Source organism: Lactuca sativa, chromosome 2, assembly GCF_002870075.4.
Source record: "Lactuca sativa cultivar Salinas chromosome 2, Lsat_Salinas_v11, whole genome shotgun sequence".
NCBI classification, from domain to species: Eukaryota; Viridiplantae; Streptophyta; class Magnoliopsida; order Asterales; family Asteraceae; genus Lactuca; species Lactuca sativa.
The window spans coordinates 139,884,030-139,956,118 of NC_056624.2; the positions used below are offsets into that span (position 1 = coordinate 139,884,030).

Sequence of the window (72,089 nt, forward strand, 5' to 3'; positions counted from 1 at the left end):
CGCTGTCAACTCTGATCTTATTAGATACGCCTGTCCTTAGATAAGGGATCATATATTCCTCCATTCTAGATATCGTATAGATATGAGACACGAACTTAGTCATTCTCTCTATATTGTTTCCCGATTCCCGATTTATGATGACTGACAACAGGCTACAATTAAACACGTCAATTTAGTCCCGGCTTGGCCAATCGCTTAGGTGCCATCACTAAATCATCGAGGGGCCCAAAGATATCACTTTTATCCTACTTTGGATAAAAGGAACAGATAAACTTTGACTCAATGCTCGCTTGCACTCACTTACCGAATTACACACAACAATATGTTTTATAACACCAAGTTATTGGTGTGTTTACATATTATCAATGTGCAACCGAATCACAAGATACAACTCACACATCTCGGTTTCAAGAATATAAGATATTATCGTCTCACCAATCACTCGTGCTAAAATCCATGAAGTGATCCAAGTGAGTGTGGGTTTAATCCAATGCTAAAACTCATATTCATAAGCACTCGTGAACGTTGCAACAAACATTTGCTTATGTCCAATCCTCTTTAGACAATCCACACACCAATTCATGACAGTCTTCATTCATATCTACTTCCAACATATGAACGACTGTGGTCTGTTCGAATAATTTGACTGTTTTGAACCAATTAAATTATTCAGGAAGTCAAAACATGCAAAGTAAAACACAAGAATAATACTAATCCCATATAGCCTCAAACCTTTGAGTATAAATAAAACACCTTTTATTTATCACCATATCGATTACTCATTATTTGTTGTTTCGGGTAATCAACTTCTTATTTGAATTATAACTATACTTGTCCCATGCTCTTAGCATGCACACAATGTTTACCTATGGTCCTTACTTTGTGAAATAGGATAAATGAACACATTTCCAATCACACTCATTTCACAACTCCCAATCTTTATCACAAGTGTAAGAATATCAAATTCTTGCTACTTATAGAATACGTTAGATTCTAACATTTTATGCAATGATCCTTTTGTAATGTCATTGCACTAAGGTCACAATGACTATTGCCAATGAATTACAAAACTCTCTATCGGAAATTGTTACAAGACAATTTCATAGATGTGATGTCTCTCAATCAAAGTACATTCCTTTGAACATCCTTTGGCATAAAAGTTTCTAATCTAGACATAGATTCTCAATATCCAACTCCCAATATGCAAACCTTTCCATACTTACCATACGACAACTCGTTCTTAATAGAATCTTATCTATTCATAATAATGTCGATATGCTATATCCAATATCATACTTACAACTACTCACAAGCGACCAATCCTTAGCAAGCTTTGGATCGTCCTTTGATAGTTGTTTAATTATCTTAGTCAAAACGTATTCTAGTCCTTTTTCCCTCTAAATGCGCTAGACATTTGGAAAATTTTAGAATGGTCAAATATTATAACATTTGTAACTGATCCTATACCCGAAGCGTATGGGACACGATGCATAATGTCTTACATAAAGATATGATACTTTATTAATCTTCTGCCATAATATTTTATATGTCTCGTTCTTACAATTCGAACTATGAAGAGGGATACCGTAATCATAATCGAAATTTAAGAACACACTATGTATCCTTGACTAATATTATTAACATTTCATAACCTAAGCCTTTAGTTTTGAAATGAAGCATAATATTCTCTCCCTTAATTATAGAAAAACAACTATTCAACCCTTGCAACTTTGCAAAGTATGACTCTTGTTTTCTATAATTAATATTGCTAACTTGCAATACTTGTCTTAATAATCATACAATCACAACTTTTATGCTCCCACCATCATGATGATTATTATCATATAAGCATAACACTTATGCTCCCACTAGCTTTGACACGTATTCAGAAACAGCTTAACTTTCAGAAATAACAATGCCTATTGAATTTCTTTAAGTTCATATTTCTAGTACCCAATGCTTTGATAATCTTTTATCAAGGCTTCTTAAACTTATACACCTTTGCCTTAGATAGCTCATATGTGTGCCTTAAACAAGTCAGACTAATTGCCAAATCTCACAATTCGAATCATGGAAAGGGATACCGTAACCATAATCGAATTCGAGAATACAATTTCAGAATCTTCTTAAAATCTTTCTTAGTGAAAGCATTTCCTCACAGTCATTTTAATGAAGGAGGAAATCTTATGACACTTCGATTTTAATGGTGTATGTGTTCCTATCCATGTGAATTTGTTAAAAAACAAAGTTTATGACAAATTCAAACTCATATGGACCGAGCCTTCTCAATCTTGATTTCTTGCCTTATGGTAGCACGCCTGCCCACCATGTCTTCCAAGTAGTCAAGCAGCTCACCCTTTCCTATCAATGTACTTTTCATTGATCAAGGTCCTTGCCTTTTATGTATTCAAATGAGAACTCATAGGGCTCACATGCATAATTAACTTAATTGGAACAGTACAGAAAACAAGATGATGTCAACGCGATAGGTTGTAGACCTCAACTCGTGTTCTAGTGATGATCGATGAGGTTTATTTTGATTTATTCTTGAAACCTTTCAAGACCTTTAAGACTCCCACTGACTCCTTGACATATAAGATTCTCTTGTCAATAAGCATTTCTTGCAAACAAATATTCGAGAGTTAGTGTAGCTTTTATCAAGACAAAACACTTCAAAAATTGGTCCTAGTTGGTCTTTGTCTTATCCAAGACATCACAACTTTCCAATTTCAAATGTGCAAGAATAAGAAAACCTTTTTCCAAATTCTAGATTTGATGAATGTTATAAACCTTCTTAAGACTTGTCACTCAATGTCACAATCTTAACTTTAAGACTTGTTTTGGAACGAAGTATGATTGACTTCTTGATTTAACCATTTCTTCAATTCTTGATTTCTCTTCTCAGACATACAATTGTACTAAGACTCACTTAGTGGATCAATTGAGATATGGTTCTTAATCATTAAGACCTATTATAAAACATAATAAAAGGTACTCTCCCTTCTTCTTAGAATAGAGAAACTTTTATCTTTCTGCCTACTTGATTCTTCTTATTTGTTTTGCTATTGATTTAAACTTTTTTCAATTAATTCAGAATTACACTTACTCTTATAAGTATAATCATATTTACTAAACCTTTAGTAAATCATGACGAATATCTTTGTTACTCTTGTGGTGGACTTGATCAACACACAACTTTGTGTACTCGATCTCCTAGTCCTTCACTTAACACTTTGTCAGCGAATTAGTCTAATTTCCAAATATGAAATTTCTCATTCATCGTGCAACCAAGTTGCATAATTCCAAGTTTCTGTCCAATTGAAACTTGGGCGATGAGAAACTTTCCCTATTTGGTAAATTCTTGACCTTTCCACAAATAACATAATTAAGAATCACATCCATTCGTTGTAGAAATATGCAAACATCAATTTTTCATAACGATTTCATTGCAAGGAAATAAATAAATAAATAAATACGTCAAACAAAATTTATTTTATAAAAGCAGCGGAAAACATTTGTCCTTACAATGCAAAATCAACTGAAAGACTATGTAATCAAATATTTCTAACATCTCTATCATAACTTTCTAAGCTCAAAATCTAATCTTCGAATCCATGTGATCGAGATCCATCTCTTCGTGATCAGACTCATCTTGCTTTTCCATCAGGCTTCCTCTCTTTTCACTGATCCTGCAAAACATTCAAATGCAATCTTATCACATTATGTATTAAGAATCAATGAATAGGAACTTAATGGAGTTAGATAGTGGATTTTACCTGAAGCACAGCCATACTCTTTGACTCTCCCATCTTCTGGACTCTTCAGGCTCTTAGGGCAGACTTGTATCCAACTCCCTTTCTCTTGGCAACAAACGCAGGTTTGTTCTTCTAGAACGTCCTCGGAAGCATGGTTGGTTGACTTTCCCAACAAATATGCTCCATTGCCTTGCCAAATCATATCTGATTCAGCAGCAATGAGCATGTAAGTTAAGTCAATGAGGCTTGCGTCATGATCCATCATATGATACTTTCTTTTGAACTCATTATATGATTCAGGGAGTGACTGCAGAACCCAGTCCACAGCCAACTTATCAACCTATCAATGTGTTATTTCATCCCTAGAACGTGGGCACACACGGGTTTACCATCTTCATGTTTCATTTCCAATAGGGCTTTAGTGACATTGAACCTTTCAATTCTTCGATTTTGTGGGTTAGGGAGAATAATTGGAGGAGGTGGAAGAAGTGAAGCATGATTTCTTGTTCCTCGATTGAATCGTGGAATATCATCTTCATGTGGAATGCTTGTTCCACGAGATTTGGGAAGACCATAGTTGTCGTACATTGACATCTACAAAACGAGAGAAAAATTAAATTCAAGTTAGTTGATTCATTGAGTCCTTAATAAATCACCCAAATGAGATATTAAGGCTAGGACCCAACACAATACTCTACAACCTAGAAAAGGGATGTCGTAATGCAGAATATTTGAAGGTAAGTAAATGACGATTCACTAATTTTCCACCATGAAAAACGAAAAACCGATTAAGTTTTAAATGCTTTGAAAACTCCTAGATCCTTTGAGATTCATTGAACTTTTCAATGGCATGTTTAGATCTCCGAGGATCACAAAGCAGGTATGAATAACCATGCAAACTTACATGGTGCCCCACATGTTACAGTCACCTATTCGATGTGCCGGTTAACCACACATGCTCCACCGAACTATGACAAACATTGAGTCACCCTTTGCTACCTTTGCTTAGAACCATTTAGTGTGCCAGTTAACCACACACGCTCCACTAACGTCTTCGCAAGGGCACAAAGTGTAATTTCATGGAAATACATCAATTCACTTTTGCCTAAAGTAACTACGATTGGGAATTTTGTAAAAACATTTAGTTACTTTTGTACTTTATTATACTTATAATGGAAAGTTTCTGTCCTATCCTACCCGTTCGGCTAACAACCCTCCACTAGTCAAGAGTGCGGTGGGTAAGAGTGGATATCCATTCAATCGCCATTTTATAGGCAATTTCCTTAAACACCCCTTATAGACCAGCTTCGTGAATGAGGTCTACTAACGGTAAGACTGACTATTACTCATACATATATATAATGTTAGACTTTTAATGTTATATATAGTATAGGGTGTATTTTACACTTTTAAAATACTATGTGGTCAACTTTAATAATTATACTTTTAATTCAATTGTAAACCAAAAAATTATATGGATTTATTAAATCTCATTTAATTATACAACTTAATTAATTAATAAAACCATAAGGGTGTGATTTGAACTTTTCAAAACAATACTAGGGTTTTAGAATTTAACATTCCTAAATTAAACTTTTAATCAAATTTTAAATTCCAAAACTTGAGGGCAAGTTTTTGAAACATTTCAAAACATTAGGGTTTAGAATTTAAATATTTCAAAATCAAACCTTTTAATCAAAATATAAATTTCAGAACTTGAAGGCAAGTTTTGAAACTATTCAAAACACAAGGATCAAATAGCAAATAACTTAAATTAAACAATTAATCTAGTTATTATCTAATTTGACCTAAAATTAATTTCTTGCAAGATAAGCTACCCAATTAATACAAATAATCAAGCTTTAATCAAATAAGGAAGTTATTATCTAATCAATTGGTAATTATCTTTCGTTTAATCAAGGATACACTCAAAATATGATTAAAATTCGAATCTTAATGACCCATAACAGTTAAGGCAAGTATCTTTGAGTAAAACAACAAGAAATCCCGAAACTGCCCCCTTCTGACGCTCGAACTCGCCGAGTTCCTCTATGGACTCGCCGAGTAGGAGCCAACTCGCCGAGTTCAGCAGTCAGAAAGCCAAAATTTTGATTTTGCAACAAGAATGAACAGGCAAGGCATCAATACAATAGAAACCAATCAAGGCTTTGATACCACTGATGGGTTTTAGCCATAAGAACATCATATGTGCTCATACAAACCCTAATGCTTGGATCTAGGTTTCTCTATTGTACATGCAACTCATCCAAGACTTTCAACCCTAGATCTAGCATATGATAATCAATTTTAACGTAATAATGGGTTTAAGATATTACCTTGATTGTTATGTAGCAATAATAATCTCAAATCCTCCTTGTAATGACTTTAGAAAGCTTAGAGTCACAATTGTCACTCCTCTAATGGTTCACAAACACCAAGAGCAAGAGGATGAAGAATAAGGAGAGTGGAGGTTGCCCAAAACGTGTGGAAACCCTAATCAACAAGTTCACCACGTTTTTGAGCCTTAAGGGTCCTTTAAATAGTGAGGCTATTAGGGTTATCTAACAAGGAAACCCGAATTTGGATGCTTAAGCCCTAAGCAACCCATGGACTCCTTTCTTAAAGGCCTAGGATGATTTCTAATGGGTTTTCCCATAGAATTCGTCCACCCCTTTAATATGAAGTCCATTAGCTCAATATTCAACTATCATACAATTGACAGTTCTAGTCCCTTAAGTTCAATTAATGTCTTTTAGCCACAAAATTAATTATCAATTAATTCTTGACTAATATTAATTAAACAATATGATTTCTCCTTTAATATATTATTCTCATAATATATTAATAAATCATAATTAATCCTCCCTCTCCATAATTCATCCTATCAAGTTGCTTTGGTGAAGGCAACCCAAAAGGACCATGCACCATCGGGTCAAGTACATACCAAAATAGTTATGGACTTAGACACTAATCCAACAATCTCTTCAAAATTTCACATGGGAATGGGTAGCAGCTGAAACTTGGCATGAGGCCACTGATGTTCGGCCTTGACCTTCCTGCAGGTCAAGCACCGCTCCATAAACCAGGCGATCTTGCGTAACATGCAGGGCCACCAATAACTCAGTCTCAAGTCTCTATACATCTTTGTAGCCCCCGGGTGAATAGAGAACTTGGATTTGTGTGCCTCCTCCAGGATCTTATATCTCACACCCCCGGTTACAGGTACCCACACTTGAACACACTATGTCAGAACACCTATACCATCCTGAAGAAACAAGGGAAATTGACCCCGAATTTTCTCTATCTTCCACTTCTCTTTCTTCAAACCCTCCCCTGGATGGTATAAGATCTCACAATCATAATCTTTCAGCACATCCAACCACCTCCTTTGTCGCATGTTGAGGTTTTGCCGATCCCTCAAATACTTCAAACTCTTGTGATCAGTATAAATAGTGCACCACACTTCATACAATTAATGCCTCCAGATTTTGAGTGAAAACACCGCTGCACCTAATTCCAGGTCGTGAGTGGGGTAATTCGCCTCATGAGGCTTCAACTACCTTGAGGCTTAAGCAATCACATGCCCCATCTGTATCAGTACCGCCCCTAACCCTGAGATCGATGCATCACAATACACTACGAAGTCATCCATCCCCTCTGGTAGCAATAGAATTGGGGAATCACATAAATTCTGCCTCAAGATCTTGAAATCCGATTACTGGTCCGGGCCCCACCATAAAGTGACATTCCTCTTGGTCAAACGGGTCAAAGGCACAACAATCTTGGAGAAATCCTGGATGAAACTTCGATAATAGCCCGCTAAACCCAAGAAGCTATGGATCTCATATGTGTTCTTCAGTACTTCCCACAGCACCACTGCCTCAACCGTGGCTGGATCCACCAAAATACCATCCTGGTTGATGATGTGCCCCAAAAACTGCACTTCTCGCAACCAGAAATCACACATTGAAAACTTTTCATAAAGCCTTTCCATTCTCAGTGTCTCCAATACCTTCCTCAGATATTGCTCATGCTGCTCCTTGGTCTTAGAATAGACCAGGATATCATCAACAATAATGATCATCGACCGATCCAGCATCGGTCTACCCACCCTTTTAATTAGATCCATGAACGTTGTTGGGGGCATTGGAGAGCCCGAATGGAATCACCACAAACTCATAGTGCCATACCAAGTCCCGAAAGTTGTCTTCGGTATATCCTCATCTGATGGTACCCCGACCGAAAATCAATCTTGGAAAACCAAGATGCACTCCGCACCTGATCGAACAAATCATCTATCCTTGGTAGCGGATAACACTTTTTCACCGTTAGTTTGTTCAGCTCTCGATAATCAATACACATCCTGTGTGACCCGTCCTTCTTTTTCATGAACAGGGTCAGTGCTCCCCCCGGGGAACTGCTCGGACGGATAAAACCTCAGTCTAGTAGCTCCTGAAGCTGTGTAGACAGCTCTTGCATCTCAGGCAGAGCTAGCTGGTACGGTGCCTTGGCTATAGGAGCGGAAATCTACACCAAATCAATGCAAATCTCCACCTGTCTCTCCGCAGGCACCCCGGGTAAACACTCGCGAAAGACATCCCAGAAATCATGTACAACCGGTACACTGCCCACATCCGTCGTGGTCTCAATCCTCGTATCTGAGATATAAGCCAAAATCCAAAACAACCCTGATGAAGCAATCTCCTTGCCCTCGCAACTGAATAAAGGTTTGGCCCCTGTGAGGTCCTCTCTCGATGAATAACCAGTTGTCCCCCACTTGGGGTTGGAACCCTCACCAACAAGTGCTCATAATCAATCATGTCCCCAGTGTCCCCAAACCAGTCCACCCCAATGATCACCTTCAACCCTCGCAATGGTATCAGGACTAGATCAACACGAAACATCTACCCAATCACATTCAGGACACAATCCTGATACACTCTCGTAGCACTCACAGTGCGGTCATCTGCAATCTCAACCTCAAGCGGGGACTGCAAAGTCCCTCGCACATCTTGAAATTTCTTGCTAAGTGCAAGAGATACAAACGATCGGGTAGCACCCGAGTCGAATAGGACGTGAGCCGACATACCATTAACCAAAAAGGTCCTTATATACATGTGCACACACACACACTCACTCACACACATACATATATATATATATATATATATATATATATATATATTATGTATGTATATATATATATATATATATACACACACACATAGACATAAGCAATACAAATTAATATCCTCAGTGTGGCAGGCGCAAGCGACGCCACTGCTCCTCCTCCTCCCTGCAACCTTGGACAATCAGACCGTTTGTGGCCATTCTAGTTGCAGTGGAAACAAATCAAGCCCTTCTTGGGGCAGTCCCTGCTCATGTGACCCTGCTGTCCACACATGTAACACCCTAAATCCGTTGCCCGACAGGCCCCATTGTGTGGCTTACTGCACTTGGCACACCGGCCACGGCCTTGTTGGCCCCTACTAGAAGAATTTGAGGTCTTAGGCTTTTTAGCCTGACCTACTGCTGTCTGTGCCTGCTCGGGTTTCCGTTTGGTGCGAAACTCCAACTCCATATCCCGCTCATGTGCCTTCTCTACCATCTCGTTTAGGGTCTTGCACCCTGTAAATCTCACAAACTCACAAATATCATCCATCAGCATGGAATGATACCTCGTCCTCTATATATCGTCATCTGCAACATACCGCGGGATCAATAGTGCTCATTCCCAAAACTTGGCGATGATCTCAACCATAGTCTCGGTGGTTTCTTGAGGCTCCTGAAACTCCTCACTAACCGTTGCACCTCAATAGGTGGTGCAAACTCCAGATCAAATCTTCTGACAAACACGACCCATGTCATCTCAGCCACACCAGCTGCCCTCACCTGGCTAGTCACCTCTTTCCACCAGTCTCGAGCTCGATCCTTCAGCATACATGAAGCAAACCCCACATTTTCCGCATCCGGACAAGAACTCATGCGCTAGGCGTTCTCTATGTAACTACGTAAATTTCAAAACAATTTTTCATTTTTAAATCATGCTTTCAATCACATGAAAATCACAAAACATAATGTATCACTGTGTCATAACAAAAACATGTCCCAGAATCTCAATAACATAAACTCCATAAGTGTGTACGGATCATGCCGGCGCCTTCCCACGATCCTCACTCGCACGTGAAACACATAACATAACAATTGTAAGAATAAATGCTTAGTGAGTTCCCCAAAATACCACATATCCCACATACGCCTTTCCAGGCCATGAATCTGTAGGATCTTCTGATTCGTGTGTCTCAGGGGACTTTCCGTCCCCAATTCCGGTAGACCTTCCGGTCCTACTCATATCAACCTTCCGGTCCGTACCCTCTTGACCTTCCGGTCCATATCATCTTGACCTTCCGGTCCTTACCATACGTAACATACATAGCTTATACATAAATATCATCTTAACCTTCCGGACTTTATCATAAATAACATACATATCACATAACCGTATATAGCACATACATCATAGCATACAAGACCTTCCGGTCACACGTAGGTACCCTTCCAGGTACAGTATAGTGAGAAGACTCACCTCAATGAAGTCGGATAAACTCTCATGCTCAACGTCCCGACCTAGCCTCCTCCTATTATTTAAATAACATTCCCGATCAATACTCTCTCATGATCTCTTCACTACAGACTAGGTAGAAGACCATTGAACCCTTCCCTAAACTCTTCTTAATCAGTCTTGACTAGAACCCTAAGTTCAACGAAAGTCAACTTCGACCCAACTCGTCGAGTGCACATGGGCGACTTGGCGAGTCCATGTGGTCCTCTGAATCCTTTCAGCCTCTCATGGCTTGTCGAGTCATCCTTCCACTCGACGAGTGACACCTGTCACGAATCGCGGGGCAACCCCGACTCGACTTGTCAAGTCCACTTATGGACTCGGCGAGTTGCTCCCATAACAACTCTCAAATGACCTTCTGGGGTCATATATGTTTTACCAAACTATAGATCTGGCCTCCCAGTGCTCAAGGTTCACGTAAAGGTGCAACCTTTACATGCATGCAACCCACATCAAGCCATAAATGGAGAAATAACTCTAAAAATGGCAACCTAGTCTCCAATCCTCCATGAACAAGCATAAAGCATAATGGGAAAGGTTCTCTGGACCTCCATGGGTCCAGATCTGAGGTCTAACCCAGCAAGGGACCATATACTCAACCTTTCAAGCCTTAAAAGGGTTTATAGAAAACCCTAAATCATAGAGTTTAACCCACAACAAAAGGGAAGTTCGATTTGATACCTCAATAGTGTAGATCTGAACTTGAAAACCTTGGATCCGCAGCCCCCTTAACCTCCTCTTGTTGGGACCACTTTTCTTTTGCTAAAACACTCAAGAAATGGTGAGTTAGCCTTCCTCAAGCACCACAAACACACACACACACTCTCTCTCTCTCTCTAGGGTTTCTCAGGGGTGAAGTGGTCGCAATGGAGGCTATAAAGGCCTTTAAATAGGGCACAGGCCCCGAGAATTAGGGTTTCACTTAACACCACAGACTCGTCGAGTCCATCCATCGACTCGCCAAGTCCTTCATTAAATCGGACCAGAATTGCGCGATCCCACTCGGCGAGTCTGAGCGCCTACTCGCCGAGTTCCTCAAAAAAATTCAATATGCATACTCAAAAAAGGATACCTGGGAATCCGGATGTTACACTATGTCCGCCACCTAGCGTCGGCTAACTATGGAGTCCCTGACCCGAAAGAACTCTGGCGCCACACACGCCTTGAACTCCCCGAACGAGGGAGTTTGGGCCCTGACCTGGCCTGCAGCAATCTCAGCTCTGCATAATCTGGGCCTCTCCTGCATAATCTCCATCATCCCTTCCTTGACCGTCCCAAAAATCACTAGGGTGGCATCAAGGTTGCCCCTCGTAACCTCGACTTCAATGAGCTCGCGCTGCCTCTCTTCATTGGTCTTGGTACCATCACACGACCCAGATCCAGATCCTGATCCTGTTCCCCCAACTCTAAATCATGTCACCACCATACTGAACTGCAATTTCATAAATCATAATGATCAAGATGTCCAAAAAGGGGATCCTCCCACACCGGTTCTCCTTAGAGCTTCCAGATCTAACATCATTTCCGGTACAGATTATGTGCTTTCAGTAGTACGAGCATAATAATACCTTCCACACTTACTCGTACCTTCCCTAAGGTTCTACCTGAAAACTCAAATTCATCCCAGAACAAAACATATCTCATAGGGTACAACATAACTCAAATCCGAGGTTGTCCTAAGATTTTCTCTACCCACATCAAAGAAGATATCAGACCAATCATAACAGGTTGCCTTATGCATGCAAATTATACACAGAATAACAGACTCTACCCTAATACCATAACCAGAAAAGGAACAAATAAGGCCAAATCAATCATTCTGAGGCTATAAGACCCTAAATGTATACAATTTTGAAAACATACATGCAGCAAGATTCATATGATTATCATAAATCAAATATCAGTATAACATGGCTAACATATTGGGGAACTACTTACTTGGCTCGGTCGATCACACACATTGCACTCTCTTCTTTTCCATTTTAAGAAGCTTTTAACTTTTATATTATTTTTTTAAAAACAATTTTACCATTTCCTTAGTTTGAGTCCTGACACACCCGAGAGTGCCCGAATCCCTCAAACCAAGGCTCTAATACCAACTTGTAACGACCCAAATTTTCAAATAAAATTTTCATTTTTAATTAACCAAACATTACCATAAAATATGAAGTAACATTGAACATTGTTTTCAAAATTCATAACATTAACATTTTATTTCAAACATCAGAGTGTCCCATCAAATCAAATGTCGGAGAGTGCATGTCGCACCATCAAGCCTTGCCTTTGCCCTTAGGCTCAGAAGTACCTAAAACAAATCAAAAAATTGTAAGCTAGTGTTTAGTGAGTTCCCCAGAGCATACCCCGCATAATCACATGATCATATAATCCATATCAATCACATAAGCCGTGTATAAAAACATATAAGGATGCCTTGGACACCCTCCAGAGTCTTACTCCAAGATGCCATGGGCACCTCCACACGGTCTTACACATATGTGCCATGGGCACCCCCATGGTCTTACTTGGAATGCCATGGGCACCCCCACACGGTCTTACAACTAAGTGTCATGGGCACTCCTAAGGTCTTTCATGAAAATATCACAACACCAACTAGCATACCACATAGCATATATCCAACTAGCATACCACCTAGCATATAACCACTAGTGTACCACATAACACAAAATGGGCCGGCCTTGGTGCCTTCGACCCATTGGTATAGTGAGGAGACTCACCTCTAAAGAACGTTGAATTGATAAGATAAGATCAGATAAGTCCCAACGCGCAGCTCCGACTCAACTGCCTATAACCATCGTGTGATTATGTTGTCAAAATCCCGAAATACCATAAAATTCCTCAAAGTCAAACTTGGTCAAAGTCCAAGTCAATAGTCCATGTTGACCTCAACTCGTCGAGTGCATCTAGTAATTCGTTGAGTTCCTTCAGAATCCAGAAAACTAGGAGAAATCCTAGCCAAATCACCGAGTCTTCTCATCAACTCGACGAGTTCACTCAATATCCAGTAGATGGGGAAACCCGATCCAAATCGTTAAGTTGCCAGGGCAACCCGTCAAGTTTTCTCCATGTTTGCTTATTCCGATGATACATTGATTGCAGGGACTCTATGGATTAGGTCTAAAACCTAAAGGTGTCTAGAAGGATAAAGTTTCCAACTTTATCCTCTAGAAACCCTTCGAATGCTCTAAAGCTCTTAACAAAGGTTAGAAAGTTCAGAAGATTAGCCATGTGGTTCAAGACTCTAGGGATCAAGAATCCCTCCTTTCCAGAAGAGGTTCTAATCCTCAAAACGTTCCAAAAATGGAGAATTTATGGACATGCATGTCCAATGCATGTCTTGAAGTCAAAATGGCCAAAAAGGGAAAATATACCATAAAGTCCATGCATGGCATCCATGCTTGACCAAAATCTATATCTAGCCCACCATGGGACCATTTTTCCCTGGAGATTCATAAAGTTGCAAACTTTATGAATCCTATGCATGCAATCGACAAGAATGATAGGAAATGAAGAGTAAACTCAAGATCTAGTCATACTCTAAGATAAAAATTGAATCTTGAATGCTTACAATAGTCGACAAGATGGTCAAGCGCAAGAGTGAGGGCTTTGTTTGTTGTATCTTCTCCTTCTTCTCACTATTTTCTTCTTCCTAAGCTCCAAAAGTCACTCTAGCTCACAATATGAGAGAAAATGGAGATTAGGGTTTATCACTGGCATTCTTAGGGTTTGGAGGCTGATGAAAGGACAATATCAAGGTTTTAAGGAGATTACATAGGGTGAAAACCCTAAAATTTGGGGTTTTTCCTTTACAACACCTACTCGTAGAGTTGGGCCTTCCAACTCATCGAGTAGGTCCTAAATCTCGCGTCCCACAAATGATCTCTATTCGACGAGTTGAAGCTCCCCAACTCGTCGAGTTCCAATCTGAAACCCTAAAATTCTGGAAAGAAATTGATACCTGGAATGAGCATTACAAACAACTAAAAGAGAAGCAAAAGACAACCAGATTCAATAAAATTAAAGAGACCTCTGTTTAGATTTGATTCACTTATTCCTATGGTTGATTTCGTGGCAAGTGCAATGGATTAATATATCATTATTAACGATTTATAATATGATTAGGTTCATGTTCACTATTACTAATCTTTTAACAAACAAATCAATTCGAGCAGTGATCAAGTGATTAAATTAAAGAATTTACTAGTGTTCAATTCAAATCAAGTAAGACTTGTAATAATAGTTAGTCAAATTGGTTGGTTCAATTAACTCACATATGGTTGGTCATCAAACATGCTCACATATTAACTTATTTATTATCTAGTTAACCCTAGGTTATGTTCACAACACTAGGCATACAATCTTGTTTTCAGAAAACCATAATATTGAAGTAATCAAACAGATGTTCATACAACTCAATATACTTTGTCATTAACAAAAAACAATTGTCATTAACACATAAGGATCTTTTAACAAGCTTAACAAGATAAATAACCAAATCAACACAATCCAAAGACACTAATCAAACCATATTTATAAGATTATCTACTCTAAACGAAAGTATGGTGTTTTAGCCCATAACTTCATAAAATAAACACATAAACTCGAATTCTAGTGTTGTAAACATGATTCACACAAAGAATTAAGAGAAAATTAATGATTAATAGCCTTTGATCGCTTCAAAAATAGCCTCTAGTTGAATTCTGAGTTCCAAAGCTTCTTGAGAATGTATCTGGCCTCCAAATGCCGCTTAAAGTTTCCAGCCAACGTTAGGGTTTCGAACAAAAACCATCCTTATATAGATTCTGAAAATAGGCGCAACTCGACGAATTTGAGGACCAAAACTCGCCGAGTTTTTAACTAAAATTGTGTGTACGGAAAGGCACTATTTTGTCGGGATTCTTCATATCAACTCATCGGGTTTTAGGATAAACTCGCCGAGTTCTTCTTCAATTTTGCCTTCTTTCTTCAAAATCCAAATTCCAAGCTTCCAATTGCTAGTTCCGCTTCCTTTTCCTTACGAGCATGTCGTTGTTGCTAAAAATGAAATTTTAAACTAATTAAGCACCTTTTGTTCATTATTTGAGACAAAAACAACATGAAGTATTAAGAAAATGCATGAATTTTGTAACAAAATATGCCCATATCAGAAGGCATGATTGTGCACATCATCTATTGGTCATTATGTTGTGATAGATGTCATGATTTTTATGCTCTGATTTTATGTCAAGTGATGAAACAATTATTTTGATGACTTATGGTTTTATGGAAAACGACTTTTATTTTCTTTAAAATGAAAAAAAAAATCTATAGTTTTTGGAACGTTACAAGTTGGTATCAGAGCCCTATTTTGAGGGATTTGGATGAATATTCGTGTGTTTCCAAACTTAAACTAAGGATTTGCATACTTTTACAACCATTTGTTTAAAATACAGTTTAATAAAACAAAAGGGTCAAAGATTATGCGATGTGGACAGCTATCTAAGCATCAAGGAAGACTAATCCCCGAAAATATCCAAACTTTTTATATGAATATTCACTTATATGACAACTATTAGAAACACATGCTAGTGGACATGCTAAGGATCTCCTTAGGAATTGCATGTTACAAGTTCCTGATATCTATGATACCTTGTGGCATAGGAAGTTGCTTGTTTGTGCTACTTGAAGTTTAGACTAATATAGTTAATTGATAATTGTTTGCTCTATAGTTGTAAATGATTAGTATTGAATAGTATTTGAATGTTTGATCGAGCCCTATTTCATGTTCCTAATTTGGTTGTGGGCTTAAGGTAGAGTCATTTATTCGACTGTCTATTGGATTCTATATCATGAACGACTTGCATACACGAGGCAACCAACAATGTTAGTAGATACTTCTAGCGGTGTGAGTGCGTGGTTAAGAAAATCCTAGGATAAGAATCTAGAAATTCTTGGTTGTGGCTCTTTGGAACGTATATGTGTGTGGTAGTACCCCCTAGAAGTGGTTGAGTGTAGCAACCTAGAATTTTGGGATCATTCATGAGATGAATACAAATAGGTATGGAAGGTAGTATGGGCATGTACTACCGAAAGAACGAGATCCGTACGAGGATCAGGAAAATCACAAGGCTACTAGGAAGCTAATGAGTGTGCTTTAGATTTATGGAGTGTTTTAATATGTTCTATCGTTATTTGTAGAATGGTCATGATCAGGCAAGTAGGGAATGGTCTGGTTCCTTATGATCATAGTGGATCGAGTTCAAGTGATACAGACTTGCATGAGTTGGTTAGTTCAAAAATATCGAGGGCATTGTTAATGAGAATAAAACTTATAGGATCAATAGATTCAAACAGTTAGACAAATCAAACATCATGAATGGAGAAAAAAGTTGTCTCAAATGATTAAAAGCACTGCCTTAGAAGAGCTCGATTAAGAACTGCTATTGTAAAGGCAAAGTAGGGTTAGCAGATTATTGACAAAACACGGTGCATGTATTCACTATATATACTCTAACCCTAGCACATTAATATCGGGTGGATAGGACCAACCCATTATAAAAGATTAAATATAACAATACAATACAATTATTGACACAACACAAAATAATCCTAACAATCTCCCCTTTGTGTCAATTAGGAAGGCATATTCTTCATTGCTTTTGTCGCTTTTGAACTTTGAACAGCTTTGGCATAATACCATGATACTCTCGGGTCAAGTACATACCAATTAAAGTTATGGACTTAGACACCTAATCCAACAGTCTCCCACTTTGATAAGTCTAATAACTATTATTTCAAGTACAACTCTACAACCCGACTAGCAATCGTAGCTCTTAAAATTCGTTGTCAAACTCAGACCTAGTCAATTTCGTGTCCATTAGATAAGGGATCATATATTCCTCCATTCTAGATAACGTATGAACTGAGACATGGATTGTAATCATTCTCTCTATTCATGTGTTGTTTACCGATTTCTGATTTATGACGACCAATTAATTAAACAAATCAAATCAGTCCAGCCTTGGCCAAGCATTTAGGGTTGTCATCACTAAATCATCGAGGGGCCCACAAATATCGCTTTTATCCCTCTAAGGATAAACTTCGACTCATATGCTTGCTATATTTACTCATCAAAGCATACAAAACACTTCGTTTTATAACACCAAGCTACTTGTGCGTTTACGCATCATCAATGTGCAACCGATTTGTAAGCTACAACTCACACGTCTCTGTTTTAAGAATATAAGATATTATCGTCTCACAATCACTCGTGATAAAATCCATGAAGTGATTTAGATGAGCATGGGTTTAATCCAATACTCGAATCTTATTCCAGGAGTACTCATAAACACTGCAGCAAACTTGTGCTATCTCTAAAACACCTAGACAATCTACAGTCAGATTCATGACAATCTTGCCTCAATACCTACTTCAAAAGTATGATCAACTGTGGATAGTTTGAATAATCTTATTATTTTGGAAGTCAAAACATGCAAAGTGAAACACAACAATAATCGAATCCAATATGGTCTCAGAACTTATGAATATAAATAAAACACTTCTTATTTAATCACCATATTGATTACACATTATTCATTGTATAATGTTTCGATTAATTAACTTAATACTTGAATTAAAAAATAGGTATGCCATGCTCCAAGCATGCACACTATGTTTTCCTGTGGTCCTCTTCTTTGTGAAATAGATCAATGGACGACATTTCAATGATGCTCATTTCACAATTCCAAATCCTTATCGTAAATGTAAGAATACCAAATTCTTGCCATTTGCAATAATCTATTAGATTTTAAACTTATATGTAATGATCCTCTTGTAATGACTATGCACAAAGTCATAGAGACTTGTCAACAAACATTTCAACAATGGAGAGTAATTTCATCGAAACGAAGTCTCACATTCAAAGTACATTCCTTTGAAAATCCTTCTTGCATTAAGTTTTCTAATCTTACACAGATTTAAAGAATAACTTCCACTTATGGAAACATTTCCATATTCTCATTTGGACTATCACTTATGAACAAGAGTTACCTCTTCTCACAGTATGTCAATATGGTCCTTCCAAAATTCAGAATATACTTCCTAGCAGTGTTGCAAGCCGATTACTCGGAATCGGCCCTCCACCGAGACGAGTAATGTCAACTCGGTTAAAAAACTCAGATTTAGTCAAAATCGGCCAAAAATCGGTCAAACTCGGTCAAAAACCGGACAAACTCAGGCCTACTCGGTCAAACTCGGCCAACTCGGTCAAACTCGCTCAAAGGGTCAAAATTGTCATAAAAAGAGAAAAAAAAATCAAGAATTTCAAGATTAATATGTATAATGCACTTAATTATTTATTATTTAACACAAACATGTGATTATTACTACATATATATATATATATATATATATATATATATATATATATATATATCTTAAATTTTCAGTAATTATCCACGTAGTGAGACAATTATGTGTATTTCAGTTTTTATGTATTCACATGTATCTAATTTTGGTTATATATTTCAATCAAATTATGATTTGAACTTATGATTTTGACATATATAATTTTCCAAAAAATATTTCAACATGAATTACCGAATCTGAGTACTCCCCGAGTACTCCCAAGTACTCGCTACCCCCAGTCGGCCGAGCAGATACCGAGTAGCGAGTTCTACAACCTTGCTTCCAAGTGTCCATAACAAACCAATCTTTGGTAAACCTCAAATTGTCCTCGAGAATTGCTTAACCATTTTAGTCAAATCGCGTTCTAGTCCCTTTTCCCTCTTAATGCCCTAGGCATTTAGAATACTAGAACATTTTAATGTTATAGAATATGTAATCGATCCTATACCCGAAGCATATGTGATACTATATATAATGTCTTACATAAAGACGTGATACTTTACGAGTATCTTGCTATAACATTTCCATATATAGAATTTCATTCTGTCGAATCTTTTCAACATAACATTCATATATATCATTGACTAAATTTGATTAAAATCTCAATATAAGCTTTTAGATTTGAAATGAAGTATGAATTCCTCTCCCTTAATTATAGCAAAATAACTTTTCAAAACCTACAACTTTGCAAACTGAAACTTTTGTTTTCTATAATTAACATTGCTAACTCGCAACACTTAACGTAATAATTGTGCTCCCACTAGCATAATAATTACATTCTTATTAGCATAACACTCATGATCCCTCTAGCTTTGAAATGTACCTAGAAATCAGGTGGACTTCTAGAAATCTATACTTATTGACTTTCTTACCAAAGTTCAGATTTCTTATACGAGATGCTTCGCTAAGACTTTATCTAGGCTTCTCAAATTCATACACCTTTCCTTAGATAGCTCACATATGTGTCTAAAAAATTTTAGAACTCACAGCAATAAGTCTCAAATATTTAGACCTTTTCCGATTCTCACAATTCAAACTATGAAGAGGGATGTCGTAATCATAATCGAATTTGAGAATGCAAATAACAAAATTGCTATCTCCTTAAAATCTAATTATTGAAAGCATTTCATCACAATCATTTTCATAAATTGGAGAGTAGCCTTATGACACTTACATTTTTATGGTGTATGTGTTCCTATCCATGTGAATTTGTCATAACCATAATCACAAGACAAGGTTAGTGACAAATCCAAACTCATATGGAATGAACTTGTTCAATCTTAATTTCTTGCCACCTGGCAGCTCAAGGGACTACCATTGCTTCCAATTTGTTATGCAAACAATTGAGCACTCATAGAACTCACATGCATAGTCAACTTTAACTGGAATGGGCACAGAAACAAGAATATGTCAACATGATAGGTTACAAACCACAAGTCGTGTGCTAGTAATTAAAAATAGGTTTACTCTTGATTAGTTCTTGAAGCTATTCAAGATCCTTAAGACTCCCACTGACCTCTTGACATATAAGATTCACTTTGTCAAGGAACATTGCTTGAAAAACAAATATTCAAGAGTTAGTGCGGTTTCTTATCAAGACAAACACTTCACACAATTAGTCTTAGTTGGTCTTTGTCTTATTTAAAACATCACACCTTACCAATTTCAAATGTACAAAAGTAGGAAACATTTTACTCTACATTTGATGAGTGTTATAAACCTTTCTTAAGACCATGTCATTCAAGTTACAATCTTGGAGTGTAACTCTAAGACCTATTTTTGGAACGAAGTATGATTTATCTTCTTGAATTAACCATTTTAGCAATTCACGATTCCTCTTCTTAGCCATACAAATGCACTAAGATGTTCTTCGAGGATCAATTGTGATACAGTTTCATAATCACTAAGATACTCATAAAACACGATACTCAAGTACTCTCCCTTCTTCTCAGATTGGAGAAATTTTATCTTTCTGCCTAATTTAATTCTTTTTATTCGTTCTGCCATACATTGAAAATTTTTCAGTGATTCAAAATTACACTTAATCTTGTAAGCATAGCCATATTTACTAAACTTTAGTAAATCATAACGAATAGTCTTAATGTTCTTTGTGGTGGACCTGATCCGCACACAACCAAGTGTACCTGATCCCTTAGTCCTTCACTTGACGCACATATACATGTGAGCAATGAATTTGTCTTAATTTCCCAAAGATGAAGTTCTCATTCATCACACAATACAAGTTGCATGATTCCAAGTTTATATCCAACTGAAATTTAGGTGATGAGAATCTTTCCTTATTTGGTAAATCTTGACACTACCACAAACGAAAGAATCAAATCCATTTACCAATATTGCTATCAATGGAAACACATAAACAACAATTTTCACAAATGCCATTGTAAGGAAACTTAAAATAAAATAAAATCAAAATTTATCTTTTATTTATTAAAATTGCGGAAAACTTTTCCTTACAATTCAAATACAAATGAAAACTATATTGTTATCTATTCCTAAGCAATCTATCATAACTCTTAAGCAGCACCTCAAAATTTTGATCATCGAGCCATGCGATCGAAATCCATCTCTTCGCGATCAGAATCAACTTACTCTTCCTTTAAGTTTCCTTTCTTTTCTTCGATCCTACAAAATATCAAAACGTAATTACATTACATAATGTATTAAGAATCTCCAAATAGGAACTTCATAGAATTAGATAGTGGACTTACCTGAAGTAGACTTTACCATCCTTGTGGTCCTTCAGGTAGATACGACAGCTTCGCAACCAATGCCCCTTCTTTTGGCAACAGAAACATATGGACTCTTTGAGAATGGTACATGGGACTATCTCAGACTTAGTCTTTCTCTTTACAATTTGGTCAAATGACTTGAACATGGCCGATCCTTTTCCATTGGGAAGAGAAACCTTTTCTGGACTTCCAGTGTTATCATTGTCAATGTCCATGGAAGTTTAGGAAGTTGATCTTCCAATCAAATTTGCTTTACTAGTACGCCAAATCATTTCTAATTCAGCAGCAATTAGCAAATATGTAAGATCGATAAGGGACATGTCACGGTCTGTCATATAGTAATCTTTAATGAACTCACCGTATGACTCAGGAAGTGATTGAAGAACCCAGTCAACAGCCAACTTCCTAGACACAACGAGTCCTAACATTCCCATCTTGTCAATGTGTGACTTCATCTCCAAGACATGTGCACACATAGTCCTTCCATCTTAGTGTTTGTTAGCCAATAGGGCTTGAGCGATCTTGAACTTTTCAAGTCTTTGAACTTGTGGGTTAGGGAGAATTATTGGAGGAGGTGGAGGAAGTCAAGTTCCACTTCAGCACGAAGAAGGGGTTAATCTTTCACCTTGAACGTCTTGTGGAATATCATCTTTATGAAGAAATCTTTTTCCAAAAGGACGAGGAAGACCATAGTTGTCAGAACTAGACATCTATAAGGGAGAAATTCAAGTTAGTTGATTTAAGTCCTTAATATAACACCCGATATGACATATTAAGTCAGTTTCTTCTTCGATTCCATTTGATGTGTCGTCTCCTGGTGGTTATGAAGAACTTCTTGATGAGGTTGGAATGTTGGATTTCAGCAATGGTGCTTAAAATTGTTTGTTCTTTTGACATGGATTCATAACAACAATAAAGTATCTAAAATATAAAGTTAAACTTTGCGATTAACAGGCAAAAGAAGCAGCTCAAATAACTTTGAAGGATGCAATACAGTTGATGGTGTGAGTTAGTTCATTACTTATTCTTATTTATAAATGGAAGATGCAAAAATTTACATGTCAATGGTTTTTTTTGGAGTTTATACTCCACAACTTTCAACCACAGGAGATTGAATTTCCAACAGCTTGCTGGAATCCATGCCAGGTTTTTTCTTATTCAATGACTGGAAGTATGCAAATGATTGGTGAATTTTTTGATCTCCTTGTAGTACCAGAGAGGATACAAAACCAAAATAGTATGTAAATAAATAATCTATATAATTCTATTATCTGTTTTCACAATGTTATATATATATATATATATATATATATATATATATATATATATATATATATATATATATATATATATATATATATATAACAGTATTCGTCATTTACTTTAACTTCCACTTTCACTCCCTAGAAAAACTGGAACCAATGAATTCTCCAACCCATGCATAGCATGGGGAATCTTTTCTAGTTACCATTATGTTTTAGTTCCAGCTCCTCTATATAACGGGACCATAAAGATAAGTCAATTCCAAACTTGCTCAAATATTAACGTTATATCTAATTTAGTAACTTTTGTTCTTAATTTAATATTTGACCTGAATAATCCTTACTTATTTTATATTAATTTTATAATTATTATTTATTAGTTGTTTTTATTTTACTTTGTTTTATTTTGTTTTATCCTTTAATTTATTTTTTCGATAAAATTTTATTTTAGACATATTTTATAAACTTCACAAAAAATCACAAGTATCGTGAGAATTTTAAGACCATTTGTAACTGTAGATTAAGAATAATCCTATCTAATAAATTAATGTTTTTTTGCCACTTGTCACACTCTCATTCAATTTGCCTAATGTCATTTTGTGGTTATTTTAAATTAATTTTTTTCACATGTCATTTTATGATTTTTTCTATTTTATTAAATTACACATAATATTTTAATGTAGTAGTTGCAATAAATATAGTAATAAAGGGATATCAATTTCATTAATAAACTTACTTGTTAATTTCAAAATTCCTAAACTTAAAGCTCATTAGTTTCTTTTCTTTATTTAAATTATTTGTTTAAATTAAAAAAAAAAAAAAAATAAAAAAACATTTCCATTATAACAAATTATTATTTTTCTTAGTTTCTTATAAATTCAAAGCTCTCAAATATTTTGACTTTTATATTTAATTTTTTGTTTAAATTAAACCATGTAATACATGGGTATCACAACTAGTCAATAACAAAATAGAATACGAAAAGATCCAATCACATAATCAATACCTAAAAACCTCTTTTAATTATGATATTATCTGTTATATATATATATATATATATATATATATATATATATATATATATATATATATATATATATATATATATATATATATATATATATGGGAGCGTTCAATTGAGATAAAAAAAATCATTTATTTTTGCCGCAAAAGTCTCCAATGTACCGACGGAAATGGGAAATGAATGCACATGTGTTTTCCAACAAAACATATTTCCTTAAAATATGCTAATCATTACCTTAATATATATAAAAACATAGTTTTTTTTTGTTTTTTTTTTAATTTTTATAAGCTATTTTTTTCAAAAAATTATTTTAAATATACCAAAATTCATGATTTTTTATTCGCTACAAATAGACATCCATATTGATATAGTTTTAAGATAAAATAAAAAATTTATTTTTTTTTATATTTTCAGCTATCGTTATTCATAAGTGAATAAAAATGCATCAGGTTTTATTACAGTACATTCGTTATTCACTTATGAATAAAAAGTTTGATTTTTTTTTTACAATTTAAGCATCATTCATATATGAATATAGCATATAATAAACATAGTATATTCATATTTTAATATTGGACGATGCATTCACTTATGAATATTAGATAGTATATTCACTTATGAGTATTAAATGATATTTCATATGTGAATATTACGTAGTATTACATGGTATATCACATGTGAATATTACATAATATATTCACTTGTGAATATTAGATTATATATTCACTTATGAATATTACACAGTATATCCACATATGAATATTACAAGGTATATTCACTTGTGAATATATTCACTTATGAATATTTGAAGGTATTTTGACAAATATATATAATTTTTATATGTTATTCACATATGAATAACATACAAACTTGCATATTTGTTTTGTGTTTTTAATAATCATATATTGATTCAGATGAGAAAACATATTCATATATGAATATAACGTGGTAATTTAGTTTATGCATTTCATCAAACAGTTGGAGTGCATACAAGTTAACTATTTTAAAAATGTTAAAAACACCAAGCTATCAATTCCAAATCATCATATACTTCTGATTTCGACTTCAGATGCGACATCCTATGTCTGATCGATTTCTCATTTTGATTTTGATTTCTGAAAATCCGATTGGTAACCTGTGAGTACCGATTCTAAGTCCCTCAATGTCGACTGTTACTGCCAGTCCAGAACTTCGATTCCAATTTCATGAACAGCGAAGAAATTCTGGTTTAGTTGAAGAATTTTGATGATGAACGAACTGTTATCGAATTCTCTATAGTTACGTATTTGGGATTGAAGGTTATTACGATATTTACAAGTTTGTCACCGTGTCTTTTATGCTTAGATTAAATGAGTGATTGAGAATGATTCCTTCATTCTCAACATTTTTTATTTTATCAATTGAACTCACCTCTCTCTCTCTCTCTCTCTCTCTCTCTCTCTCTATATATATATATATATATATATATATATATATATATATATATATATATATATATATATATATATATATATATATATATATATATATATATATATATATATATATATATATATATATATATTATGAAGTTTTAAAATGAATAATAAAGAAAAACCGGATAATGAAGAGTGAAGTGAAAAGGGAATTTTGAAGCGAACAACCAACACCAAGAATGGGCATAATTACACAAATGGTATTTGGATGAAGACACATTGCCTTACGTCCTTGCCTTCCTTAAAAGCACCCTTTTCCCACTCCCACTCACACACCACCTATACATACAATAAAATCAGATTTAGAATAAATGATTTATTGTATTACTCAATAAGACAAAAGAATTTTACAATAAATGATATATTGTGTTACTCAATAAGAATATTTAGCAATTAAATTGAGATTGCATGTTCCTGTGGAAAATCTTGAATTGTTTAGTTACAAAGTTATATTGTTAAAGCAAGACTTATATAGTCGATGTATATAGGTTGACATAAATTTTCATCTAAACAAATGCTATAGTTTCTAATCATACATGATTTTCGACGAGTGAAAAGTCATATATGTTAGGAAAAAAACACATTTTTTTGTTCAATTCAACATATCCATATGGTTAAAACTATATCGTATTAACTTTATAAAAAATAAATAAATAAATAAATAAAAGAAGAAGCATAAGTTCAAATTTTATCTTTTCATATGTAGTTTCCCGAGTATTTCTAAAATAACAATCATTTATTATATTTGTCTAAAAGTGTTCATTTTTATTAAATATAATATTTACGTTTTTTATAATATACTCATAAACAATGTTCCAAAAGTTCAATCACTCATTCTTTTTAAACGAAGTGTTGTCACTCGTGGATCTTGACCATGATGTTTACTTTACAGTGAACCCGATATGGCGATATCCATCATCAAAGCTCGTTAACAATTGCATGCCGTAACTATTGTTTATTTATTTTTATTATACTTTTTTTTTCGTAAGTTATCAATTCCCATTGAAACCATTTTGGTCTCTCATGAGTCATGATATAAAGAATGTTGTAATTATAAATTCTAACATTTAACAACTTAATTAACAGTAAAATTATTATTATTTTAATATTTTTTTTCTACACATTCGCTTTCTTGAGGTGCCTCGCAGGCATCCTGAAGGTCATTTTAAAATCAAGATTACAAAAATAGTCCTTAGAGTATTGCTTAGTTTTTGTATTTAGTCCAACATTTTAATTATTGACGGATAATCCCGATGGTTTGAATTTTTTTTGCATGTTTGGTAACTTCATCAAAAAAGACTTTTATACTCTTTATGTTTCTGTTAAAATGCAATTTATATTAGAATTAAGAGAAATTACATAAATGGTTACCATGAACATCGACAACACCACTCTTTCCCTTCACCGTTGTGAGCCACCCCATCCAACCTTCATTTTTCGTCTCTCATCATGGCCACCGACAATTTCATTATCCTTTCATTGTTATGCCTTTAAAGAGATGTCTACACACCCATGGATACAAATAAATACATATAAATGTAATAATTCATTTGTTCTCGTATCAGAGGAAGGTAAAAGAGAACATGAGAGGTGGCCACAAAGAGTATTATCGGTGGAGGAGGAGGCATCGGTGATGGAAAAAGGGTGGATGTTGTTGACATTGATCAGAGGAAGGAAACTGTTAAGTGTAAAAGCGACGTTCAGACGAATCGATCCTTTAGAGGTTGAAAGTGGCAGTTAGATGAAGGCGGCAGGCAAGGATTGAAGGAATCGATCCATCGGAGGACAAATCGAGAGGGGGTTAAGATAATATATGATTGTCAATAAAAAAAGGAGGGGAAGATTGGGGTTAGACGGGAGAGAGTGAGGGTATAAGGCCCAACTAATTTTTAATTTTAATATATAATTATTTATATGTCCCCAAACAATTAAATAAAGATAAAGGATAAACAAAAAGGTATAAAAGTTATTTTATATGTGGATTAAAGACCTACCATGTAAGAAATTAAAACCACGGAAACCATCCATATAACTAAAATAGTTAGGGACAAAAACTAAAAGTTTAAAAATCTCCATGAACCATTTATGTAATTTTGTCATTTTTAAAATAATTTTCCATGAATTGTTAGTGTCAAGTATTCCTGATGAACAATTTCATGTCGACAACACAACACGTGTTTATAAAAATATTATTTAATCTTTTTTTTTTTTAAAATTATTTATTAACTGCAAGGATAAAATCATTTAAATATTAGCAAATTTACAATTAATTAAACATGGAAAATAAGGATTATGAGCGTTCTTATGAAAAAACGAATTAGAACAGGAACCAAAACTGAGCTACGACTTTTGGTTCGATTATCGGTTCTTCCAAACCATAATTTTCGATTATTGGTTAATTCACTTTTGAACCCATACGTTATCAGGTATTTTGGACTTGGAACCGGAACCATAACTTTAAAAGCCATTCTATTTATTCCCCTTATCGACTACGACTTCATCCAAGTACAAACCCTTTGTTTCATTTCTTTCCTTTATGCTACTTAGACCCCTCCTCCAAACCTATTGTTAAATGATCAAAATTAAATAGGCTCCAACTCTATTCTATGCGTTTATTGTGTCTATTTCGGTATTTCCTCAAGAATGTCACGACATTAATACATTTGGCCAAACAACCCCTGTATTTAAATATAAATACCAAACAACCCCATTGTCTTTTGGTTCCATAACCTAAATCGGTTATTTCAGTGTTAAAACAAACAACCCCTACAATTTGGTCATACCAGTTCTATATTTGAATACCCGGACTAAACCAGAATGTATCCTTAATATCGATCCGGTTTACAGGTTTCATGTTTTGGTGAAATTCGATTTTCGGTTATTTCGGTTTCAAGACGCTATCGAAACCATAGACATCCCGTAGAAATATCATTATTTAAAAAAAAAAAATTCTTGTCACTCTCCTTCTCGAGTGTGTCTCCTAGGCATCCTAAAAGTCGTTTTGGAGCAATTTACAAAATAGTCCTTACAGTATTACTTAATTTTCATATTTTGTCCTTAGAGTGGGGCATGTGCATATGGGAGGTGTTGTACCTTTTCTAGTACACCCATAAACTCTAATTTATATCAAAAAATTCCTGCTTTTTACTTTTTTCTTATCAAAATCAATAGAGTTTATTATTAACACCAACGATATTCATATTCCATCAAAATTGAAAAGTTACATTGTCTCTTTAACAAAAGGTGGAACTATCTTTTAAATAATAATCCACAATCACTTGTAAAATATGTTGTTAAAATTGGACATTTGTGAATATATATATATATATATATATATATATATATATATATATATATATATATATATATATATATATATATATATATATATATAAAACAACACTTGTATACAATAAGTATCATGGAAACTATAGTATAAATTTCCTATGTAGTTTAATGAAACTATTTAATCTTTAGTTAAATATTTAAAATTCTCTTTAGTGAAATAACATTAAAAAAAATTGGTAAACTTAAATCAACAACATAATCATTTGCAATTTGTTCGGTGATTGTCTATTCATACATGTATGTAACAAGAGTACAATTTTTTCACATGTATCATAAGAGATCCTCATATTCATTTCGTTTTGTCGAAATCATGGACCATAGATTGTCCATGTGTAGTAATCAAACCCAAATACTCTAATCCAATAGCTTTAATTTAGAAAAGACCTAAGAGATTACATTTAATGTAATAAAAATTCAGTATTCAGTCCATATGTTACATATATGTTACATAGGTCCGTCTGCAGTGATTCCAAAATATAAATGATAACCTCATGCAGCACAAAATTAATCAGTGTGAAAGCTTACACATAAAAACCCTTGTTAAGGAAGTTTTGTTTCCAAAAAAATCACTTCATGTCAGCTAAAATATTTTATATGAGATATAAATTCAAAATCTTCTTTATTGTTTTACAATTTTGAACTTATTATCAAACCTAATTGTCCAATCCGATAACATATACCAATTGTTTAAGAATTTAAAGTTGCAAAAAGTTGTTTATCTAATCTTGATGCATTTTCTTGTTTTCTTTTTGTTAATTGACAAGTTAATGACTAGTTGCCACTAAAACGAAACATGTGATATTTATAAGACTAAGTCACTTCAATTAATTTGCCAAAAATAGATAAAAACGTCAAAGCCTGTGTACTTTCTTCATTTGCATGATTAAAATGTATGATTTATTAATCATGCACATACATCCTCGAACCCATATCAACTAGAAAACGTTTGTCCAATTTTAATCATGTTATTTAATACAAATAATAAATAGTTAGCCTTTTCCCTTGGCAATTTGACGACACATGCATATTAATTTAATTAAAACACACAAATTTACACGACTGAAAAACATGATACATGATTGTCAATGCTTTCTCTTGTCAACATACAAAAGAGACCTCCTAATAACAAGATATTTACAACACTTAATAAAATCTAAGAACTTTTCTTTCCGCAACATATCATTAAAAATGCGATAGTAGGTTGAAACATGTTCGATAATTATAATTAGTTATGTTCTTGTCCAACAACATTTTTTTGCTCAATATTTTTGTTTAAATCCCAAAAAGGCCGATTTCAGGCAACCCAACTAAGCTACACTACTCTAACCTGAACGAATATCATGTGTCACTTAATCCAGACATTCAGTGGCCCACTCAGATAACAGACCTAATCGGTTAAGATAATAATAACAATAATACATTAAAAATAATATGAAAAACTATACTATTATACATTAAATATAATATAAAAAGTATACTATTAAACAATAACCTCATTCTTTTCACTAAAATGATTTATGAGTGAGGGGGGATGAGATGCACGTGCACAAAGGAATGGAAAGGGAGTGGTGAGGTGCATTTAAGTGATGGTTTCTAGTTTGAGGCATCTTCAATTCAATTCAAGAGAGAGAAAGAAAGAGAAGAGAGAGAGAGAGAGATGAGTAGTAGTAATAGCAGGAGGATGCCTTTGGCAACACTATTAGAAGAACCCATTGATGTAGATGAAGATGGAGAGTACAAGCATCATAGCATATGGTCTTCATCATCAAAGAAAGCTCAAACATGGCGGAATTGGCTCAAAACTCATATCTTTTTGGCCAATAAACACAAATCCATCAAGTATCATAACATTCTTCTAAGTGTTTTGGGTTGCCCTCTTGTTCCTGTCTCCCTCCTCCCTCCCAAAATACCTTTTTCTCAGGTATGTTCAGATAAAATTAACCAATATTTATCGTTTATACTTTGTATGAATTATGATCCTTTCGTTTTGATGTTTAATTTCTCTTTTCTAGAATATTTTTTTGCAAAAAGTAAAGAATGTTTAGATCTTCTTCTAAGATTGTGTTATTATCTTGTAGCTACGCAATTAATATTTCTTGAATATATGTCTTCTTATGGATGCATGTTTGGACAAATTAACCGTGTCTTGATATGAGAATCTCTACTTTTGGTTTATTTCGTAAAATTTTAAAGCTATTTTCTTCTTGTGTAAGTAATGTATGTTTAAATAATATTATCATATGTTATGTTTTTATTCATGTATCCCATGTTTTCACATTATCTTTCTCTTAGATTTGTTTAAATAAAGTTTATAACGTTTTTTTAATGTTTGGTATTTCTGGTGTTACATTTTTCTATGGAACCATCATTCTTTTGTTGAGACTTTTGAGCTTTTGAAAGTAAACTTCTATAGTCTTTTGCATATATCTTCCTAAACTATTATTCTTCCACATGCAATTAATCGTTTTTAGGTGTTGGGATATTATATATTAGATATTTATAACTAAACAAATCTTGATGTCTCACCTTTTTTTGATAAATGGCGACTCTTTTTGTATAATAATCAATTATCTAATAGGAAAAAAAAGACTATTTTGTAAAAGCAAACAATTTTAGACAAACAAAAAAAGGTTGATTACAAAGAACTTTTGTTACATTTTCATAATTTATGTAAAAATCATTAATTCATATGAACTGTAATCTTTTCTTAATATTATACAAAATTAAACACAATGATTGAACCAAGTACCATGTTTTGTTAAATAAAATGATATATACTTGGGTGAAAAAGAAAACTAGAAAACTTTGTTGATCATCATGGACTAGGAATCTTGATCCTCTTTTTATGGGAGGTTGGTTCTTTCATTTCACTTTTTATGCTCATAATTTATTCGAAATTCAATAGAAAAAGCATGAGATATAAAAAGATTTTCTTTATCTTGATGATCTTACCGAATCTTAAATTAGAATTAAAATGTGCAAGTTTAAAGAAAATAAATAGAAAGGGTAACTTTGAAGTCAATTTTTGGACATGGCTTAAAAGTCTAATGTTATATATACATAGAGAGAGAAAGAGGTTGTGTAAAGTATTAATAAATGCAATTCAGACCCCTACCATTTTTGTTTTTTTGCATCTGGCCACCGGTCAATGTCAATATATGTGCCTTATTAAATGAACCAAAAAACTACATAAATTTTTAACCTAACTTTTCAACCAACATTCAAGTCATTTTGACTTTTCAGGGTTTTGTTTTTTTAAGCCAGTGGTATTTATATTAATAAAAAAAACTAATAAGAAATGAAGTTGAAAAAACCATTTTTAGTTTGAAAAACTAATGATAGCTAATAAACTAGTTTATAAATTAATAATGTTTGGTATACATTATTAATAAACTAAATTGCAATGTAAAATAATATGAAGTAGCTTATCAAAAATTAGCTTATAAGCTAAATTATAAGATAAAATAAACTAGTTTTATGGTTTTATCAAACAATAAATTACAATAAACTATTTTATTTTTGCTAAACAAAACCTAAGACTACAAATTTATAAGTAGAAAACAACAGCAAAATTAAAACATTACAACAGAATTTTGCATTTAGGAATTGGATTACAACACTATTTTGTCCACCTAAGAGTTTTAAATGTATTGATCAAATAAACTTGAAAAATCAAACAAAACTAAATGTATTTAGGGGTTGTATCTTTTGTTACTACTTAATCTTGATTTTTTTTTTGGTAATTATATATAGTTGTTTCTTTTTACCTACTTAATTTGAACATAATAACTTAATAAGTAAGCCAAAAAAACATAGCTTAGTGCATTAAGACACTACCAGTTTATTGTTTGACCTTTTTTCCTCTTCAACATTTTCCATTATAAAATTAAAAAAATTTATCAAACCTGATAAATATCATTTACTGCTTAATGTATTACAGGACACCAACCCCTTTACCTTTTTTTTTGTCTTAGCTTCCCTCTCAATTTCTCTTACGTTAAAAATGATAAATATTATAAAAACATTTATTGGAATATAACGGTAGTATAATTATTTAGTCCCTTTTAAACAGTTAGAGAAAAAAAAAACATTTATGCATAAAAGATTTTATCTTTGATAGATATCATTATCTAATCAGTTTGACATTCTACTTCTTTTTGTTTTACAAGGTCTCATCATCGGCACAATACATAATACAACATTTCACGGCAGCCACCGGTTGCCGGAAACTTGAAGGAACAGTAAGGAACATGTATGCCACCGGAAAAGTTACCATGGCCATGGTGGAGGAGCTCAGCCCAAATGGATCCACCACCAATACCATTAGTAACATCGGAGTGCCACAAAAGGGTTGCTTTGTTATGTGGCAAATGGTGCCAAACAAGTGGCTAATTGAGCTTGCTGTTGGCGGAAATAAGGTGGTCGCCGGAAGTGATGGTAACGTTGCTTGGCGGCATACACCGTGGTTAGGCTCTCATGCCGCCAAAGGTGGTGTTCGTCCTCTCCGCCGTGCTCTTCAGGCAAGAACATAATTTATTAACATTTTTATAGAATTCTTTATGAGATAAAAATGATGAAAATTTATTTAACAAACACTAAAGTTCATGTCTTAAAAAGCAAAAAAGAAAATATCCGATGACGACATAATACGCGTTAAATAAGCATAACGTCAATTTTATTGTAGAAAAAATCGAAAAATGTTTGTTGTTTGAGTATAGTTGGAATTTTTTTTCTGTTACTAATAATGGGAAATGTCACTATGGGACCCTCATCTTTTATTAACATAATTCCTAGGGATTTGCAAAAATCAATTCCAATAGATAAAATGGAAAAACAAAATCATTTTATATTTTGTTCAATTCTCGTCTCTAAATTTTATAAAATTTGATTTTTTTATTCGGTTTAATTAAAAATGATCTGGAACCGAATCAGATTTGAGACTGATTCAGTTTTGAAACTGAATCAGTCCTAAATTAAAACTGTATTAATCTGGACTAGTCAGGTTTTTCAGTTACGATGTAACTAGATATTTTAATATGCAATTCGGAAAGTGGGAAACAGCTTTAGCAAGTGGCCCACTTTGGTGGGTATGATATGTCATTTTCCCATTTTGTAAGGTACATCAATATTCTTCAACAACCTTTTCTTTTCCAAACGTTTCTCGTTGTCGTCGGATCAACTTAATATATCAATATCTTAGGATGGTCCATACTTATAAAATTAACAGATTTGGTCCCTAAATATTTTCCAAATCTCATGAATTAACTTTCAATGTACTAGGTTGGTCCACATACTTACAGATCAACAGATTCAGTCCTTACACTTTACCAACCTCTTAAAGTTTCAATGTATTAGGATGGTCCACATACTTACAGAATCAACAGATTCAGTCCCTAAAATTTGCCAACCTCTTAAATTAACGTTCAACGATTAAGATGGTCCACAAACTTATCGAATTAACTAACAACTTCAGTCCCTGGAGTTTACCAATCTCTTAAATTAAGTTTCAATGTATTAAGATGGTCAACATACGTACAAAATTAACAGATTTAGTCCCTTGAGTTTGACAATCTTTTAAATTAAGCTATAAACTAGAACTTAAGTAGTTATCTTTTCTAATCGACTATGAATAGTGCAAATAACATATGGACAAAGACACAACTATAAATTTCATGTTAACTCCTTGTACTTTTGCTGTATACAACTTTAGTCCCTAGACTATTGGCTTTAGTCACTAAGATCCAAAACTTATAGCAAAGATGAAACTAATCATGTTTTTTGGTTAACTCATAGGGCTTAGATCCTATGGCTGTGGCAGGTGTATTCTCCCTAGCACAATACATGGGAGAAAAACAAATTGGTGATGTAGATTGCTTCGTTTTAAAAATATCAGCAGATGATGCTGACCTGGCAGACCGAAGTGACAACACAGCAGAAATGATCAAACATGTAATGTTTGGTTATTTTAGCCAAAAGAACGGGTTACTCGTTCACTTAGAAGACTCTTACTTAACTAGGGTTCAAACCCCTGGTTCATTCCCTATGTATTGGGAAACATACATGGCAACAAAAATTGAAGACTATAGACTCACTGAAGGTGTAATGATCGCACATTCAGGTCAATCAGATGTGATCATCACAAGATTTGGGGATAACTTGAGGGCAGGACCCGTTATCACTAGGATGGAGGAGAAGTGGACAATTGATGACTTGGCATTCAATGTTCCTGGATTGTCAATGGACTGTTTTATCCCTCCAGAAGAATTACATAAAGATTATACCGAAGAAAATCTTGATTGGAGATCAAATTTAAATTTAGACGGGTCATCTTCTTCTTCATGATGAAACTCGAGCTTACAATATCAATAAGACAACAACTTTGTTTCCTATCACTGACCTCGATCCTACTTTTCCTATAGATTTCTAAACTGTGAATGTGTATGTATTATGTACCCTGTATATTACTTAAGTTTCTTGATATGTAGTTTTTAGATCTTTACACTATGTTGTTTCTTGTATTTTGGGAATAACTAAAGAGGGAAATGTCGAAATGATCAAATGAAACTTGACTTTGTTTACATTTTTGAAGCAATTCTCATTCTTGTTTATCAATACAACATGCTAATAATCTAGATGAAAAGATGATATGTAAATAATTAAGAACATAAAAATGGAAGGCAATTGTTAAAGCTCAAAAGTCTGAGTCAACAGATATAGTCAATCCACCATCATGAGTGCATATAGACTCCTCACAAGGATTGATTCGAGTAGGAAATAAACTTTCTTTCTCCTTTCCATGATGCTCAAAAAACTTAGGAGACTTCAACAATCCATTCTCATCAATTTCTTCATCTGACAACAATCTACAGCAATCTAAATCATCTTTATTAAAAGTGACTTCATCTCTCCAAGATACACGCATCTGTGATTCTGACAAAGTTGAGTTGGAAATCCATGACTCATGACTAATGTTTGCAGGATTGGAAAGTGGGGATAGATCTGAAAACTCAGAACTTAACCTAGGTGGGTCCCATGGTGATAAGTTACCTTTAGGAGTTAACCTTTCATGTTCAAGAACATCTTTCTCTTTCACCTGATCAAGTTCAGCTTCAAACTTATATTTCAATTGAACACCTTCAAAGCTTGAATCTGAGTTTGGAGTTTGCATAACATTCCCACTACTCAAAAACTCAGCTGAAAATGGAGAACATTCTCCATTGAAATCCAATGATAATATTCTCTCTTCTTGTGGTGTATCATGAACAGTGTCACAAGGAGAAATTGAGGACAACCCTTTTGAGTAATTGCCTTTTCCAACATCATCATCATCATCATCATTGTCATTGTTGTCTACATAAATTGGTGATAAATGCCAACTAATTGAAGCTTCAGTAGGAAAAGGTATCATCAAAGAAGGACTAGTTTTTTCAAAAATGTCATGTTCAGGGGGTTTACTTCTTCCAGCTGAAAGAATCCCTCTAGCTTTGCATTTTCTTCTGTCAGTGACACCAGAAATCACATGTCCAGCAGCATAACATGTAGAAGGTGCAGCTCCTGAAACATGAACAGATCGATACAAACTGGATTGGATTTCAGGGGATACAGATGGCTCAACTGGAGGGGTTTTTGTGGTAGCACTACTCGAGCTTTCTTTAGCAGAATCAGGATGTTTCATAGCAGAAGCATATGGAATCTTGGTGAGAGGAGTATGATCTTCAACATCAGTTTTGTTATTGATTGTAAAACCAGGAAAGGGGAAGAGATCAGTTTGGTTGTTATTAGATGTTTTTGACCTAGATACAGGCTCTGCCATTCTGCAAAGAAAATAAAGTTTTCAGTTGGGATCTCAGTAGCCAATCATTGTCATATTCACTCAAGAACTAAACTAAATGCTATGAATTGCATAAAGATTGATTTGTTTAGCCTCTATTGTTCCTAGATTAGGTATCACTAAAGACAGATACCAGTAACTTGTAAAAGGGATTTTGAATATACTATGTCTACAGCAGCAAACTTCAACAATTTCAATCATAAATTGGTAAGATGAGCAAGGTTTTCATACATGAAAAAACGGTAAGATGTGCAGGTTTATATAAACATGATATTTGAATAGCTTCAATATGAATTCAGAACATTGTGCCCTAACAAGGACTAATTGGTTTTCACTCAAAATACCAATGAGATAAATTCAACTCACGTTCATGAGTTGAAGTGATCTTGTGGAAATGGGATGAACTGGAAAAGAAATGAAACATTTTGAATTAGATGGCGAAATGCAGGTATATGTTTATGTGTCGATTGATCGAGAGAAAAAAAAAAACAGACAAAAAAAAAATGCAATCTGCATTACCTGAAGGATGTTCCGATATGAATTAGGGTTTATGAAATGATGAAAAACTGGATTTAACTGTAGATTTGGAGTCAGATTTGGGGTTAGGGCGAAAACGAGTGAGGACGATATAGTGGTCAAGTAAGCAACTATTTTAAATCGTAAACTTCCGCCCCTCAACACTTGAATACAAATATGCAACTACTTCTCTTTTTCAAAAGTAGATCCATGTTGTTTGGATAAAACAAAATTATAAAAATGGTCCTTATGGTTTGTTGAGAATTACCATTGGTCCAAAACAAGTTTTTTTGTTGCCGTTTTGTCCGATATTTTTTTTTGTTTTTTTCTTTTGAATATCTAAATAAGAGACTTGTCATTGGTATTTTCTTTTTCCATTTTTATTTTTTTTTAACATTTTCCTAATTTAAAAAGAAAAAGACAAAACGAAACCACCCTACCTATTTAACCCTTATCTTTAACACATATATCATCTTTATTTTTATCTTTGTCATCCTCACCATCAAATGATCGTCGCGACAGTCATCGGAGATCTAGAACGATCCGGCGCCGGCGATTTGCAAACATTGGAGATCTGCTAACACCCTCTGGAGAATCACGTTCACTGCCCTGCCCCTACCGACTCATCACCACCATTGGAGTTTTGCAAACATAACGAGTTTGCAGATGTGGCGGCAACATGGCGACTCTAACAACAATGTATAGATCTGGGTTACAATGTTGGCTTCGTCTCGCTCCTTCTCCGATGAAGCGTTGAACTATGAGCTACAGAATCCCCCCGACGAACAACAAATTTGTATACCTAAAAACGTGAAGTCGTGAGCTAAGGTTTCTTATATGCGAAGGTGGTGGCGAAATGGGCGACAACGGCGAAGTCTGAGCTGGATAGTGTTAGGGTTTTGTCGTGTTCGTCAAGTTACAACGTTGGACAATACTAGGGTTTTTGAGTTACAACGTCAGTTTCCATTGTCGATATGTGTTATTCGTCATATCCAAATTCCCATCGCCAGGCCTCCATCGTCACCATCCTCATGTTTACAAAGTCTTCACAAGAATCAAACCCTAACGTCGCCCTTCTTTGTTTTCCAGATCCGGCGAGAAGTTGTTTGTCATGAAAACAGATGAAGATGATATGGCGGTGCTCCACCAAAAATGAAAGCTCCTCCAAGATGGTGGTGGCCTGAAAAAAAAAAATGAAAGTTCTGCCAAGATGGTGGTGGCCCGACAAGTATTGATAGTCCAATAGGTGACGGTGAGAGAATTCAATGTGGTCAATTTGTTTATGAAAACCCTAAATTCTCAAATCCAACATTAATGGTGGATTCAAATGTATATAATTCTTAATGCAAGGTGATTGATTCATATTGATATTTGATTCCAAGATAGAGAATAACAAACCCAATCCTACAAACACTCCAAATTCCATTCATATGAGGTCTTCCACCATGGATGAAGTTCCAAACCTCCATGTCCCACTAAACTCCACATTAATAAATTAGGGTTTGATTCTATAAAGTATAAGAGTTCTCATGCTGGAACAAACAAAATCCAACATCTAACCATCATGGGTTCATCGTTTTTGGATTTTGAAGCTCATCCCAAACCCTAGGTCCTCACATTACATGAGTTTGAACATTTACCTTGGGATTAGTGCATAAATATCCACTAAGTATCATAAGTTACAAAACCACTTTAATTGATTTATTAATAGTTGAAAGTTCAATAATTTTAGCATTGAATTCATTTTTTTAATGCAAACAAGTATTTATTTTTTCTAATTAATGTGGTTTAAGATTTAAGATGTAAGCTCAAAAACATTGAAACAGTAAGGACGACATACACATTCTAATCTACTCTTAAATTATATCATTTTTTCAACTTTTCACCTGGGACTTAACCCTCAACTACTTGGGCCTAAGAACACCATGTCAACACCCAATAACGTTAGGCTATAAGAAGTTGAAAATTTATGCAATTTCAAAATGAATATTATACAAAAAAATCATATCTCAACCAAAACTCAATATCTCACTGCCATAAGTTATCCCTCGAATTTGCATTTAAAAATATGCATACCCTAACTCGTTTGAAATAGATTGTTTTTACATCATACGAAACTACTACATGGGAATCCATATCTTTATATCTCTGTTTTGAAACCTTCTTTCTAAAATGAGTAATTTTGTGGTATTTTTAAGTGTTCTTTGTCACACCCCCAAACTTGAACAGCGGAAACCCTCGCGGGCGGAGGACGTCATGTATAGTATCACAACAATTGAATAGTAGCAATCAAAGCAACAACAACCATTGTATTAATATTAAAAGGTTTACATTTTATTTGAATCATATATGAATGACTCCAAAAGTAAGAAGCAAAGTAAAGACTCGAAGCTACTATGCTCCGTCTTCTAGGAACCCTGGCATGTACCTGTCTACTAGTGTCCTAAGAATACAAGTGGTTTGAAAAAGTGTCAACATTAAAGTTGGTGAGTTCATAAGTGTTTTGTTTAGAAAATAGGTTCTTTGTTCTTTGTAAAACATGGAGTTTTCCCCAGGAAATCCTATATTTCCTGATGTAATGATTGTTAAGTATAATGTCTCATACTAGTTCATTCTACGAGTACTTAGTGTATACAAGTTATATACAATCCAGATCGAACAGACAGTCGATTATGTGGTTCTGCCCCAAGCCCACAATCAAACTAGGAACAGGAAATGAGGCGGAAGGCACACATCCCACTGTTTTTCAAATCCTCGTTGTATATAACCCTGACGTATTCACTAGGTACTTACAGAGTAACTGTAATAGTCCCTTAAGTTGAAATGAATATGTTCCTTCAGAAAATCCTATATTTTCTTAGTAAGAATATGATAATACCGGTTCCTTATATGACCACTTAGTTAATACTAGCTATGTATAAACCAATATCGAACGGACAGTTGATTGTGTGGATCCGCCCTAAGCCCACAATCAAACAAGGAACAGGAAATGAGACGGAAAACACATATTTGACTGTCTATCGGATATTCTTCATACATAACCTGGATGCATAAACTAAGGAATTATAGAATTAACTATAGTTATTCGATAACTGAATGGTAATCCGTTTGTTTGTAAAGTACTGATGTTTGTCCTGGAAAATCCTATATTTCCCAAAATAGTGAGTTGTTGTCTCTAGTATTCCGAAACTGAAAAGTACAAGTATTTTCCCATACTTAAGTTGTTAAATTGTAGGTTTATTAGTAATCAAAAACTGGCCGAAAACGTGTTTGTTTTGTAAATTGGGAGTGACGTTAATACCCTCATGTGATCACTTAGTACATACGAGTTATAGAAATCTAGATTGAACAAACTGTCGATTGGGTGATTCTGCCCTAAGCCCACAACCATACAAGGAACAGGAAATGACGCGTAAACCACACATACCACTGCGCCAGATGTTAATTTCATATCACCCTAATGTATATACTAAATAATCACATAGTTATTAACCTTGATGACTGTTTGATTAGTATATTATTACGTGAACGAGTCGTTGTTTTATCCATGTGGGTTCTTATAACCATGTTGATTGACGTTAAACCTACGACGTACTTTGAACTTCGTAAACGTTAATGACGTTTGTCACCCAGAACGACTGTAGCTAATAGTCAGGGTGTGGGATTGTCAGTCCCGTATAGATCTATACACAAACTCACGCTCTCCCTGTAGAAGACTCTGGTTCCTAAGGATAGACTTCCCTTGGTACTTAGATAAGTACTCGAAGACGTGTCTCACAAATTGGTTCCCTCAACGAATTCATGAAGAATACAATGAAAACCCCTTTTGTTAATAACATGTAACTTTGTAAAAATATTTCGTTCGTTCCATAAACTATACTTAAAATAGTTTATAGTTTTTTTTCCATGTTAAAATATTGGCTTGTAAAATAGTTGAGTCTTAACGTGTTTTGTAAATTGTTCGTAAGTCTAATAGTAACAATGTTTGTCGTGTTTAATAAGTTTCGCGTTCAAATGCATGTTAACGGTAAGAAAATATAATAAACAAAATTATATTTTTAAACACAAGATTACTTGTGTTTAACTTGTATTCCCCCCCCCCCCCCCCCCCCCCCAAAAAAAAAAAAAAAAAAAAAAACAATAAAAAGCTTGGAAAAATGTGGGGGTATATTAAATGTGCGTTAGCTGGAATTAGCTAGTTGTAGAGACGATCACCGGGTAAGCGTACGTGATAATAACGTTACCCTAGAATAATTATGTTTGACGTCGCATTCAAATTAATAATAATCTTAATTTAAATCAAGTGTTAATTAATTAATTAAGTAAAGAATACTTACAAGAATTAATTTGGAATAAATGGAAATGTTGGAAAATGTGGAAAATGGGGCTTACGGTTGACAATGGGGTTTACGGTTGGAGGCTTTGGATGTTCATGGTTCGATCTTGAATTGTGATGAAGATTTGAAGATGATATGAAGATGGTTGAATGTTCTTGGAAATTTATGAAGATCTGGGTAGGAAACTCATAAATTTATGAAGGTTCACGGATGATAGTAGAGAGCAAAATGCGAGGGTTCACGGAAGGAAATATGAGAAATGATTTGTTCATGGCTGAATACACACATATATAGGGGTGTTTACGGTTTAACATGGGCTTGGGCCTTGGGTTTTATGGTCTAATTTGGGCCTTGGTTGATGTTCACGGTCACAACATTGTCATGAACACCTTGTTTCTTGATTTTTAAACCGTGAACAATAAATAAAAGGACTCCCTAATCCGTGAACTATATTTCCCTTTTTCACTTTGGCCGTAAACACAAGTTTGGAAGGTTCCATGACCGTGAACCTAGCTTATGGATTACTTTTTGGACCGTGAACACATCTAATGTGTATTATTTATGTTTTAAACCTTGATCTTTAGCCAAATGTTGGAGTATACCTTCCTAACTTAACTTAGGTTTCAATCTAGGCTTAGTTATTTAGCTTATAAACAAGCCCTAATGGTTATAGAGGCTACAGTGCAACAAGGAGTGCAATGTAGATTCACTTGAGCTAGATTAGGGTTCAGACCATACGAGGTCTAAAATTTGGAGTTGTGACATCATCCCCCCCTTAGAGGGAATTTCGTCCTGAAATTCGAATCCTAAATGGTTACTCGGAACTAGGAAAAGAGGTGAGTATTTCGATTCCACATGATCTTCTTGTTCCCAAGTGAATTATGATCCTCGCTTGACATTCCAATGGATCTTCACTTTTGGGTTTGATGTTATGATCGGTAGAAAGTAAGTGGATTTGGATTACTGGTTTATGTTTATCCAACTGGTAGGATGTCCACTCATAGTTTTGGGAAGCTTTTGTCCTAAAGTTCTGTGTAGGACTCATACCCGGTTCATCCTTCATCGCCTCGCGTATACAATTCGTATATAATTAAGATTGATAAAATGGTCGGATGGGTGACTCTGCCCCAAGTCCACAATCAAACAAGATACAGGAGATAGGGCGGAAACATACATCCTAAGTTCGTAGAATCTTAATTATATACCACCCATTGCGTATACACTTAACAGTGATAGGCTAACCGTATCTGTCTCTAGCCTCTTCGCATGAGTACTTCGGAGGTTTGAAGCGAGAGGCGATTCTGAGGTTCGGTGTCGGGTTTACGGTTAAGAGTGACGAGAGTCTCGTTAGTTGGTCGGTCAAGGTGAAGGGTTGTTCGGTAATACACGTGATTGGTATGGCGAGGACCAAGCCAATCTAGGTCAGATGGCGTCATCGGAACACGTGTTAAGTTGGTTCGGAAGGATTGTTTGTTAGAACGACAGCGCATTTGTGTGTATGTCTGTAGTGCTAATTGTTCTGATGGATGGTATGTATACTTAATATTATGATCACCACTAGGTCTATTTATAATCGCTCGTTGTCTACAAGTCATATATAATTAAGGTCGAGAAGACAGTAGACTGAGTGACTCTACCCTAAATCCACAACCAGACAAGGAACAGGAAATAAGGCGGAATCACGCACTCTAAGCCCATAGTAATATTTTAAAACTCAGGTCGACCCGGCCGGTTCAACTGGTTGGACCGTGACCCGGAGTAGAAGGCGGGTCAATTGAGAACGGTTTTTTGTAAAAATAAGACCGGATCGAACTGGCCGGGTTTTCCTTAAACTGCGGTTTGACCACTTATGTTAAACCGGTTAAAACCGGATTGACCCATTTTAACAAGGCTTTGATAGTTGGATACAAGTAGCGAACGCCAAAACAGCGAACCGTTTGCGGTTTCTTCAATGTTTTTCAATGTTTAAACTTTGTGGACATCAAATTATTGGTTTTATATGTTTATGCATTATGCAGAAAAATAAAAATATATAAAAATAAAAAAAGACCATAAAACGGGTTGACCCGGCGGTTGAACCGGTTGACTTGTGAACCGGTCATCACACCGGGTCAACAAAAAACCCAGGTTTTAAAACATTGGCCCATTGGTTCTTAATTATATGTGACCCTAATGTTTACACTAAGCCATTATATCTTACTTGTAAGGATACTTAATTTTATATGAACGATGTGCTTTGTTTGGACGAGGAGTTAATTTGTGGTTAGGATTTAGTTGGTAATCGTTTTGTAAAAATGTAAGTTTTAAACATATTTTTATTGGGAAAACGTATCGGTGTTCTTAAGTGGTTCCGGGATAGACTCTCCTGCGGTGATCATCAGCACTCTTCCCTCTTCGCCGAGGGTCTTGGTCAATGGACAATCTCTCCTGTAGTGTCCTGTTTCGCCACACTCGTAACATGCCTGGCTTACTCCGTCGTATGGGAACTGAGAGATTGGTTGTGTTGGTGCCCTGCAGAAACGGATAGTGTGTCCCCTCCTGAGGCAATTCTTGCAATACATCTTCCGACACCCTCCGGTGTGATGGAGATTCCACTTATTACATTTCAGGAGGGTTCCAGCATATCGACTACGGGTGCTAGAGTGGTTGGTGTCGTGGCAGCATGAACCGTAACTATCTATTGTCCATTTGAGGGTTCTTATGTCGACTGTATTTTCTTCTTGCTCCCGGATCTCTGCTTAGCGTCACTTGCCTTAGATGATTCCAGAACGGGGGTCATTATGCCTTGATGGACTCCATGGTCCACCAACGTTCAAGCCAGGCGTTTGGCACTGTTGAACGTAAGGGGTTTCACAGCTATCATGTTTCCTTGGATTGGAGGAGGTAGTCCCCAAATGTATATCTCTACCTTCCTACTCTCCGGGGTAACCATTCCAGGGCATAGTGCAGCTAAATCGCTGAATTTATCGGTGTAGGATATTATGTTCGAGCCTGCCATGGTAAGGTTCCATAGCTCTTGCTCTAGCTTTTGTATCTCGCCCCTCGGGCAATACTCTTTCAGCATCATCTCTTTTATATTTTCCGAGCCCATCACGTTTTCCATTGGTAGGGTCAGTGACTTGACATGGCTATTCCACCATGTAAGGGCTCTGTCAGAGAAGGTGTGGGCAACAAACTTCACTTTGCTCCCTTCTGGGCACGCGCATATCTCAAATATCGACTCTGTTTTCTCGAACCACGACATTAGGGCGATAACTCCCCCACTTTCATCGAAGGATTTGGTTCCACAAGTCATGAAGTCTTTGTACGAACACTCCCTTGGGTGTCCTCGACTTTCCCCGTGGTTAGAGTTGTTAGTACCACTACCCAGTCCGCTCGCACCACTTGCGTGGATTTGTGTCATGGAAGCTGCCACTGCGGCTGTTACAGCAACCTGAAAGACAATCGGATCATACAGTGGAGGTGGTGGCGGTGGTGCATTTTTTTTGTGTCTATTCGACTTCTTCGGTGGCGTCTTTCTGCTATTAGGTTTAAAAGATGAAACAAGGGTAATGTCACACCCCCAAACCGAATTGGTGGAAACATTCGGGGGTGGAGGACGTCATGTACAGTATCATAACAATGCATAATAGTAAAAACAAGCAACAACATCCATTGCATTAATAGAATAGTTAAATACCTGTGTGTTCTTTTGTAAGGTTTAAATGACACCAAAAATGTACAATCAAAATAAAGACGAGTCTTGGATCCACTCCGTCCTTCAAAAGTTGCATGGGTGTACCTGTCTTACTGGTTCCCTGAGAATACAAGTTATTTTGAAATAGAGTATCAACATAAAATGTTGGTGAGTTCATAAGTATTCAGTGTCATTTAGTAGTTAAAACCTCGAAATGTTTGTATTAAAACCTTGAAAAGTTTGTAAAGTTTTCCCAGAAAATCCTATATTTCCTGCTTATAAATAAAGTAGTCTTCACCCGAAGTTCAACTGTTTTTCATGTTTGTTTTTGTATAAAATGTAATGTTTGCATATGTACTTGTAATATTATGGAATAATATAGCAGTACTTTGTTATTGAGTAAAAGTATGTTTTCTCCCATTTATCACTATCATCTATTAGGAAAATAGAACGTTTTATCATAGTAGTGATACTACTGACTATACAGTGAATAAATGAAGACTCAAGGTCGTATTAAATGTACTATACTCCTTGGGGAGTCTTATTGCCTTTAATGCCTAATTGGTTAATTAAAGGTTTAGATGTGAATTAGTTTGTAACCATACTGATTGACGGCTGAATACCTGATGACCTTCCGGTGTCATAAAATAGTGAGGTGACATTTTGTCACCCCTTGGCCTTACCGGCTGAGACTGTAGCTAGCAGTCAGGGTGTGGGAGTGTCTATCCCGTATAGATCTATACACACGATGTCCGCTCTCCCTCCAGGAGACTCTGGTTACAATGTGATACAACAATGTATTGTTGTATCATGAAGTAGTATTTCACATTCTGGTTATCGTATTCTAGTGTTTGTATAGTACATTTTCTTGTATAGTTAGTGTATGTTCTCTTAGTTTCTCATCATAATATGTTCTTTCTGATTCTCATAATAGTAAGTTTGTATTGCCTCATAAATGAACTGACTCTTGTATGTTTCATTGTACTAGTGATAGTAAGTAGTAATCTCTTACACTATACCTATTATAGTTTACTAGTAATGTTGTTTGGATGAATGCATATCTATTGAGCTGGAATAGAAGTTTTTATATCTATATACATATACAGAATATATAATTAAGGTTCAAACGACACTTGGACAAACAACCGGATACTTTAAGTCCACAACCAAACAAGGAACAACAAATAAAGCGATTCATCATTCTTAAGTCCTTTCAACCTTACTTATACAACTATATCTATATAGACATGATTTTTGACAATATATAAGTTAAAAGGGTTTGAATAAATAGTTTTAGTATGAAAAGAATTTGATAAAGGTGTTTTGAAATAGATGTTTGATATCACAATTTGAAAGTATAAGAAATCTATATGTTTGCTCTAATTATTAATCCCATGTGATTGATATAATATCTATAATGATTTAAATTGTATCCCCCCCCCCATAAAAGCATTAAAAATCATTTAAAAGGAAGATTAAGGGGGTATGAACTCACCTGTAGTGAGTGGTTCGAATGAAAGAGTGGTATAGGATGTTAAGTGTCAGGTGAAGACTTGAGCACACACGGATCCTATTTAGCATATAATGACACATATATGTATAAAATTAGTGTTTATCCAACTAATCAGATAATGGAAACACCTTAGGGACTAGGTTATATTTGAATGGAAAGGTAAAAATCACAAAGGATTGTGTATAAGGTGAGTTTACAGCCACACTTGGAGTTTACGGCCAAGTGTTCACGGCTACATGTGTTTACGGACAATGAGCTTACTGCCAAGGAGTTTACGACCGTAAACTCATGATGAAAAGTGTCAACGGGGGTGTTTTAAGGTCTTACAAACTGCAAGGAAGGGTTCTAGCCTCAAGTCCAAGCCTTAGGAAGAGTTTAAGGCTCATATGCACCTCTAACTAGGGTTTACGGCCAAGGGAGAAGCTCTTGGCTGTAAACACCTCTGGTTCTTGGGAATGGACGATTTCAAAGTGTTTAGCATGTGATTCAACTAGATATCAAGTATAGGGAAGTAATACTTACGATATAGGAGCTTAAAAGGGTGATTTTGGACCAAAACACAAATGTGCTCTTTGTGTTCTTGAAGATCTTGAAGATCTAACCCCAAAAGATGAAGTTAGTGGATTGAATCAAGGGGTATTGTTAGATAAGAAGGTGTATCAACTAGACAATGGATAAAACACTTACATTTTTGGAAGAAAAGTGAAGATTCTTGATGATGGTTGAGAGAAAAACCCGATTTATTGGCTTGGAAATGGTAAAAGTGTTGGAAAATTGGCTAAGTATCATATATATAGGGGGAGTTCTCGGCCAACCGAGAGTTTACGGCCAACCTTGATTTTACGGCCGTAAACTCTAGTTTACGGCCGTAAACTCCAATCCTTGGAGTTTTCCAGCTTTATGCAATGTACTGAACTCTAGAATATACTTTTTAGCATTCCTTATAGAGGGTACTAGGCTCAGAATGCTCAACAAACTCTAAACAGTGCTAAAAGTTAGCAGAGCCAAGTCTGACTTTGACTGAATTGAATGGTTGTACAAGACAGAAATTTCGGGTTGTCACAGGTAAGCCTTTAGTTGTGGTTACAGGTCGAGTGTTATTTGAATCCAAGTTATCTTAGTTCTGAGTGAGTTATGTTCCGACTTTTATAGTGTTATGAAAACAATTCATAACTGAGGTCTATGCAAAATAGACTTATGAATTTGTTTGATAGTGACCACCTTCTTAGTGAAGTTTTGTGACCCGATTTACTGTTAGTAGTTGTTATGAAAAAGGCGATAAGCCTAACACATAGTGTGAGCAGTTTAATCACTAACTCACTAGGTTATAACAAGTTTATTAGTTCCTAGTATGATGCATAAGGTGCTCTGCTTTCTCGCATGATCCACGAATGGTTCCTTCTCGGAATCCTCCTTATGAATTCTTCCTTGTGTCTTCCGTTGACTGCTGTAGTGGAGTGGCTATATCTATCTATGTTGTTCATGCGAGAATGGGTATGTCTAAAGAATCCTATGAGATTTAAATAAAACAATATTTTATTTTTATTGAGAGATCCTTTCCGAGTCTGCCTATAATCGCACAATGTATACAAGTTGTATATAACCAAGATCAAATAGACCTTCGAATATGTGATCCTACTCCAAAACCACAACCAAACAAGGAACAGGTAGTAGAGCGAATATCACAAATTCTAAGTCTATAAAATCCCAGTTATATAACTCTAGAAGCATACACTTCACAATTATAGACCTGTCAGCAAGGGTCTTTTAGTTTTTACATATGTTAGTTATAATACCTAAAATACTCCTATAGTATTTTAATTGTATGATTGTTTCTAAAGTTTCTTGATAATGGACCAGGTAAGTTTTCAGACTTGTTGTTTTCTTATAGTACCAAAAAATACTCCTATAGTATTTTGATTTTATGTTTTGTTCTAGGGATCCTTTGTATATAGGGTTGGTATTTTGTGGTATTTCTGTTTTGAAACCTTCTTTCTAAAATGAGTAATTTTGTGGTATTTTTAAGTGTTCTTTGTCACACCCCCAAACTTGAACAACGGAAACGCTCGCGGGCGGAGGACGTCATGTACAGTATCACAACAATTGAATAATAGCAATCAAAGCAACAACAACCATTGTTTTAATATTAAAATGTTTACATTGTATTCAAATCATATATGACTGACTCCAAAAGTAAGAAGCTAAGTAAAGACTCGAAACTACTATGTTCCGTCTTCTAGGAACCTTGGCGTGTACCTGTCTACTAGTGTCCTGAGAATACAAGTGGTTTGAAAAAGTGTCAACATTAAAGTTGGTGAGTTCATAAGTGTTTTGTTTAGAAAATACTAGTAGGGATGAGCATCAGAACCGGGTACCCGCTTTTAGAACCGGAACCGCCTCGGAACTGCAGGTTTTGGAACTGGAACCGCCTTAGGCGGTTCCGGTTCCGGTTCCTAAAGTTATGGAACCGCCTTAAGCGGTTCCGGTTCCGGTTCTCGTTTTTTCGGAACCGCTACCCGCTGGGTACCCGCCGGAACCGGTATATATATATATATATATATATATATATATATATATATAATTTCATATAAAGGTGTGTTACTTAGACCGGTTTAGAATATATTGGTCCGATTTTGTCCGTCTTTGGTCCGAATTGATTTGATTTGGATCGAACTAAATTACGGTTTTGTCGAAAAAAGTTAACAAAATTAATGCGACCGGGTTACCCGCTTCCGGAACCGGAACCGCCGGTTCCGGGACTGGTTCCAAACATTTAAGAACCGCCTAGAGCGGTTCCGGTTCCGGTTCTAACTTTCTAGGAACCGCCGATTCCGGTTCCGGTTCCGGTTCTCACCAAATGAGGCGGGTACCCGCCTACGCTCATCCCTAGAAAATAGGTTCTTTGTTCTTTGTAAAACATGGAGTTTTCCCCAGGAAATCCTATATTTCCTGATGTAATGATTGTTAAGTATAATGTCTCATACTAGTTCATTCTACGAGTACTTAGTATATACAGGTTATATACAATCCAGATCGAACAGACAGTCGATTGTGTGGTTCTGCCCCAAGCCCACAACCAAACAAGGAACGGGAAATGAGGCAGAAGGCACACATCCCACTGTTTTTTCGAATCCTCATTGTATATAAACATGACATATTCACTAGGTACTTACAAGGTAACTGTAATAGTCCTTTAAGTTGAAATGAATGTGTTCCTTTAGAAAATCCTATATTTTCTTAGTAAGAATATGATAATACTATTTCCTTCTATGACAACTTAGTTAATACTTGTTATGTATAAACCAATATCGAACGGACAGTTGATTGTGTGGATCTGCCCTAAGCCCACAACCAAACAAGGAACTGGAAATGAGGCGGAAAACACACATTCCATTGCATGTTGGATGTTAATTTCATATCACCCTAATGTATATACTAAATAATCACTAGCTATGTACAAGACACTTTTAAGACTCAACCACATACCTTTGATAACAACGAGACCACCATTTTAAAAGAGATCACATGTGAAGAGGAAGAGCACATACAAAGAGAACACATGAGTTAAAAATTCTTCACCAAAACTCTGAAAACGCTACTCTCTAATATTCATTATTTGTGGAATGATGTCATCATTTGATTTGAATTTTAACTTTTTCTGCAAAATATATTTGCAGTCTATTTCTTTTATAGAACCGAGTCTTATAGTGTAGTCACAGATGTTCTGGTTCTCCATTGTGGATGTCTGTGTTGAAGTAGAAGCCATATCCTCTAGAACTTTACCATCTTCTAAAAATTTCATTGATATTCTCAGGTCTCCAACCTTTTGTCCACGGGAGAACACGCTTTCAAGAATGTAGGAACACTCAAGGTATTTATACATATAGATAAGTAGTTTTGCAGAGCCAAGATACCATTCAAAAAATCATTAATCTGGAATTGTGGACTCTCGTACGGAGAAAGAGGAACATCAAACTTCAACCCCAACACTTCGTCCCATTTTGGATTATCGAACATGGTTGCAGGCTCTGTTTTATAGACGTTGATCTTTTTCTCACTGTGGCATTATATACTATTAGATAATTATGAGTTATTCATATATATATATATATATATATATATATATATATATATATATCATCCTTCTCCATATTAATAGGAGATTAACCTTTGTAATATATAACTATTGTTATTATAAACAGATACCAAAACACACAATGTTATGTGTGGTTAATTTCATTTAATTATATACGGTATCGGCCTAAGTATTTTCCTCCCTCTAATCGTTCCTTTCTCAACCCTAAAAACCACCACTACTTTTTTACTGGTACCTTTCCATTATGACGTCTTCCTCATTTGATGGCACCTTTACCATGAACACTCACCAACACATGATTCCCATTAATTTGTGTTCCACGAATTATCTCCTACGGAAGAATCAAATGCTTCCTTTATTTTCTTATCAGTAACTCATGCTTCATAATGATGGTACTACTTCAGCATCCCTGATACCATCCTCGTTGAAGACAAACCCGCTCCAAATCTTTTCTCTCAACATGGAACAATCTTGATCAGAAAGTTGTTATAATTCTCTATTCTTCTCTCATAAGAGAAGCGACTTCTGAAGTTCTTGTTCTTCCCACCACCAAGCAGATTTGGATTACCCTCGAAACTGCATATATCAGCTCCATTGTTGAAAAATCATTCATTCTCTTCGTGAATCAGTAAGAAAAATGCCAAAAGGTACGCTATCGGTCTCTGACTATTGTCGTAAATTCAAGGGAATTTATGATAAACTTTCAACTATTGGACAACATGTTGATGAGATAGATAAACTCCATTGGTCTCTCTGCAGTTTATGAGCCACTTTTGAAACTTTCACCACTGCTATTTGGACTTCCAAACCATCTCTACTATTTAGAGATTTGTTATCTCAAGCTTAGAACCATGAGATGTTCTTACAATCTCTTAATGGATCTCCTACTCCCCATGTTACGTTTATATCTCAGCAAACTCGATCCACCACTAACCGGGGTTGCCAACAAAATTTTTGTGGTGGTGGTAGAGGCAACATGAATGCTGGAAAAGGTCATGGGGGTTGTCAACCTCCTTATTGTCAATTGTGTCAAACCAATGGTCATTATGCCTCATCTTGTCCCAATCTTCATACCTATGTGTCTAATGCTTAAACCTCTATGAAAACTTAGCACAAACCTTCCACTCTCAATGACATGTTATACATGGTCGTACAGATTGGTATGTTGATTCTGGAGCAACTACATATATGCCTCATTCACAATAGAATGTCACTCACCCGACTCCTTACTTGGGTAATATGTATGTAACCTTTAGTAATGGTGAAAAACTATATGTTTCTCATATGGGTAATTAATTAGTTTCAAATAAAATATTATTGTGTGATGTTCTTGTCATTCCAAATTTAACCAAAAACCTTTTGTCCATTAGTAAACTCATCTTGGATCACCCATTTCATGTTCTTTTTTTCTCAACCATTTTTAAAAATCCAAGACATTATTGATTTATTTCTAGCTTAAAGAATTTGGGTGTTTTACACGTTACTTCGGTTTTACCTAAACCTAGTGTTTGTCAACCTTTTCAACTTTCTAAGGGAAAACGACTATCTTTTGAATTAAACTAAAAATGTTCATCAAATAGTCATCTCTATTATGTCATATTTGTGGATGATTAATCACGCTTCACATGGTTTTACCCATTAAAAACCAAATCTGGTTTTTATCCAATTTGATTGCATTTATTAAACTTGTGTAAAACCAATTCTTTAGGAAAATAAAAGTCTTTCAACATGATGGTTGCACTGAATTTGTAAATAACATATTAACATGGTATGCAACATCTTTGAAGAAAATGGTACTTTCATCGTTATCTTGTCCTTACACGCCGCAACATAACAATTGTGTTAAATGAAATCATAAACATATTGTTAAAAAAGGTTGGGCATGCTATTTCCTACTCATATACTTGTATCCTATTGGGTCGATGACTTCATCTCAACCATTTCCATCATCAATCGTCTGCCCACCAAGGTATTAGAAATCACTCTCTCCTTTGAGTTACTTTACTCACGAATGTTGAACTATGGGAATTTTCATACTTTTGGATGTCAAGTATATCCTTATCTTTGTGCTTATTCTGCACACAAACTCCCCCATGAAGCATTCCTTGTATCTTCATTGGTTATCATTCTTAATACAAGAGTTACAAATGTCTTGATCCGGCTTCCTCTCATGTGTACATCATTCATCATGCACTGTTTTATGAGAGCGTTTTTCCTTTTGTTGGCTCCACCACTAACTATGACATCTCTAAACTAGATCTATATAAAATTTTCGATGATGGGCCAAGTACACTACCAACATCTTCAACTGATGGTCTAACCTTGTTGCCTCCTGATGTGTGTAAATTCAACTAGTTTTATCCCTACTTTTTATTAATAATTCGAGCACACAAAGGCAGTGAACCTGTCTTTAAGTGGTATAAATTGATAAGTGAGGTATCGAACTCAGGGAACGGGTAATTAAACTAATAGCTAATTTTAACTAGAACAAATAATAAAAGTAAAGGGTTTTTCTCTAGTTTTGCAAGACTAGAAACTTGGACAAACTAAATTAACTAATTAACTAAAGCAACAACTATTCACCAAATTTGACAAAGATGTTTCTATTTAGGTTCAACCAATTCACTCCTATGGTTATTTAAGTTAAGATAGATTAATTACTATTGGTTACCAATTATAATAGTTAGGTTCATATTCATTACTCCTAACCCTTAGACAATTAACTAATTTAAGCGTTGATCAAGTGTTTAAACTAATTAATTCCCTAGATTAATTATTTGGATTAAATAAGATTTGTAATGGTTAATTAAGTTATTAATTCAATTAACCTCTTGTTGATGGTTTCTCAAACAAGCTCACACATTAATCTTCCTATTTTCTTATTAATCTCAGTTTCATAATCATTACTTCTAAGCATATGTTTTAGCATTCACATAGACATATGAGGTTAACAATTAGGTGATGTTCATGCAACCTAATTGCCTTCCTATTAACAGAAAATAGTAGTGATTAATACATAAGGTTCTTTAACAAACTTAATTTAATAAATCACCAATAGACAATTAAGCAAAAATTAATAATCAAACCATAGGATTTCTTTGGTATTCCCCAAACAGAAACAAAAACGAATTTAGTTCATAGTTGCAGTAGAAACAATCACAAAAACAAAGTTTATTAATGCAAACATGTTTAATTCCTAAGTCTAAGTGGTAGAATTAACCTAATTGCTTGAATTCTTCCAACTCTTGAAGCTTAGGGTTCCTTAGCGCCTTCTGAACTTTTTAGTCGCAGCTAATCCTTCAAAAATCGCCAGGAGTGCCTCCTCCTGGGATAAGGATTCGTCTTTTATAGATATCCCAAAACAGGGGGTACTCGGCGAGTAGCAGAATCAACTCGCCGAGTAGGTCCATACTTATCCGTCTTGAATTAGCAGTTGTAGTTATCTTCTGGCCTATCGTCGTGCACTCGCCGAGTAGGGTCGATCTACTCGCCGAGTAGATCTCCTTCTTTCACTCTTTAATCTTCACTTGCTCTCCTTTTCTCCTTTTTGCCTCCAAGCATATCTTTTGGACTGAAAACACAATTCTCAACATTTTAAGTACCTTTTGTCCACATTATTCTCATAATTAATCAAAAATAACTAAGAATATACGTTAAATAATTAACTAATTATGCACATATCAAAATACCCACACTTGACTTTTGCTTGCCCCCAAGCAAAACTAAATTTTAAACACATTAAAATCACATTAATAACTCCAATCCAACCCAGCCATTATGCCAAGACCGCAACGCATGCATTTGTGTCTAAAATTCCTAAAACCCCCCATACTTCAAATACAAAAACTTGATGTGTGTAAATTCAACTAGTTTTATCCCTACTTTTTATTAATAATTCGAGCACACAAAGGCAGTGAACCTGTCTTTAAGTGGTATAGATTGATAAGTGAGGTATCGAACTCAGGGAACAGGTAATTAAACTAATAGCTAATTTTAACTAGAACAAATAATAAAAGTAAAGGGTTTTTCTCTAGTTTTGCAAGACTAGAAACTTGGACAAACTAAATTAACTAATTAACTAAAGCAACAACTATTCACCAAATTTGACAAAGATGTTTCTATTTAGGTTCAACCAATTCACTCATATGGTTATTTAAGTTAAGATGGATTAATTACTATTGGTTACCAATTATAATAGTTAGGTTCATATTCATTACTCCTAACCCTTAGACAATTAACTAATTTAAGCGTTGATCAAGTGTTTAAACTAATTAATTCCCTAGATTAATTATTTGGATTAAATAAGATTTGTAATGGTTAATTAAGTTATTAATTCAATTAACCTCTTGTTGATGGTTTCTCAAACAAGCTCACACATTAATCTTCCTATTTTCTTATTAATCTCAGTTTCATAATCATTACTTCTAAGCATATGTTTTAGCATTCACATAGACATATGAGGTTAACAATTAGGTGATGTTCATGCAACCTAATTGCCTTCCTATTAACAAAAAATAGTAGTGATTAATACATAAGGTTCTTTAACAAACTTAATTTAATAAATCACCAATAGACAATTAAGCAAAAATTAATAATCAAACCATAGGAGTTCTTTGGTATTCCCCAAATAGAAACAAAAACGAATTTAGTTCATAGTTGCAGTAGAAACAATCACAAAAACAAAGTTTATTAATGCAAACATGTTTAATTCCTAAGTCTAAGTGGTAGAATTAACCTAATTGCTTGAATTCTTCCAACTCTTGAAGCTTAGGGTTCCTTAGCGCCTTCTGAACTTTTTAGTCGCAGCTAATCCTTCAAAAATCGCCAGGAGTGCCTCCTCCTGGGATAAGGATTCGTCTTTTATAGATATCCCAAAACAGGGGGTACTCAGCGAGTAGCAGAATCAACTCGCCGAGTAGGTCCATACTTATCCGTCTTGAATTAGCAGTTGTAGTTATCTTCTGGCCTATCGTCGTGCACTCGCCGAGTAGGGTCGATCTACTCGCCGAGTAGATCTCCTTCTTTCACTCTTTAATCTTCACTTGCTCTCCTTTTCTCCTTTTTGCCTCCAAGCATATCTTTTGGACTGAAAACACAATTCTCAACATTTTAAGTACCTTTTGTCCACCTTATTCTCATAATTAATCAAAAATAACTAAGAATATACGTTAAATAATTAACTAATTATGCACATATCACCTCCACAACTTCCTCTCGGCTCATTGCATCCCCATGGCCTGCTTCGCCAACGACGAATACAAACAACCCTTTTGGCCTTTGTCAGATGTAGATGTCACCGATTATATCAGTTCTTAGCCTCATCACGACTTGGACCCACCTGTGGTCCTCCAAGATAACAATTCATCTCCTGGAAATCCTCCATCTCCACCACCAGAACCTAATTCTTTGCATCACATGAATACGCACTACAAGTCAATAAGAATCCAGAAATGTTATAACCTTGATTTTTCATGTATAGCTTTTCATGGTTTATATGTTTCCTTGTTATCTGATCATCCACCAAAAAGGTTCAAGTCTACAGCCAAAAATCCCAAATGGTTAGCAGCCATGCATGAGGAAATGGATGCTTTAAAACATAACAATACTTGTACCTCAGTACCACGTCTAACTACCTCCAATGTTGTTGGCTGAATATGGGTTTATCACATTAAATACACCTCTGATGGCTCATTTGAATGGTTTAAATCTCGTCTTGTTGCTCAAGGCTTTACTCAAATTCCCAACCTTGACTACTCTCATACCTTCAGTCTCGTTGTCAAAGCTTCAACCATTCGTAGTGTTCTTTCACTTTCCGTTTTACACAAATGGTGTATATACCAACTTGATGTGAAAAACACCTTCTTACGTGGCCATCTAAATGAAACGATCTTCATGGAACAACCCCATGTTTTCACTGATCTCCAATTCCCAAATCATGTTTACAAGTTAGTCAAGGTGTTGTATGGACTAAAACAAGCTCCACGAGCTTGGTTTAACCACCTTAGTGCATTCTTGCTTGCCAATGGTTTTAACTGTAATTGTGTCAGCACCTTTTTATTCATCTTTTTTCGGAACTCTTGAATTATGACTTGATTGTTTACGAGGACGACTTAATTCTCGCTAGCAATCATGAATCCTTAATTGCCTCCTTCGGTCCTAGGTTTTCTATGCATCAAATACATGTAACCTAGGTAGTAAGGTAGCAAAAAACCAACCAATGATGTACATAAGTGAACATGTAACATAGGATCTAAGTTTCATAGTAATTACAGATACCCTATGAAAGCATAAATACAAAAGAAGAACCACATACCCCTCTTGCAGCCAATGACCTCTTAGCTTGCACCCTTGTGCATGCCATCTGGTTTGGATGAAAGAATCCAAACCATAATCCATTTACTGGTTCACACCTAATGAAATCAAAAGAGTAGAATAAAAAACAAATAGGGAGGTTTAAACTCTAAGAGAGTTTGTCCACAAGAATGGGAGGGAGAAGATGGCGAAAACTTCAAGCCAATGAGCAATGAAGAAAGGGATCCTGAAGGCCCTATTTATAGCCTTGGATATCTTCCTAGGATTTGTACTCCATCCCATGTGGGATGGGATAGCAATTTCAAAATTCCCTCTTATCCAAGAGGGATTTCATCCACCCCTTACTCCCATTAGGGTTCTAGAACATTCATGATTAATCAATTATTGATTAATTGATATTCAACTCTTTAATCAATTAAACTGTTAATTAACTCCAAAAAAATTTTCTAATTAGTTTCTAATTAATTATTAGACCATAATAATTAATAAATTAATTCATCCTTTATTTATTCTACTTAATTGAGTCTTGTGGGTTTAGACGTGAGCTACATTAAGACATCCATTTTCTTAATTTTGAATTGCGTTATTGGATCCTAACCTTGAATATTAATTTGGGTTAAAATATCAAGGATTGAATCAACTAACTAAAATCTTGTCTTTATTTTAGAGAAATGTCTTCAAGTGGTGAACTTCCTCCTCTTGCACCTCCTCCATCAAACCACAACTTCACTCTACTGTCAGTCCTTGCTAAGGACAAGCTTGCCGGTCCAAACTACGTGTACTAGACGACAAATCTGAAGATGATGCTTCATTATGAGAATAAAGAGTATGTTCTTACTACTCAAATTCCATAAATCGACAAAGAAACTGCCACTCCTAAGGAGATTGTTGATTATGATTAGCATGTGGATGATGCCACCAAGGTCTCTTGCATTATGATTGCAACTATAACACTTGATCTCCAAATGACTTGTGAGGATTACTAGCCATATGAACTTAACACGAACTTGTCTCAAATGTTCCACAAGAAAGCAATACAACAACGTTATGAGGTGGTTAAGTCCCTAATGGTGTACAAAATGAAAGAAGTGGAATATGTGTGTACTCATGTGCAGAAAATGTAGAGGCATGTGGAAAGATTGGAAATGCTCAATGTAAACTTTGATAAGGACCTTGCCATTGACATAGTCCTTAACTCTTTACCAAGTAGTTGTAACATCTGAAACCCATGTATCATTCATTTTGTTTAAATTCAAGTTTTTGTCAAGAAAACTCTCACCTCGTACGCTGGGCATACACACTTGTATGCCTAGCGTACGAGGCGTGAATTCATCGGGCACCAGAGCCTCGTACGTGGGGCATATGCTGTCTGGATTGAAAACCCTAAGTTGTGGTCTTGTGCCCTATTTAAACCATCTTATAACCTTTAGACCTCATTTCTCTCAGTCTCGTTTTCCTCTCAACGTCCTTAGAAACCCTAATAGCCATTAGAAGTGAGTTTGAGCTTGGAGTGGCAAAAGGAAGCCATTTTTTGGTGTGTTTTCAAGGAGAAGAGCTTGTGGTGCAATTCCTGGACGTGGTGAAGCTTCTAGATCCAACATTTTCTCCATCTTAGGAAGCTTCTGGAGGTATAAAGTCCATACCTTGCTCATCAATTGTTTAGATGTCCTTTTAGACTTGCTTTGGTCTCTTTGGTCACTTTTTGAAAGTCTTGACGTGCCAAGACCTTTTAGGATGCCAAAGTCATAGATCTAGACGTTTAATGGTCTCTCCTAGCTTAAAGGTGCAAACTTTTTGGTGTTTGTGACCTCCATGCAAGCATTAAGTCATTTATTAAGTTCTCTTGGGCTTTTGGGCTCCATTAAGCCATGTATGCACGTAAAGTTGGCAACTTCACATGATTACCCACCTCAAAGAGGTCAGATATGAGTATTTGAGCAAGTGTCTGAACCAAATAAGAGGTTAATGGCATAGTTGGCAAATCAGAGTAGTATGATCGGCGTCTAAGCTCGTACGCATAGCGTACAGCCCCTTAAGCGTGTACGCTTAGCGTACAAGCTGAGTACGCTCGCATACTCAGTAGAGGGTTTTGGTATTTTGGGCCTTTGGTGTGGGCTTCGCATGTGGACTTTAGGAGCTTAGGGTTGCATCGTGGGTTGTGGCCTGGTTAAATTAGGTGGGTCAAATTCCGTTGTAGTCCCCTAGGGTCATGAGTTGGGCCTTATACCCATTAGTGTTAATGGGCCAAGTTTTTTTGGGCCCATTATAAGGAAACTTCTTTGTGCCTTTTGGGCCTTATTGCCCATTATAGTTTGGACTTTGGTGCTAGGCCCATTAGTGAAGGAAAGACTTTTGGGACATAATGGAGGGATTTGGACTTAGGATTTTGGGCCCTTGTCTAGGTTGTGTCATAATACTAATAAGGGCTATTTGTATATTTATATAGTGTGAGATTTTGGATCGGTAGTCGAGCAACTATCGTTTTCAGCAGACTGCGGTGAGTCTTCTCGTTACACTAATGAGTCGAAGGCACCAATGCCGGCCCATTACTTGATATGTGGTCTTACTAGTTGATATGCAATGGTTTTGGTTAGTTGGAATGTAATGATTTATGCGAAGACCATGGGGGGAGTCCATGACACTTGGTTATCTTACTATTGGGGGAGCCCATGGCATTCCAGGTAAAGATGTACTACCGAAAGAAAAGGAGTCGTACACGTATCAAGGAAGTCACAACCCCTAGGGTTTTGTTGGGAGTTGGTTCCCCTGTTATGATATGCATGTTATCTGATATCCTCCTAGTTTATTTTTAGTATGGTGACTACGCATCAAGTTGAGGTTGGGTCCGGTTTCAAATTAGAAGCTGACTGTTAGGGCGAGTCAACTACGTTGAATGATAGGATAAGGGAGATCCTATAGGAGGAGGTTGTTGCTCGTTTCCGAGCTCAGTTTCCAGAGATGTTTGGGTCTATTAAGCCTGCCATGATTGAGTACTTTGATGAACACTATGTTGCTTTGTATGAGGCTGCTGCTGTTGCAACCACTGTAGCCGTTGCGGCTGCAGGGGCTGGATCGGGTTGAGTTTTTCAATATCGGGACTTTGACAACACGAAGCCCCCAACTTTCGATGGGTGCATGACTCAATCATCATCATGAGCTAGCTATCTGATGTGGAGGGGTGTTTCTTCACTTATTCTTGTCCAGCTAACCAGAAGACAGGGTTCTGAGACGGTGACGAAGATCACCAAGATGTTCACGGAGATGGCTATGTTTTGCCCTGAGTTTGCTACATCTAAGCAGGTTTAGATGACCCATTACTTGAACATGATCAATACGGAGATAAGATAGTTTGATTCAACTTAGCGCTATGGTTCATTGTTGAGATGCAGTAGGTAGCCGAGCGGCGTGAAATTGAGAATGATTTGCAGACGAGGGAGTAGAGGTTGGCACTGACGCAGTCTCAGCCTGCACCAAAGTTGTTTAGGACCGCTGATGTTAGATCTGGTGGTCGGAAGGGCCGCACTTGTGGGAAGCGCGGCAAGGTGCATGAGGGTGCTTTCCGATTATCTTCTGGGTGCAACAATTGTGGCCGACAGGGCCATATGGCGATGGATTGCCGCCAGCAGGCCCCAACACTCAGTTCTAGAATTTATTATCATTGCAACCAGGTTGGCCATGTGAAGGCCAACTGCCCATCGCTTGTTGCTAGGCTCCAACAGTGACTACTTTGAGGATCACTGATGGGAGTCAGGGCAGGACGGAGCCCCCGAGTGCTCGAGGTCGTGCTTTCCAGCTTACTACCGAGGAGTCCATAACAGCTCCAAATGTTGTGACCTGTATGTTTCTATCCATTATTTTTTTCCTTGTGTTTTACTTTATGCTTATCTATGTGCCTCTCTGAGGTACTTTTCTAGTGATCTCTTTTCCTTCTTTAGTGTTGTTTGACTCGGGTGCGAGTCGGTCTTTTGTGTCTCGATCGTTCATTAGGGAGTTTGATATGCCCATTGGGGAGTTAGAGTGTTCGTTGTGAATTTCTATAGCCAACAAACATGGAGTTTATGTGTAACAACCTAAAAATCAAGGGTAAAATTTTCATTTTTATTATAGCCAAAACATTGATACCATTTATTTCAAACATTCCAAGACATCGTTAATTAAAAAATTTATCAGAGTTTGTCCCAAAACCATTTATTATGGAAATCATAGGTGTGTGCATTGCGATCAATCCGAACCCTTCTTTTCCAAATCAATGATACATGAAACAATTAAAAAAAACTGTAAGCACGAAGCTTAGCGAGTTCCCCAGAGCATACCCACACAAACCACATGATCACATAATCCATATAATCCATGCATATAAACATATAAGGATGCCGTGGAAACCTTCCAAGGTCTTACACCAAGTGCCACAGAAACCCCCACGTGGTCTTTACTAGCCGCCACTGGAACCCCCACGTGGCCTTGGCTAAATGTTGCGGGAACCTCTACACGGTCTACATTAATCATGGAAATATCATACAAGCTAAACAAGTAAACATACTAGGAAGCCATGGAAACCCTCCAAGGACTTATACTGATTGCCATAGGAACCTCCTAATGGTCTTAATATACTGCCACGGGAACCCCTGGGGACTTCCATACAAGTGTCATAGCGACATGTCATATATTCAATTATCAATCCAAATAGCATAAAATAGGCCACCAGAACCCCCACATGGTATTCACATAATTACATAACATATTGACAGCACATTCGTAAATATCCACTACATGCAAGAGTCACGAAGACAACTGGCATACTACATATAACTTAATTTCCATGGGAACCCCCGCATGGCCTTCACATAAATACATAATGTATCGATAGCATATCCGTAATAATCATTACAACTAGGAAAATGGGCTGGCCTTGGTACCTTTAACCCATTAGTATGGTGAGGAGGCTCACCTCGCACTGCTGAAGTCCCACGGATAAAACTCTTTTTGCTGGTTGATAGATTCCTGAACTGTCAACATCAAAATGACACCCAATTAATAATTGGGTTCCAATGCATAACCATAAGTCAATGATTGGGATAAAAATACTATTTTACCCTTAACCTAACTTGGTCCAAACACACACTCTGAAGGCCCAAAAAACAATTAATGAACCAAGGCCTAACACATGGCCCAATTTTCCAAATTAGGCCCAAACCTCTATATGGGCTTATCTTAAGGCCCAACCATTTAGTCCAATCCAAATATTTGGCATTTCTAATGGCCTAATATCTCATAATCATAAAGGCCCATTTATGGCCCATCTATAGCCCAATTTTCCAAATTGGGCCCAAACCCTCACATAGGCCTTACCCTAATGCCCATCCATAAATTATTAGTCCATATGATTGTTCTTGGATGGCCCATTAATAGCCTAATCACCAAATCCTAATAGAAAGGCCCAACTTAAGGCCCAAGCAATATTAGGGTTTTCACATAAAATGACGATTATGGTTAAGTGTTTCTTACTTAACCCATTTAGGACTTAATCCATTAAGTTCATCAATCTATTTTGGTCTATCATATAATGTGGCTGAGCTTAATACATAATTCCAATCCAATCATCTAAAAATGTAGGTCCTGATAGTCCAAAACCCATCACAACCCAATTAGGCCCAATAGTTAAGTCTTTGGATCAGTTAAGGTTTCACTAGGCCTACTAGGGTTTCATAAGTCGAGCACCTCCCACTACCACCTTAGGTAGTGGTGGTCAACGGCGGCTCATGGCGGCGGTCACCACCTCACGGTGGTGGTTATGGTTCTAGTCCATTTTTTTCCAAGCATCCCAAAAGCAACTATACACAAGCAAAAGCACACTACCACCCAACATGGCAGCTGGTGCCGGCAGCCACCACCTCATGGTGGTGGTTATGAGTTTTTTTATTCCTACACTGATTACAATTTACAACACAAAATCCCGTATAACACACACACTAAGATATACACACACACACAACCACCCTTGTGGTGGCCGGCGGTGGTATAAGGTGGCAGCCACCATATTTGGCTGCCATGGTGGTTCCATTATAGCTTCGGCCAACAGAAAATGAGCATAACACAATTAGTGACAACATCACTCGACTATGTATGCTAATACAAACATAGCCACCCACCTGGTGGCGCACGGTGGCGGCAACAGTGCTACCGGTGACGGTCATGAAATTTGGCAACAGTTCGCGATGAGACAACACCACACGAACATAACAACACCTTCGATTTGGATATCCATGAGAAATTGGCGACATCCCTGACAGAAACGACTCCTTAACGGTGGTTTTCATCTTTGACGGCGATGGTGACAACTGGTAGGTCTTGAGCGACGGCGGCAACAACAGCGGTTATTGGCAGCATGCAATAGTGAGACGGTGGTGCTCCGATGGCGAAGTAGCGGGTGATGGACGAGGGTCTCACATGGTGGTCACTATAGCTAGTCAGAAAAAGGGGTACATGGATGGCGGCGCCGGTGGGGAGACATAAGGGTGGTGGCGGCAGCTGCATCCTTTTCTTAGGGTTAGGGTTTGTGACAAGGTGAAGGTTATATACCCAGTTATGAACAAGTCTCCCATATTTACATTATCAACCCTCCAACCTAATTCCTTTCAAATAAAGCCCATAATTTACCCTTCATACCCCTACTCCCAGAATTCCTTTCATATATAGTCCAACAGTTACCATTAAGCCCTTTAGCCTCCAAAATATCTTCAAATTAAGTCCCAATAGTTTACCAAGTCCCTGCCTTCATAATTATTTACAAAACCAATGCGGAACTTATATTTTTAACCCCCGAAGGTCTAAATTATAACGTTTGACTTCTCGAGACCAACACCTCGCAATATTATGGATTTTAGGGCCATTTAAAAATAATACAATATATAAATTTACATCTTGGGGTTCCGGGTTTATTATTTTATTACTACATTTTAAACGGAGTGTTACATTCCGCATCATTAGTATAGCAGGGACGTGTCCTGGAGATCTTCGAGGTGCCTTATTTGATCGATTTGATCTTTATCCCCATGGGTGATGTTTGTGTGATTGTGGGTATGGACTGGCTGAGCCGTTTCAGTACCATGAGTGATTGTGTGGGCCAGCGTGTGGTAGTTTGTATCCCAAGTGAGGGATAACTAGTTATGTATGGAGAGAGCACCATGATGGGTTCAATGTTTTGTTTTGCAGCCAGAGCTCGACAGTATATTCAACATGGGTGTGCGGATTATTTGGCTTATGTGGTGGATATGCGTGTTTGGGGTTAGGTTTTAGTTCCAGAGGTCCCGGTTGTCAGGGAGCTTGCCGATGTATTTCCAGAGGAGTTACCCGATGTGCCTCCTGAGAGGCAGGTTGAGTTCAGGATTGACCTCATGCCAGGTGCGACCCCGATTGCCTAGGCTCCATACCGCTTGGTACCGCATGAGATGCGGAAGTTGTCATCTCAGTTGCAGGAGCTTCCAGGCAAGCAGTTCATTAGACCGAGTAGTTCTCCGTGGGGAGTGCCGATTTTTTTCGTTAAGAAGAAGGATGTTTCACATCGGATGTGTATTGATTACCAGAAGTTCAACAAGCTGACGGTAAAGAACCGTTATCCCCTTTCTTGGATTCATGACCTCTTTGATCAGTTGCAGGGTGCATCTTGGTTCTCCAAGATAGATCTGACGTTCGTGTATCATCATGTCAGGGTGAGAGAGGAGGACATGGAGAAGACCGCGTTCCGGACTCATTATGGGCATTACGAGTTCGTGGTGATGTCATTTGGGCTTACCAATACGCCTGCGGTATTTATGGATTTGATGAATCGGGTATGCAGGCCGATGCTCGATCGTTCGGTTATTGTATTTATTGATGATATATTGGTATATTCCAAGACCAGAAAGAAGCATGAGGATCATCTTTGTGAGCTTCTGGGGGTTGGCCGAAGACGTCATAGGGTTTCGATGCTATTTGGGTCATCGTGGATCGATTGAACAAGAGTGCCCACTTCCTGCCGATTCGGGAGAGTTCTTTGGCCGAGAAGGCTGATGTGTATATTCGTGAGATCGTTGCTTGCCACTGGGTTCTGGTCTCCATTTTTTTAGACCATGATGTTCGATTCACCTCCCATTTTTGGTAGAAGTTCCATGAGGAACTGGGCATGAGGTTGCACTTCAGTACAACTTATCATCCACAGACCGACGGAAAGAGTGAGCGGACGATACAAACCCTTGAGGATATGTTGTGGACCTGTGTCATTGATTTTGGTGGGAGCTGGAACTCCTACCTACCTCTTGTGTATTTCTCCTACAACAACAGTTTACACTCCAGCATTAGTGCTCTGCCTTTTGAGATCTTGTATGGGCGGAGATGTCGTACCCCGGTTTGTTGGGGCGAGGTTGGTCACAGGGTTATGGGGCGGACCGAGGTGGTCCTTTAGACTACAAAGATGATCCAGCAGATCAGGCAGAGATTGTAGACTGCTCAGAGTCTGCAGAAGAGCTATGCTGACCGAAACCGACCCGAGTTAGAATTTCAGGTCGGCGACATGGTATTACTGAAAGTCTCACCTTGGAAAGGTGTGATTTGCTTCGGGACGAGGGGGAAATTTGGTCCCCGATATATTGGTCTATTTCGGGTTATTTCCAGGGTCGAAAAGGTTGCTTACAGATTGGATCTTCCTAAGTAGCTCAGTCAGATTCACATCACTTTCCATGTTGCGAAGCTATGAAAATGCGTATTGGATGAGGATGCAGTGCTTTCCTTGAATGATATTCAGGTTGATGAGCACCTGAACTATGTTGAAAGGCCAATAGCTATTCTAGAAAGGAAGGTTAAGGTTTTGTGTAGCAAGGAAGTACCTTTGGTGAAGGTACGATGGCAGCACTGGAGGGGCTCCGAGTGGACCTGGGAGCTGGAGGCTGAGATGTGGAAGCATTATTCAGATTTTTTCTCTACAGCAGACTTCGAGGACGAAGTCTAGCTCAAGTGGGGGAGAGTTGTAACACCCCGCTTTTCAGGTATTTTTAAATCCCTCCTTCAGTTTTAATTTATGTTATTTTGGTCCTTGGATTGAAAGGAAGTAGCCTTGGGAAGCCCCAAGGGCAAGATTGTAATTTTGGGGCAGGAGGTGTACGCTAAGTGTACATGTGGGTACGCTAAGCGTACTCATGTCCGAAGGAAAACTCTAATTTTTAGGGTTTGTGGAGTATTTAAGCATCTTTATGGACCATTTATCCCCACCTCTTTAGCCTCCAAAGCCCTTAAGTCGTTTTTGGCAAACCCTAGTCCTTTAAGAGCGTTTTTGAGCGAAAAGTGTGTTCTTTGTGTGTTTAAAGAAGAAGGAGTTGCATCAAGGAGCTTAGAAGTTGAAGCAAGCTGATGGATCTTGGATCATTACCTCCTTGGGAAGCTCCAGAAGGTATTAGTCTTCACCTTGATGCTTTGTTTGCTTGGATCTCATTTTGGTAGCTTTATGATGTTCTTCTTGTCCTAAAAGCCCATTCTTATGCATTTTTGTTTTTGGACAATTTGGGTTGTCCTTTCAGACCCTAGGATTGGTTCTAAGCCATAAAAATGAGGCCCCTTTAGCTAGTTTGGCTCCATGTTTCTTGTAGAAGGTCTTAATGGATTAAGACATTGCATTAATGACTTTAGAGTACATTTGGATCGTGAAACTAAAATATGGGCTTAAGTGCTTAAGCCATTAAGCACTTAATGTAGATTTGAGGACTGCGAAGTTACCCCAGTGTAGGTGGGAGTACGCTCCGCGTACTTGGTCAGCCACCCCGTAAGCTGGTCAATGCGAGGTTTCTAGTACGCTTATCATACCTCCGGAGTACGCCCCGCAAACTCGCATGGGTCGGCCCATGTTCAGTTAACTCGGTTGGGTTTATTGACTTTGACCGGTTTACTTGGAGTTTGACCATGTTTGACCAAGTTTGAGTTTTGAGGATATTTTGGGTATTATTGGGATTTTGATGGAATTGGTCACTTGGTGGATGTAGGAATTTAGTAGAGAGCTGAGATTCGGATTCGAGCCTCATCAGTTTTGTTCAGCTTGTGAGGTGAGTTTTCCTCACTGTACTTTAGGGTCGAAGGCACCAAGGCTGACCCATTGGTTTAATAACCTGATATTGTTGATATATTGAGTATAGAATAGATATGCATGCTAGTTTTTATATGCTAGTTTGGTAGATATGTAGGACTACTAGTGATACTATCTGTTTATCTGTATATGATATTATTTGTTATATGTCGACATATTATGTGGGTTGGGTTGAGGTTGTACTGCTCTGTGATGTAGCCAACAAACCCTGAAGCAAACCAGATTTGAGTTGATGGTCGGGTAGGGCATGCCAGACTGATATTGTAGGCTCATGAGCATTCCAGATACGAGCTGAGGTTTGGGAAGGGCATGCCAAACTTGTAGTGAGGGATTAGTGGTTTTCATTATGAGGATTGATCAGGCCGTGGATCAAGCCAGGCATAAGGTGTGCGCCCAGGTGGCAAGCCAAACTTATGCTGTGGGCTCAGGGGTAATCTAGTCTGTTAGATGTGGACCCATTACATGTTGTTATTTGTATGTGTATTGGTATTTTAGGGGGACTCACTAAGCTTTGGACTTACAGTTCTGGATTATGTTTCAGGTACCTCGGAGGATTACAGGAAGGCGAAGGCATGATCTTGCACCTCCTCAAGTTTTGATTTTAGGATTTTGGGAAGACTCTGATATTAAACCTGTTTTGGAAACTATTTGTAAACAATGATAATTTATGGGTTGTTTTAAAAGTTTAAAATTTTCATGAATTTTATGGATGTTACACATACCATACATATCAAACATAATAGACCCCACCCAACATCGAGCCCCGCTCAGAATAGATCCGTCAGTCATCAGGCCTCGCCTGGCATTAGGCCCCACCTGGTATACATACAAACATATAAACACATGCAAAACTCACAAAAATAAATAGCATACAATATAATCATCAGGTCCTACCCGGTAAATATATCATAAAACATACATGAAGAGTCACACAGGAAACTGGCATCCTAATCATAATAAACCATAGGCCAGCATTGGTGTCTTCGACCCGCTAAACACAGTGAGGAAACTCACCTCAAGCTGCAGAATCTCTGAAATAAAAATCATGGTCTGCTGATCCGGAAAATCCTCGCGCTAATATCATCAATAATACCCAATTAATAATTGGATCTCGACCCATAATCAAGAATCTATATTACTTGTCCAACATCCAAGGTAAAAGATCATTTTACCCTTTTTCCTACTTGACCAAAATCAAGGCCCAAACCAAGTACTCAAAAGGCCCAAATTCCTTAATGAAATCCCAAGGCCCATTATAGCCCATCATCCTAGTTGGGCCTAAAATCATCTTGGACCTAATCCCAAGAAGGCCTATAATCCATCCATGGCCCAAGGTCAGAAGTCTAATGGCCCAAACGCTAAATGCCCAAAACAACCTCGAGTCCAAAAGGTCCAAACGAAAGCCCACTACATCGAGTACGCTCGACGTACTCCTCGTATGCGCGACATATGATTGTTGACTCAAAAGTGGGTGGCTAACCTAGTACGCCCAACATACTAGGGGTTACGCCCCACGTACCAGCTAGAGTCCCTTTTGGCCAACTTTGTCTTAACCATTTAAGCTCTTAACGTCAAAACCTCATATCTACTTCATTTCAAGTCATTAATGCATAAAGTTGGAAAATTTATCATCTTGCATGTCTTAATGGGACCCTAAAACCTGATTTTATCCATTAAGACCCATAATAAGGGCTCTAACTCATCCATGGACCAACAAGATTCATCAAGATGTCACCTTTTTACACAAGGAACATCATAGGGGTTAAGATCTAGCATCCTAGCTCATGGAGGGACTCAAACTCCCAAAGAAAACCCAAAAGACCATATTAAGCTAAAAAAACAAGCCTTAATATCAATCTAACACAAAGAGGTTCCAAGATAAGAACTTTATACCTTCTAAAGCTAGCAAACTTGATGACGATTTTGGATCTACAACCTCAAGTCCAACCAAAGCTTGGTCACTAAGCACCACCTCCTTCAATGCACACAAAACAACACAAAATCACTTCCAAAGCTCAAAAACACACTATGGGAGGCTAGGGTTTCGATCTTAGGTTATAGGGGAGTAGAGGCTAATCAATAGAGGGTCCAAGTGTGTTATAAAAGGCTTAAATAGAGCACAAACCCTAAAAATCAGGGTTTGTCCCTACATTATGTACGCCATACGTATTCCATGTACGCCCCGTGTACGTGGATGATTCCTGCGTTCCAGAAATGTGCTAGTACGCTGAGCGTACTCATAGAGGATGCCCCATGTACTAGCTAGGGACCAAAATGATAAAGATTTTACATTATGGGGCTAAAAGGGAAACATACCAAAATTCGAATGTTACGGATGGTGTCAAGTCAAGACTCGGTGTGTATGTGATATTATGACATAAACTAAAACTATAAAATTATTTAAAGGATTTTATTAAAGGTTATTTCAAATAGTCTCATGCGACAGGTGTTACAATTGCTACCTCAAATCATGAATTTAATATCTCAAATGTACTAGACAATATCCTCATAGGCTCATATACTTTTAAAGTGAAGAAATGATTAGGCTCATACATAAATTTGTACTCTTCAATCATTAGCCCATCCTTACCATCATGTATTGACTCATCAAGTTATGATACCTTACCCCATATTAGACGTATACACAAACAAAAGTAATATTGTAAAGTCCATCGACAAATGTTTTAGTAACTTGATAAATCATACGTCAAAATAAAAAAATGAAAAACGGCCTAATGCTACTTACAAGAAGGAAATTCATGTTACAAAAAAATTCAATGAATGGATTTCAAAGATAGATTATGAAGATAAAGTTAGAAATAATCTTGTAAGTACTAACACACATATCCTTAGTTAACGTGTTATTAAGTATCATGTGAAGCCGATGTGTCAGATCTATATAATTTTGTATGAAACATAATGAGATTGATATGGATGTTATGAAAAACACGAAAAATATAATGTACGCTTAGTGTTCTTTCAACTATAAATACGCCTATCTGACTATATAACACTCCATGTGTAAACAATATATACATGCTCGAAATTATTAGGAACATAAAAGTGTTGCTCTAAATAGAATGACATTTTTGTTAAACATGCTATTTTTGAGAGGGTAAAGTGTCATCTCACGGAAAACGAAGAGCTAAGTGAAACTCTGTCGATGAAACTTGAAAGCCCGCTTCCCGGTTTTCGAAAGGAAGCAAAAACCCTAGCAAAGGTTTTAACGCTACTTGATCTTATGATCTGAGCGGTACCGGAAAAGGGACGACGGCGGCGGTGTCGATGGTAATGAGGGAGAGGTACGACGGAAGCAGCCAACCATCCGCATGGTATTTGCTGGTTGCAGGAGCCTTCGGTCTAATTTGCCTCTTTCACTCGCCTACCCCACCATTCTCCGCCGGAATCCCCTCGGTAATCGCGATGACGATTGCCCGCTTTCCGAGCCCCGCAGTTCATGTGCGATTGGGCGGTGATGGCTTCGCGGGATTTCAATCCTCTTAATCATAAGATACGTTTTACATTTAGGTTATTTTATTGTGAAAAAATAAAATTGGATCTCGCAATCGTAGATTAGGTTTCTTCTCTTACAAATTAAAGGTTTTTTAGTTTATTCGCGGATTAGGTCTCTTCTCTTGTTCATTCTTAATGTTAGAACCTGTTTAATAGCTACATCTATCAAAATTTCCTCTTCTGTCATTTCATTAACTGTTAATTAGTTGCCTGTATTTTGTATTGCTTTAACGAACAAATCTTTAACATCTCAACCAATTCAGCACAAGCAAATCGACAAACATTAAATGTTATTCTCATTTCATTTCAAGTAACAAAACATACATTGAGGAATCTTTGACACCACATTTGACCTCCAAAAAAAGAACACACATAACAACCTTAACTTTGAGCATTACACATACTAAAAAAAGACAATGCCACATTAGTCCCCCAACCCTTGTTGGTGTCCTTTTCAGGGCTGTCTAAAATGACTCCCGAAATCTTTGTAAACAGGTCAGATTTCCTGAAGTTTAGTTTAGGCATTAATCATGGGCCCTTTAAAATGGGTCCATAGAGTTTCGCCTATCTTATAACTATATTACATTAGTTACTATAGTATATCAGTATACCATACTTTAATCTTATAACTATAAATCACATAAAAAAAAAAGAGTATTTTAACTTAACTGTTAAGTTAAAAGTTTGGAGTTAGAGACCGACAGACTTAAACTGTTTACCAGCATAAGTCTGTCCGAAACTCCAACCCGCAGGAGCCACATTCGTAGAAACGACTGTTCTTCCATCACTTGTTGTAACCTTAAAAGATAAAGCCTGTCCATCAAGATTCGCACCACTTTGCCAATTTTGCCCCCAATTTCTCGACATTGGTTGCCATGTATTGCTTCTAGACCCCTTAATAGACACCGCCACAACATCACCCGCACCACCAACATTTGTCAACAACACCAAATTGAAATACGAATGACCATTGATTGTAAACCTCATTCCACCTCTCTTCTTGCAAGCAACCCTATCAAATTCAATACATAAAAATTAAAAAAAAAATGTGAGTTTCATGTTATTTTTTTATTTAAAGATTATATTTTGTGAAAGGAGGAAAGTTTACCTTCTATATTGAACGGGAATAATTCCAGCTTTGTATTGACCAATTTTCAAGAAAATCGGTTGAGCAAGATCGAAGTGTTGTTGTGGAGGATTACACCACCCTCCATTGTTGTTTGGAAGTGCGCTATTTGGAGGACAGAAGTTTGTAGCTGTGACAATAATGGACCCTGGAAGACACCATCTTTTATCATTCACACATTTGATCTCAAAACACGCTCCACATGCAAGTCCATTGTTGAATAAAGCAGTACTTAATGCAGCTGTATTTGTACCATATCCTTGACTATATAAATTTCCAAATCCACATGCTCCACCTTCACATATATAGATATACACATCAGTATATATATATATATATGATAAAAGATAAAAGATAATTCACAAATCTTTAAAAAGGTGAAAACTTTTTCTTACCCATTGTACCCGAAGCATCGGCACCAC

General features: G+C 36.4%; 3 protein-coding genes across 4 annotated transcripts in view; 1 reads left to right on the top strand and 2 right to left on the bottom strand.

The window, feature by feature from the left end:
- Positions 1-30,206: 30,206 nt before the first annotated feature.
- LOC111917523 (uncharacterized) lies at positions 30,207-35,217 on the top strand. Its single transcript, XM_023913203.3, has 3 exons — positions 30,207-30,560; positions 32,809-33,159; positions 34,433-35,217. The coding sequence occupies exons 1-3, from the start codon at positions 30,297-30,299 to the stop codon at positions 34,979-34,981; spliced, it is 1,164 nt and encodes a 387-aa protein (XP_023768971.1). The 5' UTR covers positions 30,207-30,296; the 3' UTR covers positions 34,982-35,217.
- Positions 35,191-37,157, bottom strand: LOC111917524 (uncharacterized). Of its 2 annotated transcripts, XM_023913204.3 has the most exons (3): positions 36,990-37,157; positions 36,837-36,874; positions 35,191-36,453 (listed from the first exon to the last, which is right to left on the bottom strand). In XM_023913204.3, exon 3 carries the CDS (start codon positions 36,450-36,452, stop codon positions 35,331-35,333), a length of 1,122 nt encoding a protein of 373 aa, XP_023768972.1. In that variant the 5' UTR covers position 36,453; positions 36,837-36,874; positions 36,990-37,157; the 3' UTR covers positions 35,191-35,330. The 2 variants fall into 2 exon arrangements, with proteins under 2 accessions (XP_023768972.1, XP_023768973.1); XM_023913205.3 differs by lacking the exon at positions 36,837-36,874.
- Positions 37,158-70,814: 33,657 nt separating this feature from the next.
- Positions 70,815-72,089, bottom strand: part of LOC111917522 (expansin-A10) — a 1,453-nt gene continuing 178 nt past the window's right edge. The window contains exons 1-3 of the mRNA XM_023913202.3: positions 72,063-72,089; positions 71,650-71,962; positions 70,815-71,553 (exon numbers count right to left, since the gene is read on the bottom strand). The exon at positions 72,063-72,089 is cut by the window's right edge and continues 178 nt beyond it. Of these exons, the coding sequence (XP_023768970.1) occupies positions 71,232-71,553; positions 71,650-71,962; positions 72,063-72,089 (662 nt within the window). The 3' untranslated portion in view covers positions 70,815-71,231. The remainder of the gene's footprint in view (positions 71,554-71,649; positions 71,963-72,062) is intronic.

Bases quoted from the DNA above. Each gene is read 5' to 3' on its own strand.
- LOC111917523 (XM_023913203.3), top strand. From the start codon at position 30,297: ATGAGTAGTAGTAATAGCAGGAGGATGCCTTTGGCAACACTATTAGAA. The intron at 30,561-32,808 runs GTATGTTCAGAT...TTGTTTTACAAG, and splicing joins CCAAAATACCTTTTTCTCAG to GTCTCATCATCGGCACAATA. The intron at 33,160-34,432 runs GCAAGAACATAA...GTTAACTCATAG, and splicing joins CTCTCCGCCGTGCTCTTCAG to GGCTTAGATCCTATGGCTGT.
- LOC111917524 (XM_023913205.3), bottom strand. From the start codon at position 36,452: ATGGCAGAGCCTGTATCTAGGTCAAAAACATCTAATAACAACCAAACT.